The sequence below is a fragment of the Juglans microcarpa x Juglans regia genome, chromosome 1D (assembly GCF_004785595.1).
Source record: "Juglans microcarpa x Juglans regia isolate MS1-56 chromosome 1D, Jm3101_v1.0, whole genome shotgun sequence".
NCBI lineage: Eukaryota > Viridiplantae > Streptophyta > Magnoliopsida > Fagales > Juglandaceae > Juglans > Juglans microcarpa x Juglans regia.
Window position 1 is genome coordinate 2,329,511 of NC_054594.1, and position 66,075 is coordinate 2,395,585.

Sequence of the window (66,075 nt, forward strand, 5' to 3'; positions counted from 1 at the left end):
ACAGCCTTTAAGGATCGATCATTTGTAGTTTATTTTAAGCATCTTTATATATACGTTTAGTCTTCTAGTTTGCAGTATGTAAATTTCTATCATGCATGTGTAGCAACTTTCTGATAAAGAGTTTGTGGTTTGGATTTTAGCATAGCTGTTTAGATGATTGCTTTATTTCATACGTTTTAGGTAGTTTGCAGCTTGTAACTTTTTAATTTCGAAGTTTGTGGTTTGGATTTTAGCACATCTGTTTAGATGAGAGCTTTATTTGATACGTTTTAGATAATTATTTATTTGTTTATAAATAATGAGTGTTATATATAAACAGAGTGAGTGTGTCTATATATATTATATAATATTTCATCTATATATTGCATATAAAAAATGACCCACTCTGTTTACAGATTTTTTTTTTTTTGTAGCTGTAATTTCTAGTTTTTACATTATTATTTGTAGCTGTAATTTTTTTTTAGTTGTAATTTTTACTTTCTTTATCACGTAAATGTCTATTATGTTATGAATTTACGTTATAAGTTTAGATTGTAAGTATTGGGTCTGAAATAATCCAAACTAATTTTTGTTTTTAGTTTGAAATTTAATTACATGTGTACTATTTCATTAAAGTATAGAAAAGTTCATAGCTAACCGAGTATAAATATAAATTGAAAGATACCTAGTTGATTTTGAAATTCACAACTAAATTTAGATTTCTTATTCCAAATATTAATATAACTTTTTATTGTTGTTCTTTCATTTTGACTATTTTTTTTTTTATTTCTAACAATTAATTATTTCATATATATAAATAATTGAAGAAATAGCCAGGAATATTTATTTCAGAATAATGAACATAAAAAAAGAGAACAATGAACATAAGAAGACATACTTGTGAAACTGGTGAGCTGAGAGGCAAATTTAGAACCCAGAGCGGAGAAACAGTTTTGTGATTAACATTGTAACGGGAGCAGTCTATTTATAGTAAGTAACCAAGCGGTAAGCGGTGAAAGCAACGAACAGAAAAAACAAAATCAGAATCTGATAAGAGTAAACCTGTCAAAATAAAGAAAATGAATATGATTTCTATTCATAGCAGAAAGCTGTGGAAGCGATGGAAAACACTAAAAGAAAAAATCATAAATTTGATAAAAAAAACTGTTAAAATTAAAGGAAAAAATTATTCTTATACGAAGCATTGGAAGCTGTGGGAAGATGAGAGAAGAAAAATCCAAAGGAAAGAAATCTAGATGGAAGCGGTGGAAGATAAGAGAAAAAAGAAACGGTGAGAAGACGGAACAAAAAAATCCAGAATTTTACAGAAGCTAGCACAAACGCGTAAATAGACCAAAAATGGCAACAAGGGCATAAGGAAAAAAATAAAGCAGGGGTAAAAATAGAAGCGAAAGATATGGAGGGCAAAAAAGAAAAAGAATGATAAAACTATAAAAATAGAAACAGAAGAAAATATAAATCAATGATAGAAAGGGAAAATAAATATAAAAAGACAGCAACAGAAAATAAATATAAAAATAAGAATAAAATCAGAAAAAATAGTGGACGGCACCTGCATAATAATTGGCACTTATTATAATATATATATATATATATATATATATATATATATATATATATATATATATATATATGGTGTCAGGATGTAGGTAGCGCTATTTGGACGAGGATATATATTGGGAATATATATAGAATGGTAGAAGGTAGGGTATAGAGGCAGAACGAAGTAATTATTATTGTGAGGATCGAAAATCGAAAAGCAAAAACAGTGCATGTGTTTGAACAAATTTAAACAACAAAAATATAGTACACAAAAGTCATATTATTTATATATATATATATATATATATATATATATATATATATAGTGCATGTGTCTTTTTTTATTACATTATTATTAACTCTATTATTAAATCTAGAATTATGTGGAGCCATGTGTTGATCAATTAAGAAACAAATTCACTATAAAAAATCTATTTATTTATTTTCAGCAATTTTCTATGAAAATCAGTCTATTCTCTATTCATAAATAGTCAATTTTGGAGAGTTCAGATATATATTAATTAAACTTGGAGGCCTGCAGACAGGCGAGTAAGTTGCTTATTCCTTTCGAGGTGATTTGGGTCACTCGCAATACATTGTCAATTGATAGAGACTTTCTGTTTTGTCTTAAATGTTGTGATAAAGACTTTAGACTTAAGAGATGACACATGCATGGCCTCCAAAACAACCAAAAAGAAAAAAAAAATAAGAATAAAAAATAGAAGAAGACAAACTTGACATACAACATCTGGTTTTACATAAATTAATATCGTGGTAGATCAGCTGGCTTAGGTCTAAGGAGAAGATTCAGTAGGATCACAATGTAGGATCCATTGTGGTGATCATTTTGTGTGCTCTGGGACTCCAAGTATTGTAGATCTCAAGTGCAGCAACACCTTGTTAGTATCAAGTTGACAACAAGTGTCGAGTGTGGCACTATATATAATTATATAATATAATATAATTGAATTATGAGTCAAAAACAAAGTAATTATCATGAGAAAACAGCATGAAACATGATAACTTCTCCTTTTGGTAACTTGCACAAAATCTCACCTTATTTACTTTTATAAATAATGCTAAATAGTCATGAGATCCAGCCAGCCTAAGTCTGAAGAGAAGATAAAGAAGATCCCCAAGATTGTGATGATCATGAATCATGCCCCCAGCTGCCATGGACAATGCAACCATGGAAATATATGTGTGTGTGTGTTTCGAACCAGCTATAGATGAAAGTGTACATTCAAGATATAATGCATGTGACACCAAACAATTGACAATTAAGTATAAAAAAATAAATCATTTTCTAATTATCTGAGACTATATTATTACTATTCACAATTAGTTCCAAAATTAATTCTTAACAAAAAAAATTAAATATAAACTAAGCAAGCGTGCATTGCACGTTGGCTTTCACCTAGTATATATAAAAGCGTCTATCCAAAAAGTAATAGTATTTTTTGGTTTAACATTTTACTTTCCAATTTTATCCTTTTGTGTTTCTCATTTTACTGTTTCGTCCCTCAATGCAACCTTCCGTCACCGCCATAGTATTTGTCTGCAAATTTGGGGTTGGCCATCCATTTGAACAACAGGTTTTTGTTTTTCATTCAGCATGTTCTGGATTTGGAGATTCTCAACATTTTTAGCATAGTGGAGCCAATCATCTACTTCAAGAGAAATTTCTAGATTGAGGATAGAATCCGAAAGAAGGAAAAAAAAAAAAAAAAAAAAAAAAAAAAAAAAAAAAAAAAAGAAGCCTTTGAAGGCCTCCAGGATCATTTGCACAGCTCAGTCTCAGATCCCTTACTACACCCAGTTTTTCGTTTCCGACGATTTGCACTTGCCCCAACAGGTATTTTGTTGCAAATCATTCATCTCTCTCTCTCTCTCTCTCTCCTATTATGGGAACTCAAGGGATTGGAATGGTGGAGCATGTTGTGTTCGAAGGTGAGTAACAAAGTTTTGGCCTCTGAAGTTGGAGTCAACGAGCCTTCTCAGGAGGGGGATTGAATTAGAGTGCAATAGAACAGAGAATGTAAGGTAACAGTTACAGATAGTGAAGCCAATAAGAAGAAGTTCAGGTCTTGGAGTTTATTAATTTCAACGAGTGTTGAAAATATGTAAACTTAAGTTAATTTGAGATTAGTTAGGCAAAACATCGAATTTCACATGTATTGCGTGATTTGCATCACTCTCTCTTACATTGTAAGGACTTCTTCTGTGTTCCGTTGGATAATCGTTTAATTATTTTCCATTGCAATTAATCTTGGTTTTGAAGAAATTCTATTTCTCTTTATTTATCTGTTGGTTCGAGGTTCAAGTTCTGCTATGGCGTTTGTGTGTTGAATAGTATAATGGAAAGTAACAAAATGGAATTGGAAACTACCTATAAACGTTTAAATTTGATTCTTCCAACTGTAGATACTTTGTAGGTTCTTTTTTCACTGATATAAAGATTGCATATTTATGTCCAATACGTATTTGAGTATGCAACAGATTGTTAAGCAATTGTGGAGAAGCTCTTGATATTAGGTTATATTCTAGGAATTTTGTTTGAACAAGGCAAATCCTTTTGCGGATTGTTAACCCATTCTTATTTGCCGAGGGAACTTTGACCTTTTATATAAAAAAAACTTAAATCCCACATTAAGGTTTCAAGACTTACTGTATAAGTTGATTAGATGTTCTCTCATACTGGAAGGATGAGTAATAGAAATTGTTTTGCACTCTTCCTTCCTTTAAAGGTGTGAAAGCATTTTGGAAACTCATTATTGAATGGCGATGAAAATGTTTGTTAAAGTGTGGGCAACTTTTGGACAAAACTACTTTGCATAATTAATATATGGAACTGTATGCTGAAATTGTGACATTGACAAAGTTTACTTCAAATGCCAACAACTTGCCCTTTTTTATCATTCTGGACATGTTATTGTCTATAGATAAACTTATATATCTTAGTTTATATATAAATTAAATTTGTAAGAGTTTTGTTCTTTTTCATAAAGTATTAGAAGATTCAACATGTTCTTGGCCATTTTCAAAAAAACTTTGAAGGTAGGGTTTCTGCTGAGAATTTGGGTAAGTGGCCTGTTATGAGAGTTGTATCTCATTGCTAGAAGTGCATTCTTTGTGCATTTGAAATAATAATATGAGAATTTTGATAAATTTGGTGCCTATGGCTCATTCTTACAACCTATGAATGCTCACCTTCTAAGTGGTCTAGTCCAAAGAGTCCACAGAGAAACTACAATGCACCTAGATCTTCAAACAATTTACCCATCAAGGTATATTGATTTTTTACTTTAAAATTTTGGATCATTTGGTATGAAAGAGATGTATATAGCCGACCTCTAGCCAGTTGGGGGAATTCTATTTTACTTGAGCACTGTGAGTTATGTTACCTTACAAGTGTCTCTTAGAATTTGAAAGCTCTCTCGAATGTAGCCCTTTATTTGAGGCTTGGGACTTCTTCCTGTAGTGCCCATCAATTGCATAATTCAAGGGTTCCTTATGCAGATGTTTCTATAAAATAAAGTCGAGTTATCGAGAAGAGTCCCTTAAAAGATGAAACATTCAATGGACCAGGCAATCCAACCGATTAAAGAACATTTAAAGTTCTAATAAAAGTGCATCTGATAACTCTAGACAAAATAATGTAGCAATTTATAGTGGTCTTGGACATTTTTTATTTTTAAACAATGGAGGTCAGGCCTCCTTCATATTTATTCATCCTCATAAGGCTGAGGAAAAGTCGTGGGAAACAAATAAAGAACTATGACCCTCCCGAAAGACACCCCAATACTTGAGACAAAAACATTTACAGACTTCACTAGCAGAACCTCTAAGCTCTAATGAAAAAACACCCTCCCTTATCCAGACTATAAATGCCCCGAATGACATGAGGGAGATTACCACTATCACTCCAAGTCTTACAACACCAGCAGCCCCCAAGCGAGCAAAACCATATGCTAGAAAATTCCCCTCCCTGAGTATATGTTTGATACGGTAACAGAGCCCATCTAAGAGACAAATCATTTCCTCCCAATAATCATCCAAGTACCATAAACCACACCTTTTTTTCCTTAACCAATCAAAGACTAACAATGAGTCCATCTCAATTTCCACCTGCTATAACCCAAGAAACCAAGCTATCTGAAGTCCTTGGAGCAATCCCATGAACTCAGCATAATTGTTCATACCAGTGGTCGTGAAAATCGCAAACCCAGCAATCAACTCCCATTTTGAATCACGTATAACTCCTCCCGCCCCAAACACACCTGGATTTCCCAACGAGCTGCCATCGACATTGAGTTTTAACCATCTAGGTGGAGGTGGATTCCATTTAACAACCTGTATAGACTCTTTCTTTCTCGGTTTAATCGGTAGGACCAAACTCTTCAGCATATCCTCATCATGTCGACTTAAGTGTGCATTTCCTTTGATTTTTTCTGCCATGATCGCCAACCAATATTTAATGGAACTCCAAACAGTATACACAGATTCATAACTACCCTCCATTCACGCCTTACATCGACGTCCCCAAAGCCTCCAGGATATAATAGTCAGCAATATTCCAATAAGTTGTCCCACCTGGTTTGATCTTTTAGCCTGTCTATACCACCCTTCTAGTTTTTCTCTCCATGGACGACCTTCCATAATAGGCATCCCCACCTGTAAAGAGCAAAAATTCCATACCCGTTTAGCAAAAGACCCCGTAGCAAGGACATGATTCTAATCCTCATAACCCCCTGAATTACAACAATCACACTTGGATGCTAGATTAATCCCAGCTCTATGAATTCTATCATCAATTGAAAGACATCAATGCATTGCCTTCCACATTAGAATTGACATTTTCCTACGCACCGCTGGATGCCACACCCATTGCATCCAAGGTAATCTAGGAGCACAAACATGAAAACACTCCAATGCACTACCTGTAGAAAACATACCATTAGCATTCGGCAACCATATCAATACATCCGCCCCTGCTTTAATTCATCCCAATTCCTCCATTATTTGATCTGATTTTTCCACCCCAACCAATCTGTCAAACATCTGTACATTCCAACCACTAATATTCTTACAATCAGACAATAGTAAGTTTGGTAACTCACTAACTTGTTGTTGAGAAATAATCGGTCCATCACTAAGCCACTTATCATGCCAAAAAAACACCTTCCCCTCCTTAATATTCTACTTTGAATTCCGAAGCACAACCAGCATATCCATCATCAATACTTTCCAGAATTTTGATCCCTTTTTAGCATCCACCCAAGTAATATGTTTCTGACCAACGTATTTGGATAAGAAAAGTTGAGACAAAATCGAGTGACCTTGAAGTAGGTTCCATACCAATTTCATATGAAGCTAAGATTGCACCTCCCGTAAATTTCAAAGGCCAAGACCACCCTCAAACGTCGGCCTACATATTTCATCCCATGCTTTCCATTTTCTCTTTGGCTTCCCATCCAGAACACCCCAGAAAAATGTACTCATTAGTTTATTAATCTTGTCCAAAACCATCTTAAGAGTCGGTAAAATAGAAAGACTATGAATGGGTATGCTCTGCAGGACATGTTTCAATAATAATAATCTAGCACCATTGGAAAGAATTCTAGACTTCCACCCCCCCAGCCGAGACCTCACTTTATCAATCAACCCTTCAAAATGAGCAACAAGTAGCCTACCCGAAACAATAGGAACTCCCAAGTAAATGAAAGGGAACTTGACCTCAATGAAACCAGTTAGACGAAGAATCCTTTGGCGTCTAGATAAAGTGATCTGCTCGGCAAAATAAATAAAAGATTTTTTCTTGTTTACCACTTGACCAGACCACTTTCATAATCCTTTAACACATTTGACACCACTTTTAAAGAAGTTGTGCCACCATTCACAAAGATTACAATGTCATCTGCATATAGTAAATGAGAAATGATGGGAGCTCCTCTATGGTGATAGAACGATGCAATCTTCCCGAACGCCATTTGTTTTTTTAACATTCTAGATAATATTTCCTCCATTAGAATGAATAAATAAGAAGATAGCAGATCACCCTGTCACAAACCACGCCCACTTTTAAAAAAACCTTTAGAAATACCATTGAATTCACAGAGAACCATGGAGTCATAATACATTGTCTAATAAGCCCACAAAATCTATTCGAGAAACCAAAAGAACTTAAGACATGCATGAGAAATCCCCAATCAATACGATCATAAGCTTTAGCCATATCAATCTTCATCATCACATTTCCCCCTCTTGACTTCTTATTCAAATCCTGTATCATTTCTTGTGTGAGACTAATATTCTAAAAAATGCTTCTATCCTTAATAAACGCACCTTGTTCTGGCGAAATAATTTTGGCTAAGATTATCGACAAACGATCAACCAAAATTTTAGAGCATACCTCGTAAAATACCGAGCATAAGCTTATGGGTCTAAACTTATCAAAACTGTTCAGATTTGGAATTTTCAAAATAAGCACCAGTGAAGATGCCGTATAGAACCTTGGAAGCATCACACCACTGGAAAATTCTTTGGCTGCATCAACAACATCCTATTGTACAATGTGCCAACAAGATTTATAAAACCCCGAACCAAATCCATCAAGGCCTGGACTATTATCTACCGGGATGGAACAAATAGCCTTATAAATTTCTAGTTTCGATGGCTCTCGACAGAGTTCAACATTATCCCTTTCAATCACCACCGCTTGCACCAATTCCGATAAATCTGGGCAATTTGTATTCGGCCTAGCTTCCAAAACTGGTAGAAATAATTAATAGCACCATTATGTATCTGCTCAGGAGAAGATAAATTAGTACCATCAGGGAGCTTCATTTATATAACCCATGTTTGATTTCTTCGACTCACCGAACGGAAAAACTGAGCATTAGCTTCCCCTGTGGACAACCAAGATTGTTTGGCTTGTTAAGATAGTCGAATCTCTTTCCTGTCAACCCAAACTTTCAATTCCAGTTGTGTTGCTAATAAATCCATCTCATCCTCCTGAGAATAACTAGTTTGAAGATTCTGTTCAATGATCTCTATACGAGATTCAAGTCTTTGAATATTCACTTCCGTTCTTCCAAGTACCGTTTTATTCCACACACCTAAAGCCGACTTTAACCTCTTCAATTTCGTAGCAAGGTTAAGCAAAGTCGAGCCACTGACATCACCCCTCTAGGCCTGCACCACACATTCAAAAAACAAATCATGGGAAATCCACATTTTCTGGAACTTGAATGAAGGAAACCCATAAGGAACATCATTCCTTGCCAAACGCACATGCATAGGAGCATGATCCGAGGTCATTCTCAGTAAATATCTCAACTGGGCATCTGGAAATACATTATTTGCCAAAACATTCAGTATCACCCGATCTAACCGAGCCCAACTATGGGTAAAATTATTATGCCCATTATACCATGAAAATAAATTTCCACTAAACTACATCTCCAACAAGTCACATACATCCACGCAACAATTAAATTCATCCATTGCCATAACATGTCGCAGTCTACCACCTTTTCTTTCATCATCCTTATGTATGATATTGAAATCCCCAACCACGAACCAAGGTATATTCTGCACAATAACACCTTCCAAACTTTGCCAAAGCTGACATCGAACCTGATATAAACATTTAGCATATATTATAGTCATGCTAACAGTAATCGAATTTTCTAAAATATGCACCATCATGAACTGATCTCCCATATCCTGCACCGTCACATTCATTTCTTTCATCCAGAATACCCATAATTTTTCACCCACTACCTCATTAGAAGCACAATCATCAAACTTTAACTTCTCATGCCAAATCTGCAACCGAGACTGAGACACCATAGGTTCTGCAATCGTCAAAATTTTTGGTCATACCTTACAAATCAATTTTTTCAATTTTCTCTATGATGTACCCATTCCCCTCACATTCGAATATAGATAAGAACTCATCATAAATCAAGTCTCAAGGGCTTGCTTTTAACCCTAGTAGAACCCCTACTCTTAGTTTGTTTTTTTTTTTTCCTTCAATTTTTTCTGGTGACTCACGTAAATTAGATTCAAAGAAACAATCTTTACTTCTTGCCAGATGATGAGTGGATCTCTCCATTTCCGAATGAGAACAGGTATGAACCTCTCCATCTTCATGTTCTCTAATGACCTCCAATCCCGTCACTTCCCCATGTAATTCACAGCATTCTTTTACATTAAAGTCTCGACCAATCTCGTCCTGTGATGCAAACAATACAGACGATATATTTTGGTTTTGTTGTATATTCCCACGATCTGAACCCTCCAAACCCACTGGCACTAACTTTTGAATATCTTGTATTTCCGAATTACTGATAAGAATACTCTGATCAATATGCGGAGCACACTGCATGGAAGGAACCTGCATGTGTTCCAGATCACCAACTATGTTTTCTCCTACTAAATTCACATCCTCAGTATTTTCTTTGTCCAAGGTTTCCACTTGTACCTCATTCAAATTTTCCTTTGGTCCACTGCCACTTCCTTCATGATAAATCACAATGCTTTGCTCTGGCTCCTTTATACCATCACCGACGGGTTTCTTTTTATTCTTTTTCCTTACCCAAACTTGATCCTATTTTGCACCATCTCCTTTCGATTTTGTTTCACCAATCTTCTGCTTCCCATGCCATTTACATGTGTTCTGATTATGACCTTGCATATTGCACTATACACAATATGCCGGTAATGTTTCATACACCACAGTTTGGAAGATACTATGAGGTTGTGTAGGGGTGCCTATCCAGAAAGCCTTCAACGGTTCATTTGTCACATCCATCTTGATTCAAACCCTCACACCATCCATATGTGTAGCGCACTTGGTAGGGTTATCATGTTTGAGGAATCTTCCAATCGGTGCTGTGATGCTACGCAAATACGATTCATGACAAAAATTTAGGGGCAAGCCTTGTAGATTGATCCAAACAGGCACTTTACTCAATTCCTTATCCTCCTGAAAATTAGTAGTCCACTGGAAAACCCTATACGATACACCATCAATCTCACTAGCCTCCCTTCAAACACCTTGACAAAATCCTCCTCTGAAGTCAACATGATAAAAACGTTTCTCGGCCTTAACATGGAGGAGACCACAGGTTGTCTTTGCAGACCCCATCGAGATCAGATGAAGGCCCTAATCACATCCAATGAGGGTCGTTGCTTTAGGAATTTTAGAACCAATGAAAACAGAAAAGGCACAGCAGACTTATCGATTTCATCCTTAGAGAACACAACACAGACTTCACCATCCACAATTTTTGGAGCCCGAAACAGAGCCAATACCTCGGGGATAGGTTGAGGAGAATCCAGAACCATATCCACAAAGGAACGAGCTCTAGGAGTTTCCGCCAAGATAACCATAGGGCCATCGGCTTCGACCATCAGAACAAAACCCTAGCAATCGCCTATCCACGTCAGCCCTAGCAGAGCAAGTTTGTTAGGAGGCATCAATTCCGAGTCATCATATCTATCTTGGACTTGATTACTCTCCATCTTTATCAATGGGGAATAGCCTGTATGTTTCGATACCTTGTACCAACTCTTGAGAATCATAATTTTACACGATTGATTTATGAGATATGCTTTGTGATAATTTCCTTCCTCAACTTGGATTAGGATATACCTGAATTGGTTTGTTTATATTCTCTATTTATCCTCATGGAACCAATTTTTAATTTTTCCGATAATAGCTTGGCCAGCTCTTTGGTAAAGAACCCAACGATTAAGTTCACAAAGTTGTTCATCAATGGAGAATTTTTTTATTCCATTTCAGGTTTACTTTCAACTCTCTATAATATGTCTCATTAGTTTAGTACTGCATGTTTTGTTATGTTTCCATATATCCTCTCTCCCTCCGGCCCCTTTCCTTTTTTGGGTACGTAATTTATCTAATCTTAATTACTTCAAAAGAAGAAATAGACATCCAGGAAAGTATATATAATTTGTGCTCAGTAGAACAAAGCAATTAAAAAATTTTAGTGAAATACATTGTACTATAGAGGAGATACAGATTAGGAAAAAGCCAAATCATACATATATATATATATATATATATATTCTTTCCATGCATGGTAATTTTTGTTTCATTTTACAATTAATACATGACAATTTACTATTTTTTCATTTTTTTTTTTCGTTTTACAGTGGCCGAGGTAATGTTAGACAATTACTTTTTTAACTTTGTCACCGTTAAAACATGAAAAACGTTTGACACAATTGATCCAAGAATAGAAATGGGGATAGTAAAGATTGCATAAGGAGAAAAGGATGATGTTGATTTAGCAGTCATGAAGGCTATACGTCAGGCTTTCGACCAGGGTCTATGCCTTCGGCTGCCACAATCTATTATTGTTGTAGAAGATAACCTGTTATATTCCAAAATTTTCAGATATGCAGTTCTTCTAATACGATTGCTGTGTTTTTCTTTTTTACCATTATTTGCTTTCACATAAAAGTTTTACGATTAGGAAGAAAATTTCTATTCTTGCGACTAGGCAAACGAGCCCTTATTAGTGTGTGTAATATATATATATATATATATATATATATATATATATAAAAGGTTGCATGGGAAATCACGAAAAGCTTCTAATTACTTATCCATTTGGGTGATGTTTTCGATGCTAATTAACATGCTTAAACGTTCGTTTGTCATATATATATAGATTGGTGGTCAAATAATCCGTACAATATATTATATGTCAATTGATCAACTGACGATTAATTATACGAACGTGCATGCTAGCACATGATGGCCGGCTGGCTAGCTAATCTCTTTGTTTTGTTTTGTTTTTTGTTTCTTTTTTAACTAGTATTGTATTATATTTTCCTTCAAACTGCCTCAAGGGCCGAGCAATATTTGTCTGTTTGTTTGGTTTTTGTTTTTAGATTTTTTTGTCTAGAAGACCAATATTGTTATGAATTAATAAAACATAGGTTAAAATATAGAGAGCAATGTACTAATATTAGAGCTCCTAATTAATTCCTAGGCATGTTCTTAAAATTATAGTAACTTAATTATATACATACCAATTTTTTAACAACTTTAATTAATATTAACCCAAGCAGTACTACTGGTGACCATTAATTTACATTATACTTTGAAATTCAAATGTGAAAAATTTTAGTAGTTTTTATGAAAAGTGGTATAATATAGATTGTAATAATATATTATATATATAGTTTCAGGAATATTATATTTATTCTTAAAACTAGATTGTGGCTGCAACTTAATTCATCTTAATTAACTCACGGAAAATGAGATCATAGATACAGTACTATATTTTATACAACTTTAATTTTCTTGTCATTATTTATAAAAATCTCATTAATTTAAAATAGAGATCACGCAGTAAAAAGAGTTGTGTACGCATCTATTATTTATAAAAATCTCATTATAGTTAACTTATCGAAATTTTATTAATAAAACAAATGATTTTTGCAAGTATATATTAGTGCATGCCTGTTGAGGCCGCGAATCATTTTGCCTTCATGAGAATTTGAAATGTCTACTCTAAATTATTTATTCGGTCATGCTAATTAGTATTATATATATAGATCATGACGTCAGAGAGAGATAATTAATATTATTGATTATCATTGCTTAAAGTGTTGATGCATGCAGCACGCCACTCGTTTTCAAACTTTATATATATTATATTAATTCGTAAGATGATCCGCTTGTCCTAACTCGTGCAAACACCATGTCTCTTGGAAGCTGCCATGATTTATAAGGAATCAAACTAAAAAGGATATTAGAATAAAGTGAGCTTCAAGATACAGAAGAAGACGAGGTTCGCGCATGAGCTAGCTTTGAGATCATTTTCAAGTCATTGTCTTTCCTCTTTATATAATATATATATATATATATACGTATATATGTATGTATTAAACTATAAGGTTATGTAATCAGTAGTACTCATGCATGCATGGCAAGTAGTGCTCCATTATAATACCCTAATAATTACCTATAGCTAAGGCCTGATATATAATTTTTTGATCTCGTACTCTATATATAGCTAGGCACTCAGCTTACACATGCAAAGCATATATAATAAGCTTGATATTAGTTCCCTAGCTAAGGACGCAGAAATTTTATCTATATTATCAAGAAGCTGATCTCTAGATCCGAATGGCGAGTACTGGTCTTGCAAAGGGAAATATGGTGACTGTGTTGAGCATTGATGGAGGTGGCATCAGAGGGATAATTCCGGGCACCCTCCTCGGCTTTCTTGAATCTAAGCTTCAGGTTCCTACTTCTCACCAACCGTAGCCATAGCGATAACCACCTGATGATCTTCTCCATTTCTGATACTGTTTCATGACATTCGTGTATACTATACTATCTGTGGCCTGTTCAGGAATTGGATGGGAAAAGTGCAAGAATTGCAGATTATTTCGACATAATTGCAGGAACAAGCACAGGTGGTCTGGTCACCACCATGCTGACAGCACCCAACAAGGACAACCGTCCCTTATATGCTGCCAAGGACATCAACAACTTCTATTTGGAGCACTCTTCCAAGATTTTTCCCCACAGCAGGTAAATTTTGAATCAAACAAACAAAACCAAAAAGTCTCCTACTTTTCTTCAAATTTTACCACAATTCTTAAACAAACTCAACAAATGCTTTTTTTTTTCATGGGACCAGCCGCGAAAACTTTGTGAATTCAATGACAAGCTTGTTCGGTTGGGTGGTGGGGCCGAAATACGACGGGAAGTACCTGAGGTCGTTGACAAGCGGGCTACTTGGAAATCTAACCTTGACACAGACACTAACAAACGTGATCATACCAACCTTCGATATCAAGCTCCTACAGCCAGTTATCTTTTCAACCAACGATGTATGAGTTTGTCAGTAATATGTTCATTTATAGGCTAGCTGCCATTAAATTAGTTCACCGAATTCCTGAAAATTAGGCCAAAAATCTTAAGTCCTGATCATATGATCTCGCCAAAGGGGCTTTTAATTTTAATTTGGGTATATAATTATATATCAGGCAAAACTGAATGATCTGAAGAACGCTAAGCTAGCAGACGTTTGTGTCGGCACCTCTGCAGCACCCACTTATCTTCCAGCACACTACTTTGAGACAAAGGATGCCATGGGAAGGACTCGCAATTTCAATCTCATTGATGGTGGGGTTGCTGCAAATAACCCTGTAAGTGGCTACGTATACAGATTCAATTGTCCGAGAGAGATAGGCATATATATCTACTAGTGTTGAAACTTCTAAAACTCTCTTAATTATATCTCCATTTTGTAAACTAAATAATATATATACATCCACATGTAGACTATGCTGGCCATAAGCGAAGTTCGGAAAGAAATGTTGATGCAAAACAGCACCGAGTTAAATGGCATGAAATCAAAGGAGTTCTGCATGAAGAAAATGCTGGTTCTGTCGTTGGGGACGGGTACGGCCAAGTACGAAGAGAAGTATACAGCAGCCAAATCCTCCGAATGGGGTTTGCTTAATTGGATGTACAACGATGGCGCCACTCCCTTGCTTGACGTATATCTGGATGCAAGTTCTGATATGGTCGACTTTCACGTCTCCACTCTCTTCCAAACCCTCAATCGTAAGAACACCTACCTCCGTATTCAGGTACGCAAGTACGTCCCAAACGAAAAGCATTGGAGTTTCAGAAACTTCAATTAGTTAATGTGATGAATTTAGTTATTAATTCAATATATTCTTGCATGCTTAGAAATACTGCATGGATTAATATGTATAATATATAGGATGACACTTTGACCGGAGGTGCAACGGCTCTTGATCTTGCAAGCTCAGAGAATCTGCAAAGGCTGGTGGAGATTGGGAATGAGCTATTGAAGAAGCCAGTGTCAAGAGTGAATTTGGATACTGGCAAGTTTGAGGAAATTAAGAACGAGGGTACTAATGAAGAAGCACTTACTCACTTTGCCAAGCTGCTTGTCGAGGAAAAGAAACTCAGAGAAAACCAATATTATTAAAGCCGATGGAGTTTTTCATAAACTTTATTATTAGTGTGTTCTGCTATGTTTAGATTATAATGTTAATTAGCTTATCTTGAAAGTTGTTATTTTATTAATGCTGTGATGTTTACAATGTGACTATATAAGTTGCATTCTGAGAAGTGGAATTGACAGAACATCAAGAATCAATCCAACAGTTTTGTGGATTGAAGTTTCTCTCTTCATTTTCCTCTGTTTTTTCAATTGTAATTTCCATCAAATATTAATGGAAAGTCCACAAGGAATATGATTAATTTGATTGTCTAAAACCAATATTTAATAATAATTATGTATTAATGGACCGATGAGAAATATTGCTATTAATTTGTGATTATAATTTTTACTCAAATAACAATATTACGTGCTGGCGTATTTATTGATATGTTGAATATTATGAAATGTAAAATTCAAAATATATTAATTGACTTAAAAATAAAACTGATAAAATAGATTTTGTAGGTAAAATTTTAAGTACGTGTAGCATTGCTTATAAATCAGATCAGTGCTTGAAACATCCATTAGTACTGATCTAAAAGCACTATAATATATATATAAGAGCTATTATATAATATATATATATATATATATATATATTTATAAGAGCTATTTGAGTTTAATTTATATATATAGGTCAATATTAGGTATTTCCATTACTTTGTTAAAAAAAGAAATGAGCCAGAATATTATAAGACTATATATCATTATGACAATACCATGTGATCCAATATATATAATGCCATAAACATTAAAGAAAAGCATAAAAAGAGTACCACTAGGCATGCCTTCGATCCAGTCGGCGCCGTTTGGATTCAAAGATAGTTGAGAATAGTTTATTAAAATATTATTTTTTTAATATTATTATTATTTTAAGATTAAAAAAATTGAATTATTTATTATATTTTGTATAAAAATTTAAAAAATTTATAATGATGAGATGAAAAGAGTTTCCAATACAAACTTGAGCCTTTTGTTCCCTAGCTTGAACATGATCAACAAGACATGGGCGCATGAATGATTGGGAGGGAGGTAACCCCCAGGTATTGGTTCCCTATTTGCGTCTCACGTAGGTTCACTGGTAAGTTGTAGCTTTAATTGAGTTGATTTTATTTGCTTGCGTGCACTTTCTGCAGGTGTTTACTCTTTCATTTTCTTTTTTTTTTTTTTTTTCCTTTGTCTTGGTCTTATAATTTTCTTTAAACATTATTGATATTTTGTATTGTGGTTGGGTTTGTTTGGTTTTTTTAATGTTTGGGTTTTGGTTTTTTGAGTATATGTAACCCTCAGGTATATCCGGTTGTAACTACGATTTTTTTCTGTTACAAATGAAGGCTTTCAATAAAATTGAGGCACGGTATGTTCTCTTCTTAAAATAAAATAAATAAATAAATAAATAAAGAAGAAAAAAAAGATCAAGAATGATTGGGAGGGAGGTCTTGTTGACGACTTGATACATTAAGTGGCTAGACGCGATAAATCTAAAAAAAATATATAGATTATCTAATTAATTATATATGCACATGCATGTTTTAGATCAGTTGTTAATGAAATGAATCATACGTCAACAAGTCGAAATTAATTAAGTGCAACTTATACTCGATTGTTTTATTAAATTAATTAAATTCTATTAAAAATAACTATTTGTAATATATGTTAATCATGTAGATATATGCTCGACGCTACTAGACTAGTAATTAATTTTAAGCTCATGTAGATATAGCACACATAAATTAAGGCTTTTAATACATCTATATTCTGATCATGTCATGTCATGTTTTGAGGTTATTATATATATAATATGATTACAAGACAATTAGCCAACATGTACACACATGTATATATCATGCATATGTTAATTTCTAAACTATGATTCCTCCTAATGAGTTTATTTTCATATTGTCAATAAGAAAACAAGAGAAGTTTTACCGCTATAAAGAGATTTCATAAAAAAATACTCATAAATTGATGTAGCTTCATCATGTAATATGTTAGATTTATTTTACAATAAATGTAACTTTATGTAGTATGTTAAATTGTAAAATTATTTTAAGTTGTATATTTCTTTTTATAAAATTTATTTGTGGCTAAAATATTACTCCAAGAAAAAATGAAAGGAAAAGCTAGAAAAAACCGAGGCAAGTTACTCCAATCATTGAGGGGGAAAAAACTATGGATACAAATGATCAGCTTTTAATTTCGACTTCTAAGCGTAGAAACTATCAAAGTAATACAAAGATAAATCCCAAGATCGAATTCACAGGAACAATAGAAATTAAGCAAACATTTCATATTTGCAAGACAATATATTGCCGTTTATGGTGACAAGAAATATCGAAATGATAAGAAAATATTAAACTAAAAGATCTAGCAATGAACAAAAAAATAAGAAATGGGAAATAAATTTCAAAGGTTGACTACTAACTATATCGACACCAAAATGGGAGCTATTTACCAAGGGAGTGTGGACTGAAAGAGTGAAATTGTTGGCAGTTCTGGAAGTTCAAGCACGAGTAAAACTAAAAATAAATGTAAATCTATGTTTCTAAAATTACTAAGAATCAAGAGGTTTAGAGGAAATGTATAAAAATTGACTTAAACTTGTAAGAAGCAATAAAACAAACACTTGGGAGGTAATTTTCGCCCACTGACTTGGTGATGGATTTACTTCTCTTTTTATCTTCTCTCAACCATTCTCTCATTCCTAGAAATCATGGTCAGATGATATAGCAATAAACCACAACTTTTGTAGTATAATAAAACCACTTGACAGATTATCTCACAACTGTAAAATAGTAAAAGAAGACTATCAAAGTCTTGTTACTTGGTCAAGTATCAATTGTGCCTTTATGTCTACAACTGAGCTAAACCAAGAACAAAGAACTTCAATCCTTTCTAAATGTAAATTGAAAAGTAATCCAACAAGTTAATCATCAAAATTACAAAATATTAAAAAAAATCCAATCCCAAAAAGTCATGGATTACTCCTTAAATCTCAAGCTAAAAATCTAGCCTATCGTCTCTAGATTAGTAAAATGCCCAAAAGGATTAAATCTCAACATCTCTGGCTACTGCTCTAAACGAAAATTGCCGAATAAATGTTCCAGAAAAAAAAAGATATCCCCCCACAAAAACAAAGGTCTGAAGCCGAAAATCCCCTAAATGAAAAAGCGAAAAAAAAATCGAAGGAGAGAGCCAAACGCAGGGCCAAATTTTTCTTTTTATACTGTGCGTGAGTTGCGTTTCGCGTCCCGTTCCTTCTCCTCTGCAGTGCACGATTCGATTTTCTTTTCCTCTACAGTGCGCATCTTGAGCTGCTCAATCCAGCCCATGCTCTCGCATCTCCCTTTCAGCCTGCCTGCGTGAACTGCTCTGCACCTTAAGCCACGTTCCAGCCCCTGCAGTTCCGCGTGCGTGAGTCTGTTGCTGCATGGCTTGAGGCCAGCTGCTGCCTTCCTCTCCCTTTTCCCCCTTGTCTGGAACTTCCTCATTTTCTTTTTCCTTTCTTTTTTGTTTTGTGTTTCAGATCCTTAGCTCCTTAGCATTTGGGTGCTGCACGTTCAATTGGTGGGCTTCTTCCAAAAATGCCCTACATAAAATTGGGATTAAGTGTTCATAATAGAAAGGATAAAATTGAGATATTAATTCTAATGGGATTTAACAGCTGCATAAATCTTTTTAAGAGTAAAATATCATGATTTAACAATGAACCTCAATTTATAATTCACTACATAATTAAGGGTTTAATTCATTTTTTGGCTAACAACTTAGTCACTTTCTCAACTTAATTATGTAATTTTTTATACCTTATTAACAAACACCTCCTTTTTTTTCAGGGAAGAATACGGTATCCCATGATATTAATGATAACCCTCATTTATGACAGATAAATACTATAGTTACAACCGGATCCAAACACCTCATGAATTAATTATTTGCATTAATATCTTATTTCATCTCAACATTCAAATATCACTCAAATACAAATATTTTTCAATCTCAAATTTTTAATTTTTTTTTATCTAATCATTAAAATTTTTCCAAACTTTTAAATAAAATACAAAAAATAATTCAATTTTTTAAAATCTCAAAACAAAAATTATATTAAAAAATTATATTATAATAATATTTTAATTTTATATTATAATTTTATTCAATTATTTTTCTTTTATTTTTTAAAATCTCATAAAATATCTTAATTCAAATCATTTTAATATTATTTATAAAATTTCATCTCGTCTAAAGGTTCAGGAAGATTTTCAGACAATTCGAATCGCCTTTCTTTGAGCTATTTTCCGGGGCGAGTCTTGTTGTAAATGATCATCCTCGATCGTACGTGTTACTGTGTTAGACTCGAGGCCTAATGGCGCTCTGTTTGTTCATATAGATCACAGCTGGGACTGTCCCTTTTATTTTTATTTTTTTGCTTTTTGACTGATTAATTAATTTCAACCATCCATGCTACTTTTACAATTTTTTTTTTTTTTTTTTTCATGCTAGCTTTTGCTTTTGGTACCGCACGCTTTTCAGGTCTTTCCTTCCTTAAGGTTCTGAATCTCCGAGTTTTTCGACTCACTTGCAGTACAGCTTCCGAGTCACCCTTCCCTTTCTTCATTTGTCGAGGTTTTTCCAAGGATGAGAATATCATATTTCACGTCGTTCTCCAGACTCCAAATCATCACCATGGCTTTAGCAGCTTCGTGGCTATTCTTCTTTGGTGTCGTACTGATAACAGTGAGTGTTTTTTTTCCTTCTCTTCTCTTCGTGTTGGATTCAAAACGTACGTGAAGCTCAAGCATCACAAATTAATTTTAGTAGGGCCGACTCCGACTACACTCCTGCTTTTAGCATGTTGATCTGTTAATTAGCCTACACACTTTGTAGTTCTCTCTATTCTTTTTTCTCGAAGTACTGGATTATCAGCAGGTAGATAGATAATGTATAATTTACCCTTATGTATCTATCAATCTTTCGATTGGATTAGTCGATATGATCAGACATTAACTGTATAAGTCGAGATGATTATCTTCAAGTTGTTAGGTTCTCAAATAAATATGAAATCGGCTTGCTTCGAGCTGGAAATTCACAAAGTTATTCTGTAGACTTTGAAAATTCGACATGATAGATTTGTATCATCCATAGGTTTGAATTTTGAAACAACATAAAATCTAGGATTATGTTAACTCGTGAAGTCAGGAGCCATTACCAAAAAAAAAAAAAAAAAAAAATCCATTTTGTGTGACATGGTAGGCCTATTGAGTATTGATGCTATTCTTGTATTGCGGGAGTACTGAGTCATTTCCTTTCGATGCAGAGAATAAAGGGTTTAGAGTCTTTAGAATTAGAACAAATCAATATTAATATAAGTATCTATAGCAATAAAGGTGCCGCTCCAGTTCAAGAAGTCCTGTATCCACACATGCATGGGGCCTGGCCATGGAATGCTTTTCCAGCCTTCTGTAATCAGTTCAGTTGTCATAAATATTGGAGGTTGAAGTTGATAAACATGATGATGGGCATGCTTGACACACATTACAAACTGTCAAACTGATATTCATTTGCTGAAGGGCCCGGAATTCAATATCAAAAAGCTCTTTTCCAAAGAGATGGCAGCTGGTGTTGGAAAGGGAAAGATGGTGACTGTGTTGAGCATTGATGGAGGTGGCATCAGAGGGATAATTCCAGGCACCCTCCTCGCCTTTCTTGAATCTAAGCTTCAGGTTCCTACTTCTCGCCAACCCTAGATCATTTCATTCTGTTTCATACATTTTGTATATAATCTCTGGTATGTATGTTTAGGAATTGGACGGGCCCAGAGCAAGAATTGCAGACTATTTCGACCTAATTGCGGGAACAAGTACAGGTGGGCTGGTCACCACCATGCTTTCGGCACCCAACAAGGAAAGCCGTCCCCTCTATGCTGCAAAGGATATCAACAACTTCTATTTAGAGCACTCCCCCAAGATTTTTCCCCGGCGCAGGTAAATTTCGAATAAAACAACAAATCTAAAATCCCTTGTTCTTCAACATTTGTTGACGGGAAGTACTCACTCAAGTTTTTTTAATGGAACCAGCCAAAAAAACTTTGTGAGTTCAATGACTGGCTTGATCAGTTCGGTGATGGGGCCTAAGTACGACGGCAAGTACCTGAGGTCATTGACAAACGGGCTACTAGGCAATCTAACACTGAAACAGACCCTAACAAACGTGATCATACCTGCATTCGACATCAAGCTCCTTCAGCCAGTTGTCTTTTCCACCAACGATGTATGTGTATGTCAATAATAATTATAGTATAGCTAGGCTGCAAAGTTCACAAGATTATTGGAATTGTGGCCACAAATGGGAAGTGGTGATCAATCTTCATGGCTCTAATTTTGGGTACAGGCAAAACTGAATGATTTGAAGAACGCTAAGCTAGCAGATGTTTGCGTCAGCACCTCTGCAGCACCCACTTTTCTTCCAGCACATCACTTTGAGACTAAGAATGCTGAAGGAAAGACTCGGAGTTTCCATCTCATTGATGGAGGGGTTGCTGCAAATAATCCTGTAAGTAGCTGATTTGGTCATTTAGAGGCACATTGGACCAAGTTCACAAGCTTTATTATCCTGTATAAACTAAATCTGCAGACTATGATGGCCATAAGCCAGATGTTGAAAGAAATATTAATGCATCACACCGAGTCAAATGACATGAAAGCAATGGAGTACAGCAACAGAATGCTAGTTCTATCGTTGGGCACGGGTGCGGCCAAACATGAGGAGAAGTATACTGCTGCCAGAGTCTCCAAATGGGGTTTGCTTAATTGGTTGTATGAGAATGGTGCCACACCGTTGCTTGATGTATATGGCGATGCAAGTTCTGATATTGTTGATTTCCACGTGTCCACCTTCTTCCGAGCCTTGGGTCGTAAGAACAACTACCTTCGCATTCAGGTACGTACCAAGCGACATCATAAAATGAATTCCTTTCAACATCTTTAATGACCATATGCTACAATAAGTCAACATTTCAATATTCTCACTTCTCTCTCAATGATTAGTAGGATTCAACACAGATGAAGAGTATTTAACTTTTAGATGAAAACTAGGACCATCTGTCCTGATGTCATGAATACTTACCATTTATAAATCAAAAGTTTTTGTTTTTAACATGCATGGAAATACATGGATTATAGGATGACAATTTGATTGGAGATGAATCGGCTCTTGACCTTGCAACAATGGAGAATCTGCAAAGACTCGTGGAAATTGGGAAGGAGCTATTGAAGAAGCCAGTGTCAAGAGTGAATTTGGATACTGGCAGGTTTGAGGAAATTAAGAACGAGGGTACTAATGAAGAAGCACTTGCCTACTTTGCCAAGCTGCTTGTCGAGGAAAAGAAACTCAGAGAAAACCAATGAAACTCCCTAATCGGGAATATGATTTAACGGTCTTGGATAGATTCAAACCTTCAGTACTGTATAATGTCTTGTCCTAGTCTTCCAACAACAACAGAGGACAAAACACAAGAAGAGCATATGTGCTTAATAATTCACTAGAGGAGCATATGTTCTTAAACATGCTTATTAGCCACACAAATTCCTACAGCAAAAGCTTTATGGTCATGGGTTTTCCTTTTTGAATTAACTAGAAGTACCATCCAACAAAATAGTGAGATAAAAAAAAAATTATCTCAGACAGTCAACTGAATATAAAGTTATGGTCTTCCAAAGTTATGTGTTTTTTTTTACTTACCATATAGATTGAAGGCTGTCTGCAGCGATAACTACTGCCTTAATAGATCGCCCCTTAGTTTGGCTATTGAGTAATGTTAAATCTAATATAGTATAGATTGTGCAAGCGTTTGCGTACTCCTTTAAAAAAAGAATAAATTCATTATTAAAAAATTATTTTTTTCACAGAGAAATTAAATTTGCAATCATAGAATGCTTAAGTGTTATGCAATCCCTTTGAAAAAAATAAGTAAATACAGGATTCACATAATAAAAATTTAATTTTTTAATAAGACTCTATTTTTTTCAAAATGATTGTACGGCGCTTACGTACTTCATGACTATACGTAGCATTACTCTTTTTCATATGAGTGTCATATTTACTCATTTTAAAAAAAAAATACTCAGATATTTACGTACTCTATGGCTACAAATATCATTTCTATTATAAGGCTATGCAAAATCCGACCAGAACTTTGTCTATTGGTTGCCTCTACAACTTAAAAAATGGTCACTACTGTTACTTTGTAAAGAATAGGTGGTTTTACCAATTCCTATTATCCTGGTCCAGGTTTTCTCACTAAATAAAAAACACAAAAAGCTCCTAAACCATGAACCCTCGAAGAACTCGAAACAGCAAGTCTTTCATTAAGCTTCAATCATTACATGAATAATAATATTCTTTAGATAACACAACCACTCAAAGTTTGATACTTTTTCCTCGAGTCTCTTTTCCAAAGGCACATTCATTGGAATAAAGTTTTAAGCAATACTAACGGCCACAACTTATTTAAACCCCATGACACGTGTTGTCACTAAATATCACCGTTGTCTTTCTGGGAGCCACGGGTAACACGAAGGAATAAAGTTTTTGTACGGGATAACAAGTTGATCTGAGGAAGAGAGCACAATTTGCGTGATGATTTTCATCTAGTTTCCTCCAATTATTACAGGGAAGTTGCTTTTGTGGAATCTCAGTACAATTAGCGTGATAAACGTGCATTTTGGTTCCTAGCATCTGTAACCCGACACTTTTTTTTTTTTTTTTTATCAAAATAATAATTACAGTTATAAATATGCAACCGTCACGAAATCAACTTAAAAAAAGTGAATAAACAAAAAACTTATTTTTTTTTAATAATACACTCATCTTTTTTTCAAAACGATTACATAACACTTACGCACTCTACGACTATATATAATATTATTTTTTTATTTAGTGATTAAGTATTTTTTTAATGATGTTGTAATTAAAAAAAAAAAAGATGAAAATAGTCTTCTCGGTGGGCAGTGTCGGGAGCCACCATTGGTGGCTCTAGCATTCCCCTGGTGAATTCCTATTAGGGTCAGTTTTTGTTTGGACTAGATCTAGAGATAAAATAGATATATGAAATGAAAATTAATATATTTATTAAATTTTTGATATTGTCAAGAAAACTCCCTCCAGAAATTAATAGATATACTTCTCTTCCGCTCTAAATCCTAGAGTTTTGAGAAAATGCCTAATTTTAGTTTAGGTATTTCTTTTTTATTTGGTAGCATGATAAGGAAATCCCAACTCGTACTTCGACTACCAACTTATTTGTTTTTAAAAATGCAGTTTTTCATATCTTTCACCCTATGATATAAATATATATATATATATATATATTTTCTTTGGGCACATGGAATCATGGTGGAGTTTGTGAAGGAGCTATTGGAGAACCTAGCAGGTTTGAGAAAACTGAGGGAGGCTGCTAACGAAGCTCTTGCCCACTTTGCCAAATTGCCTGCCGAGGAAAGGATGATGCTCAGCCAAGACCAAATTACAATCAGATGATCTGTTACAACTCCTTACAATAACCCTAGTATCGTTAAGATCAATAAATTTAAGTCTTTCAGAGCCGATCTTTACAAGAGACATGTGAAAGGATACAAAACATACTTAACCAACTTGAGATGGATACCAATATCATACGTACTCGCTAGCTTCCATAATGTGCGGCAAAAATTGCATGAAAAACCAGCTTATGTGGACAGCTCATTAATAGAGACACGATAAAAACAAGGCTTGTCTAGGAATCTCAAACACACTTTTCGAAAGGACAAAATAAATTGAAGAACTTAATGTAGAGAGACAATCTATAAGTGGACACTAAATAAGTGAGCTTCAAATCAGGGTCAATCAAAAAGCTTCGCTTTTGTGCAAAATGCAAATGGAGTCTTACCAGTCGAACAAAGCCGGAGACCTAGTGGAAAGCTGTGGTAGCACACTGGAAGCTAAGACAATTGAACTGATGAAGACCAGAGAAAAAGTGAAAACGGCTAAAGAAAGAGCTACACAATCATGGCTAGACTCCAGGCCCCTCATCGATGAGCTCGAAAGGCTAAAATCCGGGCTTGCGAGTGCTCAAAACCAATCTATAATGTCTAATACCATCATCTCCGAGCTTGAATCACAACTTCGGAGCACTATCACAAGCATCAAATCCAAGAAGGAAGAAGAGCTCAACGCAAAGAAGAAGATAATTGAAACAAGCCAGACTTTGAATCACACAAGTGAAAAGACGGAAACGCTCAAGCAGGATATAGAAGACGAACAGCAAGCAAAATTAAAAGTCAAACAAGTACTGCGCCTAAGGAAGCAAACTCTTCAGACATTGCAACTCATGCTTCGAGCTGTACAGTTAGAATCAGAAGCTTTTGGAGCATCTGCAGCCGAAGCAGTTCACCACATTAACTGTTCAGAAAAGGACAACACCATTTTCCAACTCAGTCATGAACATTACCATGCTTTAACAAGAAGAGCTGAAGAAGAAACATCACTTGCAGATCGGCGTGTTTCAGTGTCCACGGAACAGAAGCTTGTTGCCCAGGCAAGCCAAAATTTAGCTTTGACAAGACTAAAAGATTCAAACCCTGATAGCAAACTGCAGGGGGGAAGACTTAAAGGTAAAAATAAATTGGGAGCTGGATTCACAAAACAGGAGGCAGAAAAACAAAATCCAAGTATTAAAGTGGGAGGCTCAGTCGACAACAGACGGAATGCTTTCACCAAAGCTCAGGCCAAGCCACATGCTCCCTCCAATCATGGAAAGCCACCACAACAGTTAAGAAGATCAAAAAGTAATAACAATAAAAGGCCACTTAAGAAGAAAGCTTCAATTTTACATAAAATAAGAATTTTTATTTCAAGAAAAATAACAAGATTGTTTCGTTGATCAGATGAGTACTGTATAAAGAGTTCCAGCCGGCAATAAAGTACCATAAGCCTAGTTTGACATAATCAAAATTGGTTCAAGCTAGAGTTTCTCAATTGTCTCCTGAAAAGATCAGTCAGCCAATTCATGCCCACCAACAAAGCCTGAAATAGAACAAACCTTATCAAGAGATGAGAGAAGAGAATAAGTGCAAATAATTTCTTTCTCTAGTTTATTATCGGTAAACTGACTTCATAACCCAAGTATACAAAACAATTTCTACCAGGAAGGTTTTCTGTTATGAGAAATGGCTAAATCTCATTATTCCAGGCATCAAAACCATTGCCGAGCTACATTTTATTGTCTAGAGAGAGAGAGAGAGAGAGAGAGCCCTAATATCATTCCCTTTTTTTTTTATAGGTAAACGATTAAATTATTATTAATAAGAGTAGGCATAGCCTAAGTATATAGGGAGTATACATGAGATAACACCTATTTAGGACAAAGAAAGAGAAACAAGAAACTCATGAATATCAAGGCCATTAAAATCCACTGGTTTGGCCCAAAGAAAAAGAGTTCTAGCAAATAATAATCTGATCTCCTCCATAGAACGCTCCTTGTCTTCAAATGTCCTGTCATTTCATTCCTTCCAAATGCACCATAGAAGACATAGGAATCATTTTCCACACTGCTGAAATTTGTGGGATATCGCCGAGATTTACCCAACATGCCAAAAGCTCGGCCACTGTAGCAAGCAAAACCCAGGCTAGTTCTACCCTGCTGAATACATCGACCCAAAGTGCTCTAGCAATCTCACAATGTAGTAAGAGATGGTCCACCGTCACCCCACTTTGTTTACACATACAGCACCATTCTATGACAATCACCCCACATTTCTATAGGTTATCTGTTGTCAGAATCTTCCCCAAAGCCACTGTCCAGGCAAAAAAAGCCGCCTTGGGGGGGCCTTGTTTCTCCAAATTTGTCTCCACGGAAAGTGATTGATTTGCAAATGTGTGAGGGCCTTATAGAAAGAGCAAACTGAAAGTGTACCTTACCTGGTAGGTGTCCACCACAAAGTAACAACTCCTTAAGTGCTCGGTCTCATGGAGTATAAAAGCTGGAAGAAATTCTCAAAGTTGCTAACTTCCCAATTTTGGGCCGCCCTAGAGAAGCTCACATTCCACTGGAATAAATCCCCAACCCTTTCCATGAGTTTGGCCACTGAAGATTCTTTCTCGCGTGCAATCATGAACATTTCAGGGAATAAGTCCTTGAGAGCTCTGTCGCGACACCATATGTCATGCCAAAACTTAATTCTTGAGCCATCTCCCATCACAATTCTAGTACAACGAGCAAAGGCCCCCCACCCTCACTTGATATGCTTCCATAAACCCATACCATACGTCCCGCTCACCTCCTTATAACACCCCCCCCCCCCCCCCACAGGCCTCTATATCTAGAATCAATCACCAACTTACATAGAGCTTCAAGTTCAGTATTATAGCGCCAGAGCCATTTCCCAAGTAAAGACCAGTTGAACAATCTCAGGTTTCTTACGCCAAGCCACCAGAAGAGATTGGGGAGCATCCCGTGCTCCACTTAACCAAATGAAATTTAAACTCATCCCCAAGTCCGCTCCAAAGGAAGTCACGATACAATTTCTCAATGCGTGCCGCCACACTTGCAGGGATTGGGAACAATGATAAATAAAAATTAAGAAAAATTTAAAAACAAAAAGGTAGGTAGATTGGAGAGTGTGCTTTTGATTAGAGTAATTCTACCACCTTTTGACAAATACAACTACTTCCAACCTACCAGCCTTTGTTCAATCTTCTCAATCACTGCATCTCAAATAGTTTTAGCCCAAGAGTTGGCCCCCAAAGGAAGCCCAAGATAATTCATAGGGAATGAAGAGACCTTACAACCAAGAGTGTTAGCCAGTGACTGGATATTACGAACATTGCCAAAGGGGACTGGTTCTGACTTGGATAAATTCACTTTCAACCCAATGACTGTCTCAAAGAAAAGTAGGAGTGCCCTTAGTGCCTGAATCTGGTTTAGATCTACCTCACAAAAAATAAGTGGATCATCCACAAACAATAAATGGGATATGTGGATAGTAACTCGATGTGTATCACCAACCAAGAAACTAGTCAAGAAGCCACTGTTAACAATCGTTGACATCATTTTGCTAAGTGCCTCCATGACTATGATAAAGAGAAGTGGGGACAAGCAATCCCCTTGCCTTAAGCCTCAAGAACTGTTAAAAAAGTCGATTGGATAGCCATTTACCAAAACTGAGAACTTCGCCATCGATATGCACCATCTACTCCATGTACACCACCTCTCTCCAAAACCACATCTCCCCAACAAGTACTACAAAAAGTCCCTGTTGACATGATCGTAAGCCTTCTCTATGTCTAACTTACACAAGAGACCTAGATTACCCGCTTTTATTCAATTATCAAGGCATTCGTTAGCTATAAGAATTGAATCAATTATCTGTCTTTCCCAAACAAATGCATTTTGCGGTTTCGTAATGATCCGCCCCAAAACTCTACTTAGTCGGTTTGCGAGCACCTTGGATATAATCTTATATACCCCATTCACAAGGCTAATGGGCCTGTAATCCCTAACATCTGATGCCCCATTCTTCTTGGGAATAAGTGCAATAAAAGTGGCATTGAGGTTTTTCTCAAATTTCTCTACCAAAAAGAATTCATGAAATACCTTCATTAAGTCCTCCTTCACCACTTCCCAGCAGGTTTGAAAGAAGCCCAAAAAAAGTCATCCGGCCCTGGTGCTTTATCTTTTACCATCTTTTTTACCACTTTATGAACCTTGGCCTCCTCAAATGGCCTCTCCAATTAGGTGACATGCTGCTTTTCAATGGACTCAAAAGCTAGCCTATCGATCTTTGGCCTCCATCCCTCAAGTTTGGTAAGTAACTACTCAAAATAACCAGCCACATGATTCTGGATCACCGGGATCTCCGTACAAACAACTTCATCAATATTCAGCATCTCAATGGCATTGGTTTGCCTATGAGAGTTTGCCACTCTATGAAAGAACTTCATGCTACAATCACCTTCTTTCAGCCACAAAGCCTGTGATTTCTGCCGCCAAAAAATCTCCTCCAATAGGGTAATCCTTTCTAGTTCTGAGACCAATTCTGTCTTCCAATGAAGTTGGTTGTCTCTCCCAATACCTTTCAAGCTCATGAAGCTCCTCCAGTAGTGACTTCTTGCAGTTGCCTACATCACCAAAAACCTGCACATTCCAAAGCTTTTAGTCTTTTCTCAGAACTTTCAACTTGCAAGAATGAAACTAGGAGTGCCTTGGATCTAGTAGGAGGACCACCATTGTCTACCCCATTCCACAAAACCTTTCGTCTTTAACCACATATTCTCAAATTTAAAGTATCTTCCTCCTCTTTGAATTCCCTCACAATCTAACAAAATAAGGAAATGATTAGAATAGAGGCGAGGCAATCATTTTTTACATACCTCTAGGTAATAAATTTCCCATTCCGGGGAGACAATCTGTCCAATCTCGACCACGATTGATTATTGGACCATGTGAAGGTACCACCCATAAGAGGAAGATCGACCAAGCCCAGCTCAAAAATACAGTACGAAAAATTCACCATAGTTAATCACAACCTACTGTCTCCTAATCTTTCACTTGGGAATCGCGGAATTGCACAACATTAAAATCCCCCCCAATGGTGTGATACCCCCATATGATAAGGATAAGGGTGGGTGGGTGGTGTATGGGATCCCACATTGGTTGGGAAAGAAAAGTTCTTGCTTTTTATAAGATTTCAATGGAGCTTCAATTGTATCATTGACTAGTCCTTTTGGAGTATAGGTCATATGGTTTGATTCTTCCTTTGGAACATTACAAATGCTATCAGAAACAGGTTTGAGATTCTGCAGACTTTATGAGTTGAGTTTTTGGAAATCAAAAGTTTGAGAGTTTGCAGACTTTATGGATGGAGTCTTTGGAAATCTGAGGTTTAGAGATTCTGCATACTTCAAAAATGATTTTGATGAGATCTAAGATTTAGATTTTGTAGATTTTAAGAACTGATTTCATGACATTGAAGGTTTTAGACCCAATGGGCTTATTTTGTGGACTGTAAGAAATGATTTTGGTAAGATTTAAAGTTTAGATTTTGAAGGTGTACATAAGCTTGATCGAAAGCCAGGTTTGAGGTTCTGCAGTCTATAATATATGAGGTTTTGGATATCTATGAGCTTTAAGAAATAATTTCAGATTTGATGTTTAGAATTCTACAGACTGTAAGAGAGGATTTAGATTATTATGTTGGTATTTAAGGTTTTAGAATCTGCAGACTTTAGGGAATGTGTCCTATGAAACTTTAGTTGTTAAGATTTTGCAGATTTTTAACTGATTTCATGACAGTGATGCTTTAGATGCTATAGGCTCATTCTTTAGACTTTACAAAATGATTTTGATGAGATTTAGGCCTCATTTGTTTTTGCATATGAGATGAGATGAGTTTAGATAAAAGTTGAAAGTTGAATAAAATATTGTTAAATATTTTTTTTTTAATATTATTTTTATTTTGAAATTTGAAAAAGTTTGAATTGTTTATTTTATTTTGAGTGAAAATTTGAAAAAGTTGTAATGATTAGATGAGATGAGATAAGAATGGTTGTGAAAACAAGCGAGACCATAAGATTTCCAATTTCGTAGACTTTATTGAATGAGTTTTAAGAAAATATGAAGTTAGACTCTACAGATCTGACTTTAAGAAGCGACCCCAATAAGGTTTAAGATTTAGATCCTTTAGATTTTAAGAAATGATTCCTTTTGAGATTGAAATTTTACATTCTACGAACTTTAGGAGAATGATTTTTATAAGATTTTAAACTTTAGATCCCCCAGGCTTTAATAATGAGTTGGGGTGGAAATTTAAGGCTCTAGATTTTGCAAACCTTAAGTTATAATTATTTTCATATTTAAAATTAGACTTTGCATATGTTTGGGCAATTGATTATTACCATATTTGAGTTTATAGGTTCAACACTTTAAGAAATGATTCTTTTCAGATTTAAGATTATTGGCTGCAGCTAAGAATGAAAGAGAGTATTTAAGAGTATAAGTGAGGTGCATGGATTTGGGAGACGAAGTCGGTTGCTATCAAAGTGTGGTAAGAGTCGTCTTGGTAGGTACTTAAATGGAATAAGAGTTCATTCCAACCAGAAATATGGGACTTGAGCCTGTCACCTACGATGAACTGGCCCAACGAGGACGTCAAGAACTTAAGAATGGGAGATTGTGATACCCTCATATGATAAGGATAAAGATAGGTGATGTATAGAATCTCACATTGCTTGGGAATGAAAAGTTTTTATTCTTTATATGGTTCCAATGGAGCTCCAATTGTATTAATGACTATTCTTTTTGGAGTATAGGTCATATGGTTTGGGTCTTCTATTAGAGCGTTACAAATGCACCACGACAAGTCCCACCAACTGTATAGACCAGCCAACTCCTTGCAGAGAAGGGTTCTACTGTTGTCCACTGTCGGCCCATATATTCCAGCGAAAACCCCTCTAAAGTTATCCTCCACATTTTGAAATGAAACAGCCACTAGTACTCCCTAATATACTCCTCTATTTTTGTCACCACCCTTCTATCCCACATGACTAGTACTCCACCTGATGCTCCAGTCGAAGCCAAAAAGACCCAATCTACATATGGACAACTCCACACGCTTCTGACCATGCTTCGTGGAATATATTCCATCATGGCTTCCTGCAAACACACAATATCCGCCTTCCACTCTCGAAGCAAGTTTTTTTATCCACAGGTGCTTATTTATGTTGTCAAGCCCTCGGACATTCCATGATATAATCTTAGGCTTCATGGAGATAAAGTCGACCCCCTCCCTCTTGGTCTTTCTCGACTTGAGCTACCCTGATAATTGATAGACCACGTCAATCTCTTGAGTTGCCACTTTTTTTCTTTTGCACCGGATTTCTTAGTCTGGTTGTTTCCAAATTTAATGGCTATTAACAAAGCCATAAATTGTTCTTCAAAACCTTTACACTCAATGCCCACACAGTGCTGTATTTCCTGCACCTTATCCATAAACCAGTCCGAAACAGTGTTCTGCCAAGGAGGTATAGACTTCAACAGTATCAACTCCCCATCCATCTCTATCCCTCCCTCTGGTGCCCATTTTGATGCCACCAACCAATCTACCTCCTCAGTAGAAGGAGACCTACAGTCCAAATCATTAATTTCGCACAGAGGATCTATTGACTATAATGTTTCCACATTGACTTCCCCAACACCATCAACCATCGCTATTTCCACTTTCATGCCCTTTGTGCCTTCCATTGGCTCATTCTGTCCACCCAATGTAGGATCACAGTTAGCCAACATGACAGAAATTGAGGTATCCACAAGTAGAATCATCGGCTCCACCATAGGCTAACTGGCCGGCGGAGATTCCCCCATGAGGACCAACTACTATCCCTCTCTGCTCCTCGTTGGTATCTTATGTTAACTCCTTGCCAGGAAAGAGTCGGCCATTGTAGTGGGTTCCTCTCTGCCAAGCCAACAGTTGGCCTGCCACCACCACCCTTCCTCTACATAGTGCCTGTCCCTATTGTACAAGGATCACTATACTCCTGTCCATTACCCAAACTTATAGAGGCTCCTCTTGGAACTTCCTTGGCACCGCTACCTCCACCCTTATCACTGGGTTGCGCCGGCTTCAATGATGCGACCAGAGCCTCCCTATAGGAGCAATGTTGTTGCTGAGGCACCGCCACCATGCATACTCTACCCCTATTATGGGTCAGCCCTCTTCCATCATTAACGAAATCCCACAGCACCTCCATCCCTTCCCTTCCACCTCCTTTGGTACAAAGTTGAAATTGCACCTACTACCACCACTGTGGCATAAAAATCCTTTGTTGCACCCTTCAAACAGTCCTCGATTGCTTTGGCAAGCCACTGCACCGTGGACAGTCCCAATCTCATCTTATTCATGACCTTCCAACTTCTCTCAATGATGAGGAGTGAACTTTCTTCCATAGAAAATGAAAACACCTTCGATTCAACAAGTAAATGTTTCGAAAACCCCTTTTTTTATGTTGGGAAACCTCTACAAGGCAGGGCCCTTCAAACTCACCCCTGCAGAGTAAACCTTGGTCCGGCACCCTCGGAAATTTCTCTACATCGAACTGGTTAAATCGCTAACTTTTCACCAGGTGGTGTGGCCCCCAAGGATTGTTAGCACCCATGAGGTGTTGAACCTTAGACCTTGAAGGGAGTGATACCCCAAGACCAAGGCCTTCACCACTTGGGCCAATCGCTGGCTTTTTGCAAACCCCAGTTTGGTCACCCCTACAACTCCAAGCTCACCGAAATCTCATTGTCACCGAAAAGAAACCATCATCTTGGTTGTACAGAATAACTTGATGCGATTGGTTGTAAGGAGAGAAATGAATATAGGTAAAGGAAATTTTTTTTTTTTTTTTTTATAAGAGTGGTAAAGGAAATTTTTCTCCTGAGAAGTCTTAATATCATTCCCTTACTGCTCCATATGGCCCTTATAATGAAACTATAATCATTGAACAAGAGGCCAAAAATCTGTACCTGATGAAGCCAATTTGTGTCTGCAAACAAAAAACCTGAACCAGCCAACCATATAACCTAACAAATGCCCATAAAATAGAAATCAGTATTTCCGGAGTGTAGGCAGATTTGTACCTATAAAACGAATGGAATGTTACTTGCAAAATTAGAAAAAAGGGAAAGCAAATCTCACCAAAATGTGTTTCACATAATAGAAGAATGCCAGAACTCTACTGAAACATTTTAGAGTAGGCCTTTTTTTCCTGATCGTGTCTATCAGCAATCTGTAACCGCAATGAAATGTTAGAACCATGTAAAAAAAATAAAAGAAGACAACATCAGGAAAAGAAGTCATATCAAAACAATATAAAATGGGAGGTTCATCGACCTTCTTCCTTGCAGCAGCAAGCTCTTTCTTTATGCTTCCTGCACAAAGGAAAACATGATATACAGTCAAGACTACCATTTCTAACAATATTCTTTCTTTTAATAAGCACTTCTAATGATATTCAATGACTCAAATAGTTAAAGTAAAAGGGACCGAGTTAACAGACTTCCAATGTTCATGTGGAATGCAACTTGTTTCGTGAAACGATCTGCTTCACTTAAACTTAAACTTTTAAAACACAAAAATCTGCTTGTTTTCAGCAACTGATTGTGTGAGTTTGTATTTGACAGGCAGAGAAGAATTAGTTTTCATGTCTCTTACATTCTTTTCCATGAAGGCAAAAGCAACAGAAACATATCATAAGGGCACCAGAATGACATAAGAATTCTCTGAAACACACTCCCCCACCTTTCCCAAAAAACACCCAAAAATTAGCGAACTCATATGAACACAAGAGAAGGAGAAGGGGAAGGGGGCATCATTGCTGGAAGATTTTATCACATTAAAGACATTATTATCAACTATTAAAGACACTAACCATCGTTTGGCTCCAATTCTAATGCCTTCCTGAAGCTTTCAACTGCAGAGTCTATGTCATTTAACGCCATATGTGCCTGGCATTAGTGACACCACCATACATATATATTAAATCACTTCACAAATTAACAAAATCAAGCAACCTATTTATAATTTGTCAATCATTTAAGTTCTTTAATGGAAGGAGTTTCATTGAATTATGATATACTATGACTACAAAAAAGAATTCAAAACTTCAATAATTTCCATCAAGAAAAAAAAATAGTGTAATCGCTGCCAGCATATCAAACTTTGGCCCTTAAAAGCTCAAGCTTAAACCCATGTCGAACATAACAATAGGTATCATTCTAACCGACAGTTGACAAAAATCCAATTCCTTAATATCTTTTTTTTTTTAATAAGTTAAAAATTTTATTAAACACAATGTAATAGGTGAAGCCCAAGTACACAGGAAATATACAAAATTCCTTAATATATTGAAACCAATATAATGATACAAGGCCTGATCGTTGTCTTAACATCATTATGTAAATTTAGTGAAACTTAATCGACTTGCTCTCCCAGTCCAGTCGTTGCTTTTCTTTCTTTTAACTCTACAATTTAGTCTCCATCAAATTGAAAATAGTAGAAAAACAGGAAGAGGAGGAGATGAATGAGTTCCTAATCAATGGACAATACCAACCTGGCCTTGGCGAAACAAAGCTTTCACATTATCTTCCCCATCTCGCATAGCGAAGTCTGTGTCCAACAATGCTCCTTTTAGATCTCCTAATTTCAATTTACAAGCCTAAATAAAGCATGCAAAACCCTAATCAATTATATATGAGAAAAACAAGCCTTAGTAAGGTAACAAGATTGCTAAACAATAACAATAAATATTAATCTATGAGAAAAACTGATACAACGAGGTATCACCCCCACTAGAGTCTTTGTGTGGTGCATGTAGACAGTCAACGTATTAGCACCTTCACAGGATAGAAAGAGAAAGAACTAATCATCACCCCAAACTCCAAAGACGAAGATGGAAAATTGTGGTTGTTATAATTGTGAATCCATTGGCAATCGAAAGGAAAATCTTTTGACCAAATTAACGCAAGACAAAAAAGTAAAATGGCAATCTTGATCTCCAAAAGGAATAAACTTTAACAGAAAATGAATAATATGAAAATGTAGATTAAACTCTAGCTCATTATTTAAGTCAGGCAATAGTATCAATTTATCAAATCAAATTTGAAATTTCATTAGAGCCTGAAACTGAACAAAAGGGTGAAAATCAACAAAGACCATCTACAGATCCCCTAAACAGCACACTCATTTCATTCAGCAGGGTTGCATTGTTCATGGACTAAGCCCTATTAAATTCTTCATATTAGGGCTTGAGGTTACAACAATTCACAGTATTAAATTCGACCATTTTGGCCTAATGCAATTTCTGTATTGCTTTTTTTTCAACCCTAATTACAATTTTGCCTGATTTCTATATTATAATGGAAGAACAAGCCACTTCTATTAAGTTGCATATAACTTTTTTTGATAAGTATAAGAAAAGAAATTAAAAAAAAAAAAAATATGAGAAGTTCGGTAAGCAGAATAGTTGATGGAGATCAAAAGATCTCTCAAAAACCGGCCAGTTAACTTCTCTGAGACATTTGATATGGCTACAGCCGCTTTGGCATTTCAAGATCAAGGGTACTGACTGAAATCGTCACCCTTCCCTTGGTACATGTAGCCTAATGCAATTTCTGCATTGCTTTTTTTTTCAACCCTAATAAAAATTTTGCCTGATGTCTATATTATAACGGAAGAACAAGCTACTTCTATTAAGTTGCATATAACTTTTTTTATAAGTATAAGAAAAGAAATTAAAAATAAATATGAGAAGTTCGGTAAGCAGAATAGTTGACAGAGATCAAAAGATCTCTCAAAAACCGGCCAGTTAACTTCTCTGAGACATTTGATATGGCTACAGCCGCTTTGGCATTTCAAGATCAAGGGTACTGACTGAAATCGACACCCTTCCCTTGGTACATGTAGCCCCCCCCCCCCCCCCCCCCAACCCCACCCTAAAAAATAAGAAAAACAAAAGCACAATAAAATCAAACAATCACAAATCCATTGTAGGCTGTGAAGCTATAAAGATCGGGGAGAGAGAGAGAGAGAGAGAGAGAGAGTGTGTGTGTGTGTGTGTGTGTCAGTGATTGCTCAGTGAAAAGGAATTGCGACCTAGAGAATGTGCAGTTGGGGCTGTCATTAAGTTGCATATAACTTACAGAACTATTTGTAAATATCTGGGACTTTGTCTTCCGCAAGGATGCACTTTTCTCTGCACAGTCAGAAAAGCAAATTCATCAGTTTGACTAGAGCAAGGAAGATAGCTACTTCAATAATAATTATTAAAAGATCAGATTACGAGGAAGACTTGTGCAGCTCACCTTCATCAATGTCTTCCTTTTCCCAGCATACATCCAAGTAGCGCAAAGCTTTACGATATTTTCTGAGAGCCATCTTATAGTCTTGCTTCTGTGTGGGAGAAGTCAAGGAACTTTAACGTTAACATCAGAATATATGCATACAAAAATACGAACACACACACACACAAACATTTAATTCTATATGTGGAGCAGAAAAAAATATTAAATCAACTACCTTGTAATGCTCATTTCCAAAATTTTTAATGTCATCTACAGCCCTCATCCACCAAGAAATTTCATCTGGTTTGGCATCAAGGTCAGCTGGCCAGTCAGCATAAGCATCACCATCTTTAAAGAAGTTAGATATTCCATCATCTTCCCCCTCAGGAATCTCTCCACAATCCATAATTACTACTTCTTGAGTGGGATAATCACCCTCTCTAGTAGTAACATGCTCAATAGTCCGAACCACACCCATTCCTTTAATTACCTTCCCAAATACAACATGCTTGCCATCTAGATGAGAAGTGCGAGTCGTCGTGATGAAGAACTGGGATCCATTGGTGTTAGGTCCGGTGTTAGCCATTGATAGCATTCCTTTTCTTTCATGTTTGAGGTCAAGTTTCTCATCCTCAAATTTCAAGCCGTAAATAGATTCTCCGCCAGTGCCATCCCCAGCCGATATGTCTCCACCTTGTATCATAAAACCTTTGATGACACGATGAAAACAGACCCCCTGAAATGAAGATCATGCTATCATTTACAAAACAGCTAATAACTGAAGTAGTGTGCTTTGCAAATAACCAAATCAAGAAGATTAGCGTCTTAAATCGTGTAGGTGGAGTGTAGTTGCATTTGTAACTAAAATAATGAGAAACTGCATACTTTTCTTAAAAAGTCTTCAATTTATCTCATTACCATATCTTCATGTCAAAAAAGACAGTACCATTGAAAAGGATCATGAATTGAAAATAAATTAAAACTCTTAGGTTTCTTTTATTACCATAAACTTTCAAGTTAAAAAAGACTACCATTGAAAAGGATCATAAATCGATAATAACGATTTGTAATAATAACCATAGATACTTAGCAATAGGCATTCACAATCATACCACAAGTCATTGTTCCTCAACTAGTAACCACATAAGCCAAAAATCTTTCTTCGAATATCGCACATTTGAAAAGACGAAACGTGTAAGCACAAATTGACAGCAGCAAAACGAGACTGTCTCCTCAAAACTAAATAGAACAGTAATTATAAGTCCAAGAAATAAATCGAACTACGTCAATTCATGCGATTCTCCTCCAATATACATAGATATATATACACGCACAATATATACACACTCGTATGTTTAAAATTATTGAATGGGAAAATAAGAGAGAAGGAGAGAGAAAGGAAAGACCTTGTAGTGGAGGGGAACACCGGTGTTAGGGCCAATGCCCTTCTCGCCGGTACAGAGAGCCCTGAAATTCTCGGCGGTTTTGGGAACCACATCCTTGTAGAGTTCCACCACTACCCTCCCATCTAGCTCTCCTCCTATGCTTATGTCCAAGTAGCACCGGGGGTTGGAGTTCACCATCTCTCTCTCTCTCTCTCGCTCGCTAAAACCCTAATCTTGCCTTTTAAGCTGCTCCCTCTCCCTCTAGAAGTTTTAGCTCTAAGAACTATTCCTAAAATACGCAGCGGTGCGCACCGCTGGCTTTTTCTTTTTTTATTTCATGTGGTGTGGAAGAAGTGTATGTGTATCTCGACGATCGACGCCATCACATTGGATGTAGTAACAGTAGAAAACGAGGACACCTAGTCCTAAGTTCCTAACTACTAGCTCTAGGGCTTTGTTTGGTTTGAGCCTTTGAGGGACATTCAAAAGAGTGACTCTGTTGGCTGCCGTGGAATTATTAACGATGGAAATCTCTCCGAATTTACTTAAGCAGTAGAAAATTATTTTCATCAGTTATTATTTATTATTTTACATTCTCTAGAAATACTTTCATACTTTATAAAAAATATCCACATACTTTATTAAAAATCTATAGGTATAAATTGTGAGAATGAATAATAGTTGATGCATAATAATCATTTAAACAGTATGACTTGTGAACCTATTACTTCAACAGCGCATTTATCAAAGAGCAGTGCTACACTCATCGAGAGTATAGTTCGAGACAGTTTGATAAGGGTAGAAAAGTTTTTTTTCATTTATTTGTTTATACCCTTAAATATTTTTTAAAAAAAATCACATCATTAAAAAATATTTTTTTAATCATTAAGTTAAGAAAATAATAATAAAAAAAATTATTGAGACCTGTAAGTGAGAATAGCATTTTTCTTTATCAAATCATAAAAGTGAAGCAAATTTGGTACAATGCTAATGCAACTACTTGGTCGATCTTTGTTGGGTTTTATTTTATTTTATTTTATATGTTGTTAATCCAACTAATAAATCCCTCTACTTTTAAGCCAGCAGTTGATATTGGTTTGCTCTTTACGACTTTCATCATACATTTGCTTTTCTTTTTTCCTTCTATGTTTTTGCATGCTAAGTTAAATGCATTGTTGTTTAACCTTTTGTACATGCTGGAGAAAATATAGCCTTTGCACCTAGAAGCCCTTTTCAAAATGTTGATCTTGGTATCATTCATTTTTATTGACTTTTATCTTCTACTCATCGTAGGAAGGTTTTTCCATTGTTAAGAATTAGGCATTTCTGTTTATAGATGTTTTTCTTCGTATTACAGATTTGTAAGATTGCTGCTGGACAGAGATCCTCTAAGAGATTAAGGCTGCGTTTGGATGTTAAGCTGAGTTCAGTTCTTTATAAGTAGTAGTAAGTTGAGTAGTAGAGAGAGTTATGTGGTGTCTATCTAAACTGAGTTTAAAGTATGTTTGAATGTTATAATGAGTTTAGTACTTTTTATGAGAAGTTGAAAAAGGTTGTGAGTCTCACGTATAAAGAGGTTTTGAGTTGAGAAGAGTTTAATAATTTGAGAGTTTGATATTTAAATATTAGACTCAGTTTAGAATTAGACTAAATTCAGCTGAGTCTTACAACCAAACGCAACCATGAAAGACAAGTAACTAACCTTTTAAGGGCTACTTGTCAACGGCCTAAAGAAAGGAAAAGTAGCATCGAGGAGGTAATTTCAGTTTGTGTAACTTTGGTGATAAATCATAGTGTTTAAACTCTAATTATGATGGTATATCAATTCAATATAAATGGAGACCTGCTTGTGTTTAGTAATTTATTGACGAGTTATCTTTTGTGCTAGATGGTTAAACTAAACTATTTCTTGTAAATGATGAATTTGGAATTGAAGGGACAAAATTGCAGTGGTTGATGCTCGGGTTTTACCATCTCCAATAGTAATTTTGTGTATATATGTTTCTTTGAGCTATTTTAGAAATGTTATATTGACAAATCTAATTTATTACTTAATTTTTTGTAGCCTAAGGTCTCATTTGGATTGAGAAGTGATGTCATCTCATCATTACAATTTTTTTAAATTTTTACATAAAATATAATAAACAATTTAATTTTTTCAAATCTAAAAACAATAATAATATTAAAAAATAATATTATAACGATATTTTATTCAACTCATCTAAAATCATCTCATATGATCTCTCAATCCAAACGGGACCTAAATATCAAGATACTGAGGAAAGTTCCCAAGATGACAGTTATTTGATTGTTATATTGTATTTTTGGCTTAGGAAAATTGTGCTTTTTTTTCAATAATCTATATAAATTATTCAAGATCTTTATAAATTAGATCAGGATCCTTGGAGGGGCTAGTTCATGGAGGAATGATCAGGTAAGGAGTTGGCATGTATAGTGCTTTAATGCTTATGTGAAGTGTTTATTTCTTTGTTCTCATTTTCCATTGGTCACATTGAGGGAACTACTTAAAGCCTTCAGGAATTTCATTGGAGTTAGACCCGAAAGGATTATATTCTAAAAGTATAATCGATGTGTGATCATGCAAAAACATATATCAGTTTTGTACTATCTTATCTGATATTGTTTTATATATATTACTTGGTGCAGGGATGCTGTCAACGAAGGCCAATTCAATCAATTTGTGCTTTACCAGATGGACGCAATAAGAAAGCTATGATGATCTTGTTCAGATGTGTCGTTTCAGCAAGGTTTAAAGTGGGCATCATATGCCTAATGATATTTTGTTATGACTTTAAGCAAACATAAAAATCTTCCTAAATTGTATTGCGCTAAGTTGACTACACAATGTGCAAACAACACTAGGCCTTGATTAGATAACGAGCTTATCTCAACTCATCTCATCTAATCATTATAACTTTTTTAAACTTTCAAACAAAATATAAATAACAATTCGACTTTTTCAAATCACAAAAAAAAATTAATATTAAAACTATATTCTAATTATATTTTATTCATCTTTCAACTCTCGTATCATCTCATTTCATTTTAACTCAACTCACTATCCAAACCTCTCAATGTTATCTCTTTGTGTTCTTGTATTGCTTTTGAGGCATGTTTTTATGATATTTTGACATTTTTTGTTACATCGTTTTCACAACACGGTCGGCAGTTTTGTTTTTTAGACAAATAATAAATTTTCGCACTCGGTATAATCGAAGCAGAAAGAAAGAAGGCATGAGAAGTGGGTGAATCAGTGTTTGATCACTTCTAGTTCTGCCTTGTCACAAGAGTTCTAAATTAGAGACCTGCATTTCATTCTTACTAGTTACAGCCCAAGAACACTTTTGAAGATCGTTTATTTCACATACATAGGTTTTTTAGTTCACCACTCTACAGTTTTTTCTAATCTCTCCACTCTGTCCTGTAAGCACACCTATGCTGGCCATCTTCACCATTGATGCTGCAAAATCCCTGTAGAAAAGATAAGAGAACTTGCTATAGTTAATGACCATTGAAGCGGTCTTATTGTCCCCCATAAGAGCTTGGTCTGACTGAAGTAGCCCAGAATTGTTCACAAGGTTTTTGTAATAGATGTTATCAAAATTTTTCGAAGTGACTGAATCCAAGGGAGACAATTTGGTGTCAGAATCAGCATCATTTTCTGGGCATGTGCTTTGCAAAGTTTGTAGGAGGGATGCATCCAGTGTTGGATCAGGTTTACCATCAGCAAATTTGAAGAGCCTTGACTTGAATGTAAAGCATTGAGCGAACCCAATAGTGTGCGCACCTGTATAAAGCATATGGATCAGTGACAGTCTTTTAAGCTTATGTTGTATTGTAGCAGAATGGCAATATGAACTTCATAAAAAGTTACATTTGCAAGCCCCTTCATGTTAGAGTTTGATTTTGTAAGAGAATTTGATGAAAACTTCTTTTACAAATAAAATATCTGTCGTTTCAGTGGGGTGAAAATAGGTCCTCTACACTGGTTTGCAAGTAAAAGTACTCGAAGTTTATATATGTAGCATGGAAGTTGTTTTGGCTGCAAGTATGAAGCAAACCTGATAGCACGACTACATCCTTTACATCAAGCCCCTTTGAAGTGAATTTTGCAGTGATGTTTTCCAAGGGCTCAAAGGGGCCTGGCAAGTTGTTAGCTTCACTCTCACTTGCTGTTGTGCCATCTCGACGACCCAAGGGTACATCCCAATAGGATCCTCCAGCCTGAGAAAAAACAGGAAACATAACCAAAGAGTGATATAGACAAGGAATATGAGATACAGATTAAGATCATGTATGGACATTAGAGAATCTGAATGGTATTTCGAGCTAGACAACTTCAACAAAGCATAGGAGTTGATTCCTTACAAGATAAACAGCCTCTCTTGCTGCAAGAGTTAGCACATCAGCACAGGAAACAGTGGATGGGCAAGCTTTCTCCAAATTGGTCTTTATTGTGTCAATGACCTCATAACCTCTAGCTGAATTTTTATTAGGGAACGCATTCTTCTCCCCTTTAGTTGCGCCAGTATCATCGAGCAAAACTGACGCGTCACATCCCTTTGGTACAAAAAAATATTTGCAGTCAGTTTCTGAAGATCAAATGGAATTAAAACCGTTGATTATCCTGCTAGCCTGTACCACATCTAACTAAATTATTTTGATTAATAGTACTGTTTCCTCCTCTTTTTGGTAAAATAATTTCTTATATTTGTCACTTCTACAATCATTTCTATCTTTGCCTTCTTAATTATGACTATTTTACTGGATATCAGTGAATATATGTTTGTTTCGTCCCTAGCATATTCAACAGAAACTGATCAACAACTAAACGTACGAGGTTAATAGATATACATTGACAAAACAATCATGGAAGTGAAGCCGCAACAGAGAGGCTGCCATCCTAGTATCATTTGCAATGGCTGACCATACACTGTATCGAACAATCTTTGCCAGGTTCGGACAAGTGGAGGCATAGAATTTGTAATCAAGTTGACAGGATACATGAGGACTTAGGAGTAAGAGGCCAAAGAAGGTTACAAAGAAAAGACTAGGGGGGTTTTGATCCATAACCTGAACGTGCAGAGTATCTAAATGCTTGCTGATGATGTGTGCCAAGCAGTGGCAATTACAAGCAATTTATACACAGGAAACCAATGCAGAACGCATATTAATTACCAATTAAGTTTTGTGAAGAGTGGGCGGACCACTAAGGGTACTGTCCCTTTCAGTTGAGTTTGGTATAAATCCACAGCTTTGTCAATGGGAGAAGAACTCAGTTCTCCCCACCTCATTGAAAATCAGGGCTATTCTAAGTGGCAGGATGATGTGTTACACTAACAATACCGAAAAGAATACATATAGGCTATCAACAACACTCTCTCGTTGACTTAAGTCTCACCATGTGACGAAATGAAAAAATTTTCTCATCAGCTACTATTCATCATCCCACACCCCACACCCTATAAAAAACATCCCTACACCGTATGAAAAGCTATAAATGTAAGGTGTGTGATGTGAACAATGACTGATTTGTAGCAAACTGCAAAACCCGTGAAGAAATAGGTGCACTTGAAGGACATGTCATTCCATTTTTGGCCTGGATACTATATTTATTTTTTACTATTATTATTATTGTTGTTGTTGTTAGTATTATTACTATTATTTTTGCCTGGAACTTTTAACTTTTGGATAAGTCCAAGGGTGGAAGTTGGAGCATATTGTAGTCAACAAATTGGACTTGGAGACCGAAAGTGCTGTTTATATATCTTTTATGTTTAAGTAGTGGGAGTATAGTATACTCCATAATACAGTGTTAGTACATATACAGTGTTAATGGGGATGGTAACATAGACCCATCTCAGACAAAAACATCAGCTCATTGAAAACAAGAAATGGCTGATCAGTTAACCATGAACCACTAATAGGACAGGAAGGTGGGATTAGGTAGCTAAGTTGGGGGATCAAGACTTGCCTCGCCACAATTATAGGAATTAAACAAATCGAATCCTGAATGTTTTAACACGACAATGTTATTATATATGCGCCAATCCAGATTGAAACTCGCAAGAAAGATTCTTGCATCTGCGGGAGGAGTGCACATAATGGCTGTTGGAGGCAGTCTATTTAGCCAGCCTGATTCATATTCAAGCCATTGAGTAAACAGATTTTTTTTTTTTTTTTCAATTAATAACAGATCCCCTTCGGTTTTCTGTATTCAATTACAGATCCAGTCATTGTACCGCATGTTAATTTTCTGGGCACAGCATACAGTCTCTAATATTTTGGTTAATTAGATAGAGCACATCAGTATGCACGAGTTTCCATCCAACCTTTGGGAGTGAATGACAAAAAATGCCACTAAATGACTGCAACTGCTGAGCACTATCCTGGTCATGAACATTCCTGTATGGCTGTATGCATCTTTTTTAGTTTTTGGTCAAAGAAACTACTTAAATAAGCCTATTTCAGCAGCAATAAGAAATAGTGGATTCTCAAAAGCCCGTGTCTTGATTGGTATAACTCTCAGTCTCCAAAATGGAGATTTGGTGTTTGAAGCCCCATCTCCCAAATATATAAAAAATATATTATTATTATTATTATTATTATTATTATTATTATTATTATTATTATTATTATCATCTCAACAAAAACCAAGAAAGAATGGATTTAAGAAGGATATACGATAGACGTCTAATAAGCCCTTCCACGATCTTCTTTTCATTAAAGTATAGTTTGTTTTCACAACTCTTTTCAACTCATTCTATCTAATCATTATAATCTTCTCAAATTCTTACACAAAATAAAATAAACAATTCAACTTTTTCAAATTTCAAAATAAAAATAATATTAAAAAAATATATTCTAATAATATTTTATTTAACTTTTAATTTTAATTTTGACTTCTCTCATCTGCAAAAACAAATAGGGCCAATAAGAGCACTTTCAATAGTTTTTGTATTATACAAAAAATGTAAATAATTTGAAGAATTGTTCTAAAAAAAAGCTCTATCCGATTATGTAAAATGAATTGTAAAATACAATTAGTTACAGTACCCCGCTACATGTAGCGGGTACTGTCCATACTGTAAAATTTTTTTTATTGTTGATATTTCATTTATTCCCTCATTTTTATTTATTTTGATTTTTATCATGTAAGCAAATTCTTTTTATTATTCATCATTTAAAACATATATATTTCATTTTCTTCTAAAAAATATATTGGAATTATTTTTAAACCAATTTTTTCATATTTGATTTTATTTTTAATTTTTATTAACTTATATATTTTTGTTTTACGTGTATAGGACTGAATTATTTTATATTGTATATAAAAATAAATTGTAAATATAAAAAAATATATGGATATTATAAATTTATTGATAGAAATGAAATATTTAAAAAGACTAAAAAAAGAATATTTAAATGATATAGAGAAAAAATAGATAAACTGATGGATAACATATTGTAAAAATTAATATATAAAATAAAAATAAAAACTTAATGATATATTTTAAAGAATAAGATAAAAACTCTACTGTCGGAGTGCTCTAATATGAAAGTGGCAACCTTTATTTTTGTGAGATTCCGTTTTTTTTTTTCGCCTTTTTATTCGAACAGCAATTCCCCGTGAAAAGGACACCTGAACCCAATCCAATCAGTGTTTCTTGCTTTCTTCTTCTTACTCCATTTTCTGTGTTTTCAAGGTTTGCTTAGCCGGTTCAGCTGTAATTAACAAGCCTCGATAACTTTAGTTTCGTTTCTTTGACCTAGCCTGAATAATCTTTTGCCCTTATATAGATATATATATATATATATATATCGGCATGACTTCGTCAAGTAGAAAGTAATCCCATCAAGCTTTGAGGGTCAAAACTGGGCAATTATATTACGCCTGATATCCCAAGTTCCCTTGTTCGAAAGCCTGAGTATCCAAAATTCTCTAGCTAAACCATTTTTTCAAAGCTGCCTAACCAGGGTTTAGTGATGATTGTCTGATTTGATTTGTGGGAATTGTGCAGGCATGGCCGCATGAGGGCAGTATTCCTTGCTCTCTGCTGCTGCTTAATGTTTAAGGTAGGTGCATAAGAGAGAGTTTTAAGAAACCTTGTAGGGGGTTCAATTCTTATCCACAGAAAATTAAACTTTGATGCGTGTCTTCTGAAAATGCACTACAGTCTACAAGCAATGCAATCAATTAATATAGCAAATTACCATGATTCACTTATCAATATATATAACAAACAGCAGTTTCAACACCCTGATTAATGATGCCAAGAAGGTCCATTTCGATATTTTTCATGGCTTGAGTAAATTGTAAGACTCCCTCAACAGAGGTTACAGAACAAATAATCGAAGAAACAGCTCTCTGAGCAGTCGTAGCAGCAAGAACAGCTGTAACCCAGAAATAAAATCAAAAGATTCATTAATAATAACAGCAAGAAACTATATCTTTTTAAGGACTTCAAAGATAACAAAAATAGGATATTACCAAGTATCGATGGCCTTGTCTTGTTCATCCTGTTCAACCTGGAACTCAAGGTCCTTGCCAGAAGTCTCAATGGCTTGTGATGGTGGGGGTTCCATCTCTCTCTCTCTCTCTCTCTTTCTCTGAGGCTCTGAAACGCTGAGTGGAGAAGGATATAGTACGTTGCCCAATCACGTGAATGCACTAGGGGTCGGCTAACAAAGATGGGTTGAAGCCAAAAGACTTTAACTTTTCAAATTCCGGAATAATTATTCTGTTTTGATTTGTGATTGCATTAGGAATTTGATTTGACCAAATGATAATTCCATTTCCAAATCAAGATGACTGCACAAGACATGACACGAGTTACGCATGGAGGGAGTGCTTCGGTTCTAGACGTTGGATGGTCCCCATTACTGACTAAGAAAGCCATCCAACGGTTAAGATGAAAACCCAAAAAAGCGTGGTTCGACCACCACTGTATCGTCCATTACTGCAAAGCAAAAGCCAGATGCATTTTTAGATTACTGTTGCAGGTAGGGGTGCAAATGGTCCGGACCAGCAAGGTTCGGTCTATCATTGGTCCGGACTGGATTGGTAGTTATCGGTTCGGTCCGGTCCAATCAGTCTAGTATAATTTTTTTTCTTTTTTTTAAATCAATTAATAAAAAAACTTTTATTTAAAATATGAAATTAAATTAAGTGATTTATTAATGTGAATTATGTAACAAACTTAATAAAAAAATATTTTATATAGTCAATGATAATAAATTAGATGAAAATTACATTATTAATTTATACAATTATTATATAATTAATTAATTGATATTATATATTAGTTAATTCATAGAATATTAACAAGTGTTTATAACATATTTAAAATTTTATATTGTTAATTGTATAATTATTATATAAATAATATATATAATATTTTTTTAAATTTTTTATTCGATCGGTCCGGTTCGGTTTGGTCTGAGAAATCTCCACTCCGGGACCGGACCGAAGATCGAAATTCTCCTACTTATTGGACCGGATCGGACCATACATTTTTTCTGTCAGGTCATTTTCTCCGGTCCGGACTAACCGTTTTACACCCCTAATTGCAGGCAAAGAGGATTCTACAATTTGTCAAGAGAGATACAAGGAATGTAGTTCAAATTATCCAGTGTTTCTATATAAATTATATATATATAACACATAAAGAAAGTTTTAGAGATTGTGCCTGAGATAAAATAGTTTTAAATTAAAATTGAATAAAATATTGTTAAAATATTATTTTTTTTAATATTATTATTATTTTAGAATTAAAAAAAATTAAATTATTTATTATATTTTATATAAAAATTTAATAAAATTATAATAATGAAATAAAATAAAATAAAACCATTTTTGTATTTAAACGTACCTTACCGAAAGGATAGATGGTAGAGTAGTCTAATGTGGGCACAAAATCCATGAAAAGCCAAGATCCAATTAACTTATTTATCTTCTTTTTGGACCACCAATGATGTCATAACATTTGGCAGCATACAGCTTAGACATGTATTGGTTCTAAGTCCCTGGCCTACTACTATTTATTTATTTATTTATTTTGTTTGTTTGTTTGTTTAAAACACCATTGGTGAGTGTTGATCCAACTTTACTGCCATTTGGATATGCAGTGAGGTGTTCATTCTCAGTAAGTGCTGAATGCTGATGGCCATTGGATAATGTTTAAGTTAGGCTTTCAGCAGAAGGGACTAGACACTAAAGAAAAACAAGAACTGTGGAATGGTTATAACTTAAAAGATACGAATGTAAGGCATATGACCGCATAGCGCAGTGGATTAGCGCGTCTGACTTCGGATCAGAAGGTCGTGGGTTCGACTCCCACTGTGGTCGGTTTTTCTAGAAATTGAAATTTCCGTGTTTATTGAGAAAATTTAGCGATGGTTTTATTTTTTAAGAGAAAAGAGAATAAATTATAGATTATTCATAGTTTAGGAGATGATTCCTTCGATTAAAACCACTGATATAAGTATAAACATTGCTTCTTAGAATCTTAAAGCCAATGATAAACATTGTCACTTCCGGATTGAAGAGAAACTTCAGATCAAACTAGATGTGAAATTGCTTTGAACGCCTTCTTTTGGGTTTGATAAGAGAATGTTTCATGCATTTTCTTTTAGAGAATATCTTCCCACATGTGCTACCAATTTTCTCCAAATAACAGCCTCTAATAGTGGCTTGCCACGCACGTAGACACCACATTCTCTCAATCCTGGACCGCACTGCAGAGGAAGAAAAAGAATTCCATCTCCCATGCCTCCCTCTCTCTCTCTCATTCCGAGGAAAAGCCTCTCTCTCCTCTCCCTCCCTCCTCCATGAGAACCCCTTTGAGCCAGGAAAAACCCTCGATGTTGTTGCAGTCATCAACAATATTGGGGCATTAAAAAAAGTAAAATACCAAAACAATGGCAAAGATATAATCAAGTGGAACTCTATGATCAGTGCATATGCAAGGCACGTATTTAGGTACTGGTCTAAATGTCTTGATTTGTACAACCAAATGAATCATTAAATTTGAAAACCAGATCAAGTAACCTTTCTTGTTCTATTGGCAGCATGTTGGGGTGAAAAAAACAAAAAAAGGTAATCGGTAAATTGGACCGAATTGGTGAGTTCAATCTGGTATCAGTTCCATTTTTTTTAAAACCGGTCGCAATCGGTCTGGTTTTAGTTTTTCTTTTTCTAACATCAAACCGAACCGGACCAATTTATATATATATATTTTAATTTTTTATATTATATATAATTTTTATATCTGATATATATAATTATATATAATATAATCTTGTATTATATGCTAAATTACTAATTAAAGCAACACTAAATTTTAAAATCCTATATAAATAACTATATATTATCACTATAGTCTATAGTATTAGACTATTAGTAGTTATACTAATACAATATCACTATATATATATATCACTATATTATATATTATGATATATCAATATAGTCTATAATATAATTATAATATATATTATAATATACTATAATATATTACTACTATATTATTATATACTATAATAGATATAGAATATTATATATATAATATATCAGAAAAATCAGATCGAATCGGACCAGAATCGGTAAAACTAAAAGTATCAATTTCAGAGTGTAACTGGTGCGGTATCAGTTATTCAAATTTCAAAATTGGTATATATCGATTCGGTTATAAAATATATTAAAAATTGAACCCAACCAGACCAGTTACACCCTAGCAACCTGTGTAAATTCAGCCTTCAGGCATTATTAAAAAAGGCAGGAACGTTTCAAGGAGATGATGGAAAGCTATGGTTTCCAAACAACTCAAGGACACGGGGGTTGCATGGTGTATTTAGTAGGGCGCGCTGGGAAAACGACTAGAGCCAGAGAACTTGCAAAAGCCATGCCCTAGATTCAAACCAGATGCTCGGGCGTAGGGAGTGGGGACCCATTCTCAAGTGCCTGCAAGATGCGCATAGAAACCAGGGTTGCAGAGTCTGTCGCCGAGAAGATTATAACCATGGAACCAAAAAAATGTTGGAGATTACATATTCTTCTAACATCTGATATATTCCTTCATTAAAGATAAGATTTTCTTCCCTCCATTAATATAGATTGAGTTATTCTATTTTCCAATGGTGTGTAAAATACACCATCCAAGTCAATTCATACTATTCAAATTTTAAAATTTATCTTTCAAATCAAATTATGACATGTAAGCACTTTACTATGTGTATTATCCATACCGGCTTATAAATAGAAGTTTTCTTATTGATTTGGGTATCAATTAACAATTTATAGGTATTGTTGCATGAAACTGTACCTTTCAAATTGGATGAAGAAAAATGGACCACTCAAGAGTTCAATACCAACAACTGAAGCTAATGAATATAAAACAGTGACATAAAATCCCTACTAGAAAGGAAATATAAATAATTTTCAACTTCTATTATCTGCACATTCAACTTTTGACCCGAATTGTACATGGAGGTAAGAAATGGTTGACTTCTGTGATTGTAGAAGCTCTAAATCAGAAAGTAGTATACAAAAAGTGCTTCTGAATTTCTCATGCGGGATAAACTTCCAGGAGGAAGAAGCTTTAATAACTTCAAGAGCTGTCAAGTCAAAGAACCTATACTATCTCAACGCTATGGCTGCTGCGAGTCACCTACTAGAGCATCCACAAAGTCTATGATACAATTCTGGAGCCGTGAGTCAGCAGAATCCATGACCAAAAAATTGCAGCAGCAGTCCTTCCCTTCCAGTGGGTTTATCTGAATTTACTACTTTTTTTGGCGGCACGGTTGTTGAAACTGCTGGGAGCATTTGCAGGACTAGGATGAGACGTGTTGTGACCAATGTGGGGTGGAGATAAACTAGAAAGGGCCTCAAGGGTAGAGCGAGGAGAATACCAGGAGGCCACTGTTAAGTCGGGAGTTTCATGATGAGATTGTTGGCCAGTCTCGCTGGAGAAAAAGAGCAATGCATGAAGCTGGAGTGGCAGTCACGCAAGAGAACGCATTGCAGTTCATGGACCTCTTATTTTTTATGTATTGTATAGATATTTGTGGCCTGAATTTGCAAGGAGGGTATTTGAGCAGGTAATGCAGTAACTCTTACCTCTCACAGGCCAACTTTTCCTTTGCAATTTGTGTGCTTGGGAACCTTGGCAACTGGTCAGGTTTATTTTCAGATTGCTCTCTTGGACTATGAGCTTTATCCTGTCATTGTAAGACAACCATTACAAAAAAAAAGTTCCAAATATTTAGTGAAAACAAACGGAATGGTATTTCTGTTTACCATCGAGTTCTTCCCATTAAATGACAGGTTGCAAGATGGGATATCCAGCTGCTGCGAGTTCTTCAAGAATCGATGTTCCAGCAACCTGACAGCGGATAGTCTCTCTGCAGGATTTCTTTGAAAGCAGCACCGTAAAAAATCCTTTCCCTCAGATGACAATGTTTCTGGTATGGGAGGGGTATCCCTCAAAACCTTGAACATGGCCGCAGCCTGCATCAAAGACAAATGCAACTTAAAACAGGATTGACGCATTAATACAGTGCATCTTCCCTAAAGTAATTACTCGAACTGTATTTAAGAATATATTTTGGGGGGGCCGGGAATGTTTGAACAAGTCGCATTAATACAAGCTCCTAGTCCATGACAACAAGCAAACCAGTCCAAGCCCAAGGAAACTATTGACTACGAACATCAGGGAAAGGAAAAGAAGGGAGAAGAAATTGCATATCAATATCATCATTGCAAAAATTGTGCCTCTACTGGAAAAAAATTAAAGAGAACAAAAAGTCCACCAAAACCCCTTTTTTCACAAACTATGTTTACAGTTTGTGAGGCAGCTGCCTCTCACAACAGAGGAAAAGATGGCGCATTTATTTTATTTATATCTACGTGAATCAAATCACAATCCAAAAGGAACATGGGGGGCCAACAATTTTTTCTTACACTAGTCCAATCAGAGAGAAAGCTCAGCTATTCTGCATAAATGACCCGACTTAACAATGCAAATTGGTTGTAGCCTTGTTCAGTTGTCAGCAGTAAGTTCTAATTATAAAAAATAAATAAATAAATTTGGCAACAGTAAGTTCTCTGGGATAGCCATAAAATGAAAAGCTAATGCAAAAGCAACAATCCAACAATATAAAACCTTAGGAAGCTGAATATGATGACGTCTTATTGCAAGACTCTTTTTGTTGAAAATAAAAATTCAGTCATCTATATGCCAGAGAAACATAAACTTCTACTGTGATAATGCAAGTTGAAATTTCATGATATAGCACATAAAGGAATATTAGGTGCCTACCCCTTCAAACTCACTCCAAGGAGGTTTTCCAGTGAGCATTTCAATAATGGTACAACCCAAACTCCAAATATCAACAGCAAGAGCCAGATCAGAGCTGGAATCTTTCTGCATCACTGCTTGCATGAGCTGCAGAAAGACAATGATATCAGTATGGGAAGAATACAGGCCTGTCACAGATTAACATAGCAACAAGAAAATACCTCTGGGGCCATCCAGTATGGACTCCCCTTTAGAGAAAGATCCGCTGCTTGTCCAGTAAGCTGTGCAGCAATTAAGTCGCAAATTTAATAAGCCCAGGATTAGAGAAAACAACTAGAATCCCACAAAAAGGCATATTATAACGGTAAGGAAAATAAAAAAGAAATCATGAATGGTTATTTTTATTATAAGTAAATCAGGAATGGTTATTATAATAAACAGATTATGATAGCAACTTGTAGAATTAGGTATCACCACTACGCTCAAGATTATTGTGGCTGGAGTTGTTAGCTACTGGCAATATCAACTATATCCTGCCAAACGATCCACAAGTTTAAAGGCAAGCACCTCGGCATCAACCAAAATGCTTGAAGAATGGAATTAAACCAAAAACAGAGAACAAAACAAATATTACAAAGTGAAATATTTTGAGAGGAACATTCTTCATACTAAGGATCACATAACCCTCATTCTGCTTTTATATAACATGAGCCTTTCTGTAACACATGCACACGAGAACAACAATCTCCACAAGATTGTAGACTCAATCTTGGATTGCATTTTCGGGCTACAATCCCAAATTTTCTCTTTTCAAAATTCCTTAAACAATTATTAGAAATCTTACATCAAGAGAGAAGAAATAACAAGTATGTGTATTGAAAAAGAACATTTTCTCTACAAAAGGCCAAGGAGTCAGGGAACTATATCTTAGGTTTACACACATATATATATATATTTTTTATAAGTAATTCATCTATATATATATATATATATCTTAGGTCGATCTATAAACATTAAGAGAATTTCTTTTAGGTGCCGTTTGGATAGTGAATTGAGATGAGATGAAAGTTGAAAGTTAAATAAAATATTATTTTTTAATATTATTATTGTTTTGGGATTTGAAAAAGTTGAATTATTTATTATATTTTATGTGAGAATTTGAGAAAGTTTTAATGATGAGATGAGATGAAACACTTTCACTATCCAAACAAGGCCTTAAAGTACCATCTACTACATGTAAAAGGAAGAATGACTATACTGAAAATTGCACGAAAGAATTGTTTTTTTGATAGGTAATAAAAGTAAGTGTAACAAGGATATCGGATAGAATGCACAAAAGAAATATTAAAACACAACTTGAAACAATAAGAAAAGCAGAAGGAAAAAACCACTCACATGTTTAGCCATTCCAAAATCAGCAAGCTTGACAACTCCAAATGAATCAACAAGCAAATTAGCCCCTTTGATGTCCCTATAGGCACATAGAAAACAAATACATTTTGCATATTACGAAATTATGGCTGAGACTACTTCCCCCACACTGAATAAAGACATAGAAGTTTCACGTATTTAAGCATCATATTCTGATTTTGTGACACCAACTATACGCTGAGACTGTCTCAACAAGTTAAATCAAACATGAATAGTACCTGTGAATTGTTTTTGTGCTATGTAAGTAAGCCAGCCCAGTGAGAATATGGCGAGTGAAATTACGAACAACAGATTCTGTCATGGCTCCACAATGTTCACGAACATATTTGTTGATTGAACCAGGATGAACATACTCCAGATATATATAAAACCGGTCTTCGATCTGCGTGTGCATAAAATTAATTCTGTACACTTGATTCAATGATACTACAGTTGACAATATTGACAGTGAATGTCTAACATGCTACTGGGAGAATACTCACTATTTCACTACCATAATACTGCACGATATTCAGATGCTTCAGCTGGCTGAGAACTTTGATTTCCTGAAATCAATAATAATCAATGAATCAAATACAAAGAAAAGTACTGCAACAATCAAGAACATGTAATCAAAACAAAATTTCCAAGTGAAATAAAATACGTAGAATTTCTGTCATAGGGAAGGTACCTAAGGCCAGTATAACAAATAGACACATGCAAGCATACACCATTCCCGGTCAAATTGTGCACTTGACACACAATGAAAATCAATGGGGTCCAAAAATATGTCCAATCAATAATTATCTTAAACATACTTTTTCAACCTCTATGTCAATTGCGACCATGTTCACACATTCCAACTGTTCATTATGTGCATGTCTGCCATGGGTTACCATTGACTTGCTAGCTTTTTATACAAGGGCATGGACGAGCTAAGGTTGCCCTTGTAATATATAACATGTGCGCTAAGCCATTTTCTGTACACTACATAACCCAAGAGGGCCAAAGATATTTTTTTTTCCCGATAGGTAATCAAGAAGTGAGGGACAAAGATATTCATATGTATGTATGTATGCATTTATGCCTAGATGAATGTATACATAATGAGCCAAAATATCTTACCCCACATAAGGTACCAAAGAATTCCTAAAAGATAAGAACGAAAGGAAATAAACTTTGCAGTAGTAATTAACCAATAGTGACAGCATAGACTTAACTACTTGTTAACTAATCAATAGAGACTATGACCTTTTGAATGGTACACTAAGATTTTGCTATTGATATGACATGTATCACTGTAGTGAACTAGTGGTGCAATAAGTTATGGTGAATAACCTGCTGCAATTGCTTTATACACTCTGCAGATTTTGGGTCATCGGGACATAATTCAACTTCCTTCATTGCACATAAAGCTCCAGTTTCACTGTAAGAGAATTACTATATTTAGACAATGCTGCAGCAATACATATATAGGAAGTACATGGAACATACATACCGATTGGTGGCAACATAGACACTTCCAAATGTACCACGCCCAATAAGCTTTCCCTTTTTCCATTGACTATTCCTTGGCACCGACTCAGATTTACTTATAGGCGGGGGAGATATAGGCTGGGGAGTGGGAGCTGATGATGAAGGGTTGGCTGCACCAGGAGGAAGAGGTAAGGGGTGGACATTTACAGGACAATTACTTTCACGGCGTGCTGTTGAATGCAATGGTGATGTAGGTACACTTGGGCTTTTGGTGTTTTGTAGGGGACTTCTCGCCCGAGGACTGTGGTGGGGAGATGTATCACAACTAAATGGAGAGTAATCAAAGAAGGCAGGGGGAGGGAGCCCTTGAGTCATATCTGAGGTCGGCATCTCTGGAGCAGACCAGGCTTGATTTCCCTTAGGAATCCCATAATCAAAGAATGCAGGTGGAGGGAGCCCTGGAGTCATTTCTGAGGTCGGAATCTCCGGAGCAGACCAGGCTTGATTTCCCTTAGAAATCCCATAATCAAAGAATGCATGGGGAGGGAGCCCTGGAGTCATTTCCGAGGTCGGAATCTCCGGAGCAGACCAGGCTTGATTTCCCTTAGGAATCATGTAATAATAATAAGGAAACATGTCGGCTGCACTCCGCCTTTGTGGGCTAAGTGCAGGACTCGAGAAAGGACTAGTTGGAGCACTCCTGATGGGAACATTGACCCTGAAGCCATCTCTTGAGCTTTTAGAGCCATTTAGGTCTTGATGCTCCTTCCTGGATAACCTCTTGTCAGCATGATCCGTACTGCTTTTTCTGCCTCTCCCATCTCGGCTACCAAACACACTGATATAGAACATGTTAGTAGAGGCATAAGGTTAGCACGAATATGGTACTAAACCAAATTTCAGACATTAAACTGTTTCCGAACAGTGCAACTGCTAAGATGCAAAGAGCATACAGCATTAGTTCGACGCTAACTAATCACAAGGGTGAGGCTGTATGCACGCCAGTTTTGCAGTTCACTAATAAACAATGTCGCAAAAGTCACTAAAATCCGCGCTTTCTTTAGTAGAAAAAACACACAAGCACTCAACCAAAACGTCATCGATTCAGCTAATCCAACTGGAATACAGATTAATTCCCAATTCACACAACAGCCATGAGAAAGTGGCACTTTCTGCAAACCCAGACGAAAGAGGAGCAAAGAATTCGGCCGAGAAGACTTGAAAAGACCAAAAATTAAACACTGCTTGATTATCTACCAGAAGGAAAGGATTCAAGCCAAACTTGCAAATTAATGTGAATCAAAATAAAAGAATTAGACGGGACAAATAACCTGCCCCAAAACAATAGTAAATTAATAAAATACGATGCCAAGTATGTTATGAATTATTGAGTTCGAATCGAGACGGAAAATTCACCTCTTAATGGAAGAGTTTGAGCTCGCTCCCCCTCTATCTCGTTCCTCTACGCCTCGGCTCGGCCCGGTCTTCGACGAAGGGAGCGAGTAGTCCACGTAACTGGGCAGCGGCAGCGGCTGCGGCTTTGCCGAGGACGCGGACGCGGACGCGGAAGAGAACCTTGCAGTCGAATAATCGGTGCTGTTGCTCGGAGATCGTATCAGCTGAGAGAGAGGCTCCGGCGCACTGGGCATGTCGGGATCACCCAAATGACGGAGCTTCCGGTGGCGCGTGAGCTTCCTGATGGGACCAAAACGCCACCCGGAGGCGACGTCACTGCTCTTCCTCACATTGCGCGATTCACCGACGGGGGATTTGAACGAGGAAGACGAGGATTGAGAACCAGACGAGGAAGAGAACGAAATGTTAGGCAACCAACGCATTGTAGCACCCAATCATAACTAACTACACTAACGCATATGAATATTTACAAAATGGAGACGAGAGGAAAACCCTAGGACGAGGAGAAGATCCATGGGAGGAACCGTGGATCCTCTTCTTCGTGGAACATGAATACGGAGGGTGTTGCGCAAAGCCTCGATTGCTTTCGGTTCTCTCTCTCTCTCTTCTCTTCTCTTCTCTCTCTCAAACGCGGTTTACAACATACTTCCACGCCAAACAGGAAGGTGGTCTTCATTTTGAGAGGTCAATATGCTCCTCTCCTTCTAACCAAGTCAAGGCTCTGGAGAGAGAGAGAGAGAGAGAGAGAGTCAGTGTGTTTGTTTCTTTTCTTTTTTAGTTTAAGAGAAAAAAACTGTTATTTCTGCTATTTTGGATTGAAGATAGTTTGTGCAGTTTCCATGACAGATGGATCTCCCTCCACCTTACCCTGCCACGTGTCACCTTTGGAGGTTTTAAGTTGATAAAAAAATTCAGTTTACATTTTTTACTTTTTTTGTAATTTCATATCTTGGTAATAAATCTAACTTAGATTGTTTTTGTTGTGCAAATTTAAGAACCATGACGTGTGAAACAACAACCTTACTCTTCATTTTTTTTATTTTTATTTAATTTCATACCTATTAAAATAGTTAAAAAAACATATAAATTTGATTATGAATAACAACATCCAGAATAAAATAAAAAAAAAAAGTTTTATAATGCCAGCAAACTTGCAGAAAGTGTTACATTCAAAATTGAAACATTAAAAAAATGATATTTATAGTTTTAGTATATATACACATCGTGTATTGTCTTTAAAAAAATAGATAAATTTAAAATTTCTTTAAAATAATTATTTTTTAAATAACAGACTATATTTTTTTTAAATACACAAAATTTATATATATCTTAAAACTATATCTAAAAGAAAAAAAAAATGCAAACATAAATGCTGTGATTTGCAACCTTTAGAGCTTAGGCTGCATTGTGGATTTGGTTGAGATATATTTTAATATAAATAAATTGAAATATGTATTTAAATATATAAAATAAGTTAAGATGTGTTTAACTTTTTATGACAAATTAAAAAAGTGGTCTATTATGAAAAATTGAAAAATTAATTATCTCATCAATAATTAATTTGAAATGAATTGAGTTCATCTAAATATAATCTCAAAGAGTATCGTAATGGTCCAGAGTGAGCGGTATAAATTGAACATCTTGAATTTCAATTTTAACAAAAACTTGAATTTGTTAAAGTAAATTCTTCGATTCTATTATTTTCGATTCTATTATTATAAGATTATTTGTGAATAACAAAGGTAAAAGTATTTAAAAAATAATTATTATATTTAAACTTCTATACCATTGATCTAACTAAAAATTCAGAGAGATGAGAATAAGATCAATTCAAACAACTTATTTTCTCACCACATAACCTATCATCAATCGATAGAAAAGGTCAATTTGTTAAGAAGATTACTATTTAACGAGAAAAATATTTGCAGAGGGGTTGAGGACTGACCGACCCAAGTTATCTTTTGACTACATCACCATCCCTATATGAGTAAGTATATATATAATCGTAAAGTAAATAAACGTAATATAATCATTTTGAAAAAGAGTAAAATTTATTATTAAAAAATTAATTTTTTTCATGTGGGTCCATATTTTATTTATTTTTTTCAAAACGATTATACAATAGTTACACAAATCACGATTACGAATATATTTTCTTTATATATATATATAATCTTTTTTTTTTTTTTTGAATTTATCCACTTTGTAGAAATGGTCAACAATATTGTGGGTGAAATCACTTGTCACCATCTGAGGATATTTCATGTATTTTGAAAAATGGGGAAAAATAGTTAAGGTACTGGATAATGAAGAATTTAAATCAAAAGTTCCAAAGTTGACTTGGTCTAAAATGAACAAACTCGTGGCCATTTTTTCCTTTTTTTTGACTAAATAAATTTGAGAAGAAAATGTAAAGAGATTAATAACAAGCTGAGCAAACACTTTTTAAGTTTGATAGGAATAACAATAGCAAAGATTTTTTTTTTTATAGTAATTAATAACAAATTATGATATAATCGAAGGGATCGACATAATTACCGATAAATTTCACAAATCGTTATGTTTTTATTTTATTTTTACTAAATTAAGGGATCTAATTCGGGATGAAAACAAAATTAATACACCATTCAATATCTATAAGAAGTCCCATTCAAGCAATGACAATTCAATTTTGATAAGAAAGTAGTGAATTCGAGTTTTTATTTCCCAATCTCATACCCATATATCTTTAATCTTTGATGGCTTTTAAGAGCCCTGGCATTGACTTCTTCAATGCATCTTTAAAAATTTGAAGAAATATAGATAAAATGATCTATATTAACTTTTTCAAAAAATAAAAGTTTGAATTATGAGTTACAGTAATTTTGAGTATATATTCAAATTTAAAGATGTACTATTCATCTTCAAAAGTAATATTTTATTGTAAAAATTACTTTAATTACTTTGCTTTTCAATTTTCATTTCTTATAATTTTCACTTCCTTCGAACACCGTTTCACTTTTATTAATTAAAAATATATTATTAATTAATATGCAGTTAGTGTAATTATAAAATATAAAAAAATTAAAAATATTATTATTAAAAAAATAATATTATATTATTATTTTAATTAATCCAAGATTATGGCTTAAGTGATTTTAAATTTATGAAAAATATGCATTAAATTTTAAAGACGATTTTGATAAAACCAATTATAATGCTCTGTCACCAAACAAAGGTTGAGTTCTCATGGGGAACCAACTCCACGTTGTAGCTTTCAAAGTCAGTCCAGACAGACACTTGCCCCTCGGATAATGGTATCACGGTACGAATAGAAACGACATTTCTTAAAAATTCATCTAAATTTTTTTTTTTATAATTTAAAGAAATAGATACAAGAAGTAAATATTACTGTATTAAATATTATTTATAGAAAAGAAAAATCCTAATATTTAATATACTGAAATTCATGTGTTATATTTATTTTTCTTTAGATTATAAAAAGATATTAAAATCAGAAAATCGTAATAAATCCCGATCGATATAATTATTTTGATTGGTTGGTAGAAGCAAAAATGAATGCACCACAGCTGCAGATTATACTTGTTCGTCGTCATGGAGTGTGGTCCGCGTCAGTACAATTTCACAGGACTCGTCCACTTGCCGAGAGCTTTCTTAAAAGAAAATGTTACTTTTAACGCTCATCGTTTAGGTTAGAAGATGAGTTATAAATAATAATAAAATAAATTATAAATAATAATAAGATTTGTAAGTTATAATTGATGAATAATAATAAATAGTAATAAGATGAGTTGAGATGAGTTGTAAATCTAAACCAGACTATTTGATATCTTATTTTGACATTTTCTTTATTTTTATTTTTTATTTTTACTTAATGGTTAATAAAGTAACTATTAGTATATTAATATTTTTTTTATTTTTTTTAAAAATATTTTAAAATGATAAAAAAATATGAATAAAAAATTGAAAAAAAAAATAAAAAGGCCAATTTGGCCTAACGGTCACTTGGAGCAACGACAGAGTAGCACTGCTCTTTTAAGTAAATGGTCAACCGTACTAAATAAAAGAAAATATATAAGGAATAATACTACTTTGTCCTCTCATTTTGCCTATTCATTTTGACGGTTCATGTATTTATTTATTTTTTATTTACTGATTAAGAAAAAAAAAAAAAAAGGGTTTGAAACTCAAAGAACAACCTCTGCATAAAATGGGGTTCTATTCCTTCACAAAATCTACCATCAAAAGCAAAGATAATTTATGACTCAAGCTATCAATTACACCATCTAGATCTTTATCAACATGTAGCAGTTCTTGCCCTTGATGCCTCCACTTTGCCAATCAAGCCCAACAGAAACGGTCTTTTCCCATTTCATATCTGTTGTTGAGGAGAGAGAGAGAGAGAGAGAGAGCGAGAGCGAGAATGAAAGGGTTCTGGGTTTTCTCGCAATATTGATCCTAATCAAAAGATATGGCAACCTCAAAATAGCTTGATATTTTTTGCAACCTTAGGAAAGAATATTTTATCCGTGAAGAGTCCTCGAATCAAAGTCATAGCAAGGAATTAATATTTCAATCATAACCTATCCTAGTCTATCAATAGCAGGTACACATTAAAATTAATGATATTTTTTTTACCTTAAATCTTATCATCATCAATCACACTTTGCTAATATTGGACATTTTAAGTGATTTTATGTCAATTAATTGAATGAAAGTTATCTAAAATGCGTAACATAATAACAATATGATTATTAGAGATGGTAAAATTTACTATGAAAATTTATCTAACGCATGCTAAATCCATGGAGAAAGAGACAAGTGTACGTCATTGTGCAGTTTGAGGACACTTGTGAATGAATGAGATTCCATAAATTTAGGAGGAATTGAGATCCCATGAGCATGCTCGGAACAGCCTTTTTAGGGGGAAAAATGATTATTTTTGTAAATTTTGCAACAAAGTGACCAGCTGCTGTTACTGAACCAACACATGTCTCCCTCACGCTTCATGAAACATGTGGAAAAAATAATCAGGCATGGATTTAACTGATCTGAACAACGGCGCAAGCGCTGAAGATTATAAACAAATTTGCCGAATTGTAAGAAAATTGTACAGATTAAACGGTACGTACATCAGTGCATCTTTCTGAAGCAATACATGTGGTAATAATTGTCACATGCGAGCTATCAAACAAATGCTACCTCAACTAATACAAAAATGTGCTTACCCAGATGAACTTGCACAAGAAGTTAAGAACTCGTGCAAGCAGCCCGCACAAGGTCCCGGTAAATGTTTTTCTCTAATTATGCTCTTAAAATAGATAATGACAATAACAGAAGATAAAAAACCAACACAGTTGACAAATGTTATCGAGCACAAAACATGCAAGTGATTCTACTCAGAAAATAGCACAGATAAAAAAACCCACCTGCTGAGTGCTGACAACAACATACTTATTCTTAAAAAGTGCTTCTAGCTGTAACTCATAATAATCAGATCTGAGAAGTGAGAAGGCCCTCAGGTTGTGCATTAGTGCCTATAAACTGGCAGGTTCTGGGGTTTCCAACTTTGGGGCAACTATCTTACATATGGGCATTTTTTCATTCTTACTAAGAAGCTTCAAGGACGGATGCACCTCAACATCACACATGGATATTCTATCCTCAATGTCTAGATTGCTCACGTCCACCTCGATTTTGGAAGGAATGTGTTCGGCTGGACAAAGATATTTTAGACTAGTTCTTATCCTATTTAGTTGGCCACCTGCTTTGGCATATAAGAAACTGTAATCAGCATAAAAGTAGCAATAGAACAATAATTGAACACTGAAAATTCAAAACGAGTTTGTCAATTGCTTGCAAGAGATAGGAGGAACACGCTAAGCACTTGTCATGAATTAGAATCACATTAAAAACCAACCTGAATTAAAGTGAATACCTTCATTGAAGCATATCAGCATGGTTTGTTTACACAACTAATGGCTAGAAGTGATTGCAGCACAACGAACAATGTCAAAGTTAATAAGAATGAGCTAGATCTAAATCCCACCCCCAACCCCCAACCAAAAGGAAAAAAAAAAACCTTTAATCAAGTGAACAGCATCATCAAGTGCCTAAAGTCAAATCCCCACTCATGATGCCATTAGCTAAACTTCAACAATTGAGCTAAGCAAATGATCAGCAGTGTGCAATATGAAGAATGGCAAAAATTATCGAAAGGAAGCCTCATTTTTCATTCTCAAATTTACCAGGACGTCATACCTGTGGATGCATTAGATAGAATGATAGGATCACGAAATTAATGACTTCTTTGAGGAAAGCAATGACTGAAAATTCCTTAAATGGATCAAAAGGCCCAAGGGCAAAAATCGTTTTGTCAAGTTCCGATAGATAAAAGATGTCCTATAGGTGCCTCATGCTTGAATGTGGATATTTTGCATTGTACCATCAGATTGGGGCACACAAGCAATTACAAGCGGTTCCTTACTCAAGTCCGATAGTTCAGCCTGTCATTTTGCTTTAGGCATACTGTAACTAAGACACTTCTCCACATAGACCCTAAGCTCAGAAAATCAAACGCTATGAACATATCAAAGCAATCAGTTCTAATAAATCTTTTGTCAAAAACAATGTTTTGAAACCTATAAGTAACATTTTTTGATGATGAGGAATCCTGGACACCGTGCAAGCCCGCAACACGTCTTTAACCCGGTCAAAGCCCAGACCCGTGTAACGTGTCCTTATCACACAGATCAGGTGTGGCCTCCAGAAATTGTTTGCACCCAAGGGTTTGAACCTTGTACCCTGGAGGAAGCACACCACCAGACCAAAGCCCTCACCACTTGAGCCAACCCCTAGGGGTTAAAACCAATAAAAAAGAGTAATAATCCAAAAATCCCACATTTTTTCATTTTCAATCAAAATCAACAAGAGCATAGAGTCCTTTACATACAGCCCTAATGTGCAGCTCTGCCATAATGTACAACGAAAGCTAAAATCCGCAAATATCAACAATTTAAACGAAGCAAAAAAAAAAAAAAAAAAAAAAAGAACAAATAGCGAAAATGACCTTTCTTAAGACCGGGACAAACATCTTCGCCTTTGAAAACAATGGGCACTTCAACCTTCAACTCCGAGCCTTCCTCCGCCCAAACAAAAACCAGATTCAATATCTTCCCAGTCTCTTCATTCCTGTGAATCTATCATCATAAAAGCAATAAAGAAATAAGAAAATAAAAGATAAAATAACAGAAAATTCTAGTGAAAGGAGGGAAAGCTTGGTTGGCTTGCCTTGATGGGGAGGACGGTTCCGGATTCAAGTAGGTGAGAGGATCCAGACCCAGCGCGGATCTGTAGCGGGAAGGTGGTGCAGTAGAAGAAGGGGAGCTCTACGGAATTGAGGATGGACTGAATCTGCTTTCTTTCGGTAGTGAGCAAACGCTTCTGGGAGAGCGATCGATCTTCAGAGCTGTTCTTCGGCTCGTCCTTTCGGAGGAGGAGCTGCTGGGAGAGCACCACAGCCGGGATCCGGCCCTGGGCTCTGTCCCTCGCCGAAACTCTGCTCCCGCTGCACTCGCGAGGGATAGCTTGGATCGTGTGGTACGAAGACGAAGGTTGAGCCGTAGGGCTCTTTGCCACCACGGTCCTCAGGTTGCTGGCTGCGGAGCGCCACCACTTCGCCATTTCCGGTTGCGGAGCGCCGAATGCCCTAGCTCGGACTCTGGCTTATGAGGGGTTTTGCTTTTGCTGCTTCAGGGGTTTAAGCTGTTGGGCTTTGAGAACATCGTATTTGTCGGGCTCAGTTAGGTCTGTATATCTCTACATCTCGGCCTAAAATATCAATGAATCAGGCTAATTTAGCCTCCGTTTGTTTTCTAAACTCAGTTCTGAGTTTAGTTTAATTTTAAATTAAATTTAATATCTGAATATTTAATTTTTAAATTATTAAACTCATCCTAACTCAAAACTTTCTTACACGTAGAACCTACAACTTTTTTTAACTTATTACATCTATATACGTGGAACTCACTACATTTTTTAATTTCTCATAAAAAGTAATAAACTAATATTAATATCCAAACACACTTTAAACTCAGCGTAGATGGGCTCCACATAATTCCCTCCACTACTCAATTTACTATTATTCGTAAATAACTCAACTCAACTCAATATCTAAACGCAACCTTATACACAATTAGGACTACAAATGAGCTTGTGAACAACTTGAGTTCGGCTTGTGTATACTTGATTTAACCTCGATTCATTTAATAAACGAGATATTCGTAAATATTAATATAACTTTGAATATTAAACAAGCAAAACTCATATAAACTCGACTCAACTCGATTTAGACTCGTATAAACTCGACTTGACTCGTTTGAGATCAATTTGAAACTCGTAATATGTTATATATATATATATATATATATATATATATTACATGTGAGTTATAATTTATATACTTAATTATAAACTATTAATTTATTTATAGTTTACCTTATTTAATATATATGTTATGTTCCTAAAATGTGTATATCATAATTTGTATAATAATATATCATACAACTACAACTATTGATTTATTATATTATCTATATGTATTAAATAGTTTAATTTATTACATTTATCTTATGTATTATTCT

The 66,075-nt window shown here is 35.3% G+C and overlaps 6 protein-coding genes, 1 long non-coding RNA gene and 3 other non-coding genes across 13 annotated transcripts; 3 read left to right on the top strand and 7 right to left on the bottom strand.

Moving 5' to 3' along the window:
• Window positions 1-13,711: 13,711 nt before the first annotated feature.
• LOC121235011 (patatin-like protein 2) lies at window positions 13,712-15,557 on the top strand. The gene is made up of 6 exons (XM_041131200.1): window positions 13,712-13,828; window positions 13,941-14,122; window positions 14,232-14,424; window positions 14,581-14,742; window positions 14,878-15,189; window positions 15,327-15,557. Exons 1-6 carry the CDS (start codon window positions 13,712-13,714, stop codon window positions 15,555-15,557), a joined length of 1,197 nt encoding a protein of 398 aa, XP_040987134.1.
• Window positions 15,558-20,055: 4,498 nt separating this feature from the next.
• On the top strand, window positions 20,056-23,177 carry LOC121249566 (patatin-like protein 2). The gene is made up of 7 exons (XM_041148283.1): window positions 20,056-20,306; window positions 21,140-21,292; window positions 21,372-21,553; window positions 21,647-21,839; window positions 21,960-22,121; window positions 22,203-22,508; window positions 22,751-23,177. Exons 1-7 carry the CDS (start codon window positions 20,208-20,210, stop codon window positions 22,973-22,975), a joined length of 1,320 nt encoding a protein of 439 aa, XP_041004217.1. The 5' UTR covers window positions 20,056-20,207; the 3' UTR covers window positions 22,976-23,177.
• Window positions 23,178-26,431: 3,254 nt separating this feature from the next.
• LOC121249706 (peptidyl-prolyl cis-trans isomerase CYP40-like) lies at window positions 26,432-39,184 on the bottom strand. Its single transcript, XM_041148471.1, has 10 exons — window positions 38,832-39,184; window positions 37,661-38,161; window positions 37,447-37,534; window positions 37,285-37,337; window positions 35,697-35,801; window positions 35,016-35,091; window positions 34,478-34,515; window positions 34,283-34,373; window positions 34,111-34,167; window positions 26,432-26,630 (listed from the first exon to the last, which is right to left on the bottom strand). The coding sequence occupies exons 1-8, from the start codon at window positions 39,006-39,008 to the stop codon at window positions 34,320-34,322; spliced, it is 1,092 nt and encodes a 363-aa protein (XP_041004405.1). The 5' UTR covers window positions 39,009-39,184; the 3' UTR covers window positions 26,432-26,630; window positions 34,111-34,167; window positions 34,283-34,319.
• On the bottom strand, window positions 34,094-47,800 carry LOC121249991. Of its 2 annotated transcripts, XR_005937679.1 has the most exons (3): window positions 47,323-47,638; window positions 46,977-47,225; window positions 34,094-34,104 (listed from the first exon to the last, which is right to left on the bottom strand). It is a non-coding gene; the product is annotated as an uncharacterized LOC121249991 (long non-coding RNA). The 2 variants fall into 2 exon arrangements; XR_005937678.1 differs by lacking the exon at window positions 34,094-34,104 and having other exon boundaries at window positions 47,029-47,225; window positions 47,323-47,800.
• Window positions 36,580-36,681, bottom strand: LOC121243511. The gene has a single exon (XR_005936160.1). It is a non-coding gene; the product is annotated as a small nucleolar RNA snoR109 (small nucleolar RNA).
• On the bottom strand, window positions 36,885-36,986 carry LOC121243505. Its single transcript, XR_005936158.1, has one exon. It is a non-coding gene; the product is annotated as a small nucleolar RNA snoR109 (small nucleolar RNA).
• LOC121249812 (peroxidase 10-like) lies at window positions 42,074-44,157 on the bottom strand. The gene is made up of 4 exons (XM_041148619.1): window positions 43,686-44,157; window positions 43,200-43,391; window positions 42,893-43,055; window positions 42,074-42,618 (listed from the first exon to the last, which is right to left on the bottom strand). Exons 1-4 carry the CDS (start codon window positions 43,899-43,901, stop codon window positions 42,209-42,211), a joined length of 981 nt encoding a protein of 326 aa, XP_041004553.1. The 5' UTR covers window positions 43,902-44,157; the 3' UTR covers window positions 42,074-42,208.
• A 1,305-nt stretch (window positions 47,801-49,105) lies between the features above and the next one.
• On the top strand, window positions 49,106-49,179 carry TRNAR-UCG. The gene has a single exon. It is a non-coding gene; the product is annotated as a tRNA-Arg (tRNA).
• Window positions 49,180-51,195: 2,016 nt separating this feature from the next.
• On the bottom strand, window positions 51,196-58,205 carry LOC121249334 (mitogen-activated protein kinase kinase kinase 5-like). Of its 3 annotated transcripts, none has more exons than XM_041148052.1 (12): window positions 57,434-58,205; window positions 56,607-56,855; window positions 56,040-56,513; window positions 55,880-55,967; window positions 55,045-55,107; window positions 54,781-54,944; window positions 54,527-54,602; window positions 53,353-53,412; window positions 53,153-53,278; window positions 52,132-52,341; window positions 51,952-52,052; window positions 51,196-51,797 (listed from the first exon to the last, which is right to left on the bottom strand). In XM_041148052.1, the coding sequence occupies exons 1-12, from the start codon at window positions 57,853-57,855 to the stop codon at window positions 51,602-51,604; spliced, it is 2,229 nt and encodes a 742-aa protein (XP_041003986.1). In that variant the 5' UTR covers window positions 57,856-58,205; the 3' UTR covers window positions 51,196-51,601. The 3 variants fall into 3 exon arrangements, with proteins under 3 accessions (XP_041003986.1, XP_041003990.1, XP_041003980.1); XM_041148056.1 differs by having other exon boundaries at window positions 56,040-56,463; window positions 56,557-56,855; XM_041148046.1 differs by having other exon boundaries at window positions 56,040-56,855; window positions 57,434-58,204.
• A 4,339-nt stretch (window positions 58,206-62,544) lies between these two features.
• Window positions 62,545-65,213, bottom strand: LOC121249873 (50S ribosomal protein L25). The gene is made up of 3 exons (XM_041148711.1): window positions 64,724-65,213; window positions 64,503-64,632; window positions 62,545-63,197 (listed from the first exon to the last, which is right to left on the bottom strand). The coding sequence occupies exons 1-3, from the start codon at window positions 65,114-65,116 to the stop codon at window positions 62,971-62,973; spliced, it is 750 nt and encodes a 249-aa protein (XP_041004645.1). The 5' UTR covers window positions 65,117-65,213; the 3' UTR covers window positions 62,545-62,970.
• Between the last annotated feature and the right edge of the window lie 862 nt (window positions 65,214-66,075).

What these genes read in the sequence shown, in the direction of transcription:
- LOC121235011 (XM_041131200.1), top strand. Translation starts at nt 13,712, where the DNA reads ATGGCGAGTACTGGTCTTGCAAAGGGAAATATGGTGACTGTGTTGAGC. An exon ending in GGGTTGCTGCAAATAACCCT is followed by an intron (nt 14,743 to 14,877) that starts GTAAGTGGCTAC and finishes ATCCACATGTAG; the next exon opens with ACTATGCTGGCCATAAGCGA. An exon ending in ACACCTACCTCCGTATTCAG is followed by an intron (nt 15,190 to 15,326) that starts GTACGCAAGTAC and finishes TATAATATATAG; the next exon opens with GATGACACTTTGACCGGAGG.
- LOC121249566 (XM_041148283.1), top strand. Translation starts at nt 20,208, where the DNA reads ATGAGAATATCATATTTCACGTCGTTCTCCAGACTCCAAATCATCACC. An exon ending in AAGATTTTTCCCCGGCGCAG is followed by an intron (nt 21,554 to 21,646) that starts GTAAATTTCGAA and finishes TAATGGAACCAG; the next exon opens with CCAAAAAAACTTTGTGAGTT. An exon ending in TTGTCTTTTCCACCAACGAT is followed by an intron (nt 21,840 to 21,959) that starts GTATGTGTATGT and finishes TTTTGGGTACAG; the next exon opens with GCAAAACTGAATGATTTGAA.
- LOC121249706 (XM_041148471.1), bottom strand. Translation starts at nt 39,008, where the DNA reads ATGGTGAACTCCAACCCCCGGTGCTACTTGGACATAAGCATAGGAGGA. An exon ending in AAAGGAAGACATTGATGAAG is followed by an intron (nt 37,338 to 37,446) that starts GTGAGCTGCACA and finishes CTGACTGTGCAG; the next exon opens with AGAAAAGTGCATCCTTGCGG. An exon ending in AGAATTGGAGCCAAACGATG is followed by an intron (nt 34,516 to 35,015) that starts GTTAGTGTCTTT and finishes TCCTTTGTGCAG; the next exon opens with GAAGCATAAAGAAAGAGCTT.
- LOC121249812 (XM_041148619.1), bottom strand. Translation starts at nt 43,901, where the DNA reads ATGGATCAAAACCCCCCTAGTCTTTTCTTTGTAACCTTCTTTGGCCTC. An exon ending in CAAGAGAGGCTGTTTATCTT is followed by an intron (nt 43,056 to 43,199) that starts GTAAGGAATCAA and finishes GTTTTTTCTCAG; the next exon opens with GCTGGAGGATCCTATTGGGA. An exon ending in GGATGTAGTCGTGCTATCAG is followed by an intron (nt 42,619 to 42,892) that starts GTTTGCTTCATA and finishes TGCTTTATACAG; the next exon opens with GTGCGCACACTATTGGGTTC.
- LOC121249334 (XM_041148046.1), bottom strand. Translation starts at nt 57,855, where the DNA reads ATGCGTTGGTTGCCTAACATTTCGTTCTCTTCCTCGTCTGGTTCTCAA. An exon ending in GTCTATGTTGCCACCAATCG is followed by an intron (nt 55,968 to 56,039) that starts GTATGTATGTTC and finishes ATTCTCTTACAG; the next exon opens with TGAAACTGGAGCTTTATGTG. An exon ending in AGTATTATGGTAGTGAAATA is followed by an intron (nt 54,945 to 55,044) that starts GTGAGTATTCTC and finishes ATGCACACGCAG; the next exon opens with ATCGAAGACCGGTTTTATAT.
- LOC121249873 (XM_041148711.1), bottom strand. Translation starts at nt 65,116, where the DNA reads ATGGCGAAGTGGTGGCGCTCCGCAGCCAGCAACCTGAGGACCGTGGTG. An exon ending in GAACCGTCCTCCCCATCAAG is followed by an intron (nt 64,633 to 64,723) that starts GCAAGCCAACCA and finishes TTATGATGATAG; the next exon opens with ATTCACAGGAATGAAGAGAC. An exon ending in TTGTCCCGGTCTTAAGAAAG is followed by an intron (nt 63,198 to 64,502) that starts GTCATTTTCGCT and finishes ATGCCAAAGCAG; the next exon opens with GTGGCCAACTAAATAGGATA.